This window comes from Pituophis catenifer, unplaced genomic scaffold, assembly GCF_029215685.1.
Source record: "Pituophis catenifer annectens isolate HBS135680 unplaced genomic scaffold, rPitCat1.0.hap2 SCAF_1, whole genome shotgun sequence".
Lineage (NCBI taxonomy): Eukaryota > Metazoa > Chordata > Lepidosauria > Squamata > Colubridae > Pituophis > Pituophis catenifer.
In genome coordinates, this window is record NW_027256881.1 from 241,631,911 (window position 1) to 241,696,664 (window position 64,754).

Here is a 64,754-nt window from a genome sequence, read left to right on the forward strand (position 1 = left end):
GTCAAGCTTGATCGCATCAGGGGCTGGATCGTGACATATCACAATTTTTTTGTCTTTGTGGAGCCGGGGTGGGTGTGGCCTGCACATGACATATCCGGCCCCCAGGCTGCCATTTTGTCAGGCCTGCCAAGATTTCCCCAAGATACACACAGAGATTCTGGGGAAAACAAAGAAAAACAAGTGTTTTCCAGAAGGAAGGAAAATTATCAGATATGTTGAAGATAGAGAGGTAATTTAAAAAAAAAAAACCTACTGGCAGCGTTCTGTAATTATTTTTAGATCTGGAGACATTTTTTTTTTTGACACACAATGGTTCTTAGATTGCCACATGAAATTATAAATATGTTTCATTAATAAAGTTAATGCATGATCATCACAAATACATATGACTGGCAAGAGAGTAATGCCATCTATATCTAGCAGTTCATTACTATTGATAGCCTGCTAGCACTGACTTGAAGTTCAATTGATGTCCTGCAGTTAATGTGCCAATAACTTACTATAAGAGTGTCAAAGGACGTGCTCAACCTTTTGACAAGCAAAGTTAATGGGGAAACCAGATTCGCTTAACAACTGTGTTATTAATTTAATAACCGCAATGATTCACTTAACAAATGTGGCAAAAAAGTTGTAAAATGGGGCAAAACTCACTTAACAAATTTATCACTTAGCAACATAAATTTGGGGCTCAATGTGATCGTAAGTTGAGGACTCTAGTAAGAAAATTACTCTCATAAATGGAGTCTAAGAGCTAGAATTACCTGGTTTGGAAGAAAAATCACTGTTCATAGATTATATACATTTCCTTTTTTTCACTCCTGGCTTACATGTCAACTGAGAAACTTCCAAAGCACGTTTGACTAGATTTTTAGAGTAGCAGTTCAGTTCATTATAGATCTTATTTTATTGGCCCAATTATTGCTGTTGACAGCACTTTTTAAGCCCAGGCACTCTTTGGGTGATGAATTCAGTCTGGTCCTAGAAGACAATCTAGAAAAGGCCTCATGGGATACAAAAATGTTGATTTCATGATGAGAAAATTACCTCATGGAGTGTGAGGCTATTACTGAGAAGCTCCTATTTTAAGTATTTACTAGCTTCCTTTTGACCAATGGCTAGCAGAAGAGTGGGAGTTCACAACAAATCTTAATATCTAGCTCACATCAGAGGTGGTATTCAGCAGGCTCTGACCAGTTCTGGAGAACTGGTAGCAGAACTTTTGAGTAGTTCGGAGAATCGGTAAATACCACCTCTGACTGGCCCCATCCCCATCTATTCTCTGCCTCCCGAGTCCCAGCTGATCAGGAGGAAATGGGGATTTTGCAATAGCCTTCCCCTGGAGTTGGGAAGGAATGGAGATTTTACAGTATCCTTCCCCTGGAGTGGGGTGGGAATGGAGATTTTACAGTATCCTTCCCCTGCCACACCCACAAAGCCCACAAAGCCACACCCACAGAACCGATAGTAAAAAAAATTGAATCCCACCCCTGGTTCACATGGATGTAGATCGTACTTCAGCTAACCTGGTCTAAAGACATTTTTATGGTTAGAGTTAGATTTCAAATCGGGCCCAGAAAATGGACAGCTAATATAAATAGCACAAAACTTCTTGAAATTTGCCAGGTCAATATTTTAGTAGCTGCATTTTAAACTAGCTACACTTTCTAAATCTTCTTTAATGACATTTTTCACTGTCATACAAGTTCTGCCAATGTCGAGCCTAGCAACCTGCTCGACATCGCTAACGCGTGCTGAAAGCATCGAGGGACATATACATACTTGGTGATGGTGGCACTGGGTGAAGGCGGCCGAATGTGGGGTGTGGGGTGGTGGTATCGGGTGCGACGGGATTAGGGCCATTCCGGAGGACACAGCGGCAGCACCTTCCAGAACACGCTGAAGACCAATTACGCCCCTAGAAGAGGGGCGTGGTAATAAACAAGGGCGCGATCTATTCCCCTAAAAGAGGGGCGTGGTAACAAACAAGGGCGCGGTCCTAATGAGTTAATGGAAAGATGGGCTATATAAACGCCCCATTCTTGGTGTAATGTAGCGCCGATTTCAATCGTGTTTACGAATCACAGCGTGTAGCCGGATGCGGATGCGAATAAACCAGCATGCCAAAAGAGCTGAATAAGGCTGTAGCTGTGTTTTGATTGCGTCTCGCACGGCATTCCTGAGAGGAAATCGGCGCTTCCCTTTGCAAGCCTACGGAATGGCAGAGGGAGTGGATACGACTGTTGCAACGCCGCCCTCGGAGGAGGAGGGGCTGCCTGCAGCTAAGGAAAGCCCGGCTGAAGCTCAGCCCTCGGTACGTCCGAAAGAACGCTGTCAAAGCCAGGAAGTGGATGGTAAGGACGCTGTTGCAGCAAGGGGGGGGGCGCCCCGGCATTACTAGGAGAATGGTGGCAGAACCCCGCTTTGGCTGCTCCGGCAAGGGCCCCGAAGGACCAGGTGTCGCCCCCTTACAGCGAACGTTTCCACCGCTGGAGAGAAAGGCGCTGGGCGGAAGATGATGATGGGGAGTGGAGCTATTCAACAGGTTTGGGCCACTCCACCATAGAAGTCCTTCGGGAGTGTTTTGGTGAAGCCAGCTTCAGGGATGCACAATCATGGCAACCGTGGATGACGGGGACGGAACCTAACCCTGGCTGGCCAACATCCTCCGCAGGGACAGAGACCCGGTTCCGCCTGGCTAGCCCCAAATTACGGGTGGGTCCCTCCCAAAGCAATCCCCGACCACCGGCCACACAACATGCTGCAACCCAATCGCTTGGATCTTTGGCGGGCGTGGCTACAGGGACAGCATCTGGGTCGCTTCGCCCCCCTCCGGGGCAGGGGCCAAGTCAGGTCTCAGGACAGATAGCTTATCCTCCAGTACCGGCTGGACAGCCTGGGGTATGGGGATCCCAACCAGTCCGGGGACCACCCCCCTTGCAGACCACGTTTGATGGCAACCCAGACCGTGTAGCCCTGTTCTTGAGCCAGGTACTCAGTTATATTGATTTATATGGGCGCTTATATCCAACTCAGTGGTCCATGGTAGTGGCCATTACAACGACTTTAACAGGTGAAGCTGCGGATTGGGTAGCGGACTTGCATAACGACCACGCTCGAGAGCTCACTGATGTTGGCTTATTCCTGGAAGGCCTCAGGGTACGATTTGAAGATGACACACGAACACAAGTAGCTGAGGGGGAGCTTGTGGCCTTGAAACAACAGGGCCGTTCGGCAAAGGAATACGTAAAAGAGTTTCGTCGGCTAGCGGGGAGAGTTAGGGGTTGGCCCGAACGCATGCTTGTTCATCAATTCCATCTTGGACTGGATCGTGACCTAAGACAAGCCTGTGTATATCGGGGCATGCCACCCCGTTTGTCTGAGTGGTGTAAAGCCGCTATCGACCTGGACGTGGGACTAAGAGAGTTCCGGGTTAGGGGAGGTGTGAGTACGATCCCCATCCGACGCTAACCAGATCGGCTGGGTCCTGTCAGAGCAGCGGGGCGAGGGGAGCCTGATCCTCGAGTAGCTGATTCCACACGGCGGCTGTTACGCTGTTTCCGGTGTAATCAACCTGGCCATAGGGCTCTGGAATGCCCGCTACCACCGGCTCAACCACCTGGACTGAACGCCCTGACAGCTAGTGGAAAGTCTCGTGGGCGACCAACCCCGGAAAAGACCAGAGGTCTATCGCAACCAGGACAGAGCCCCAATGGAACCACAACAAAGGAACCGGGTCCTGCTGTACATCCTGGGATAGTTCCTGTGGTGCTAGCTGATAGTGATGAGGAAGAGGACACCAATGACCCAATGGTGAACCCATCCGTCCCTTCCTCATACCCATAACCCTGACACCATTACAGGGGCCAACACGAGTACAGCATGAAGCCCTTATTGATTCTGGGTGTACAAGGTGTTTGATAAGGCGAACTGTAGCCACCCGTTTGGGTATACGGTTACGGTCGTTAAAAACCCCAATAACATTCGAACAGATGGATGGATCTACCTTAGGGGGAGCCCCAGCAACCCAAGTGACAGAATTAGTAAAAATGGAGATAGGAGCTCACTGGGAAAACATACGGTTTGTGGTGGTGGACACAATGATCGAACCCGTGATTTTGGGATTGGCTTGGTTGGATAAATGGAAGCCCACGATCTGGTGGGAGGGGGGTTTCAGGAAACTCCGTCTGTCGATAGGACCAGATCCAGGTAGCTCACAGAAGGTTCCGAAAGAGCAAGGAGTTTCATTGGGGCTGGATAGCGATATATGTCCCGTTGGAGTACCAGCAGTATATGCAGATCTAGCGGCAGTGTTTGATGAAGGGGAATGTGATACGTTGCTGCCACACCATCCCACTGACTGCGCTATTGAACTAATACCTGGGGTAAAGCTGCCAAAACCACGCATGTATGCCATGACCCCACGTGAGGTGGAAGAATTACGTAGATACATTGACAAAAACCTAGCCCGTGGGTTTATACAACCTAGTCGGTCACGTATGGCCGCTCCGGTGTTGTTCCGTGAGAAAAAGGATGGAGGGCTTCGTTTATGTGTGGACTATCGAGGTTTGAACGCAGTAAGCATAGAACCATTATACCCATTACCCTTAATGAAGGACCTGTTAGCTGCATTAGCGACCGGAAAGTATTTTACAAAATTGGACTTACGGGAGGCCTACTATAGGGTACGTGTAAAACAAGGAGACGAGTAGAAAACCACCTTTAACTGCCCGTTGGGCAGTTATAAGTTTTGTGTTATGCCGTTTGGATTGCAGGGCGCTCCCGCAGTCTTTATGCAATTGATTAATGAGGTATTACACAATTATCTATACCAAGGGGTTCTAGTGTATCTAGACGATATCTTAATATACACTGAGTCTATGGAGGAACATATTAGTTTAGTCCGTCAGGTACTGGAACGGTTGTTAAAAGCCCGCCTGTATGTTAAGGTGTCCAAGTGCGAATTCCATCGCACAGAACTAGACTATCTCGGATATAGGATATCCAAGGACAGTATAGCGATGGATCCAACAAAAGTAAATACTGTGTTGGAATGGCTGGCCCCTACAACAAGGAAACAGTTACAAAGCTTCCTTGGGTTCGCTAACTTCTATCGTCAGTTCATCCCAACATTCGCACATATTGCTCTGCCGTTAACAAACCTGCTACGCACAAAAGGGGAGGGGCCTCCGCGACCTGGACGGCGCTTGGATTGGACAATGGAGTGCCAGACAGCTTTTGAAACCCTGAAACGTTGTTTTGCTGAGGCACCCGTACTACAACATCCTGATCAATCGAAACCATTTATAGTACAAGTGGATGCTAGTGACGTTGCGGTAGGGGCCGTGTTGTTACAAACCGATGTCCAAGGTCAGTTACACCCGTGTGCGTACACCTCCAAAAAATTCAGTCCCACAGAAAGGGGTTGGGCTATCTGGGAAAAGGAGGCGTTTGCTGTTCGTTGGGCTCTTCTCACCTGGAGGCATCTTTTGGAAGGAGCACAGGAACCATTTGAGGTGTGGACGGATCACCGCAACCTTATAGCATTACAAACTCCCAGACGACTGTCTCCTAAACAAGTCCGGTGGGCACATTATTTTCAGCGTTTCCGGTTCACGCTAAAACACATGCCCGGTGGCAAGAACTTCTTGGCCGACGCTCTCTCTCGGATGCCTCAATTCCAGAGCAAACGGGATGAGATAGTACAAGCTATGGTGCCCAATGGTGGTAGGACTGCAGCAGCCGTAACCACAGAGACTACAATAGACTGGAAAGAGCAGGTGCAAAGGGAGTTAAACACTGATAGCTGGTTTAAGGAAAACAAACACCTGCTCACGCATAGGGACGGGTTTTCTTGGAAAGGGGACAAAATGTATGTACCGGAAGGGGTCCGGGGCCTGGTGTTACACCGATGCCATGATAATAAATCGGCTGGGCATTACGGTTTCCTTAAAACCCTGCATTTAACACGGCGTCAGTTTTGGTGGCCACATATGAGGAAAGATATAGAAACATACACACAAGACTGTTCCATATGCGCCAAGGCCAAATCCCGCCCTGGAAAACCTTTGGGAGTACTACAGACTGTAGCCACATCTACCCAACCGTGGGAGGAGATAGGGATGGACTTTATAGTCGATTTGCCAGACAGCAATGGGAACACAGTTATTTGGACTGTTATCGATTTATTTTCTAAACAAGCTCATTTCATTCCGTGCCGAGGATTACCCTCAGCTCGTAAGCTATCTAAGCTATTTATACAACACATTTATAGGTTACACGGGGTACCCCGTCGTATTATTTCTGATAGAGGGGTGCAATTTACAGCCCGATTTTGGAGAAACTTCCTCTCGGCTATTGGATCAACGCAAGGCCTCAGTTCAGCATTTCACCCTAGTACCAACGGGGCTGCAGAGAGAGCAAATGCAATGATAGAGCGATACCTTCGTTGCTATGTTTCATATCAACAGACCGATTGGTCTTCACTGCTACCGTTTGCGGAGGTCGCCTATAACAATGCGGTTCATAGCAGTACGGGTCTCACTCCTTTTCGGGTGGCAATGGGACGAGACTTCGTAGCGATACCCGAGTTAGATCAACCACCGACAACGTCGCCAATGCCCCATGAGTGGGCCGATAAGATGAATACGGTATGGCCCCAGGTCAGAGAGGCATTAGATAAAGCAGCCCTCGCATATAAAAGCCAGGCGAATAAGAAACGAGCACCGTTTCAACCATTCAAGGTAGGGGACATGGTATTTCTCTCTACCAAATACATCAAATTAAGGCTTCCTAGTAGGAAACTGGGACCAAAATATCTGGGCCCGTTTCCGGTGATACGAGTAGTAAATCCTGTGACTGTAGTACTAAAGTTACCTCCATTATTGGGGAAGATCCACCCCGTATTTCATAGTAGTCTTCTCAAACCCGCCAAACATATCCAAGTATTCGACCGTCCTGGTCCGGTCACGGAGGGCCATTACGAGATTGATGAAGTCCTAGATTCTAGATGGACAAGGGGGGTCCTCTCTTACCTTGTTAAATGGAAGGGTTATCCAGTAGAAGAAGCTTCTTGGATACCGCATAGTAATGTAAAAGCAAACCGATTGATTCGACGGTTTCATAGAATGTATCCTCACAAACCACGGTTATCTACTAATACGTGTAACTTATCTCTTACAGAAGGACACGTGGTGAAAGGGGAGCCGCCTGTCGAGCCTAGCAACCTGCTCGACATCGCTAACGCGTGCTGAAAGCATCGAGGGACATATACATACTTGGTGGTGGTGGCACTGGGTGAAGGCGGCCGTATGCGGGGTGTGGGGTGGTGGTATCGGGTGCGACGGGATTAGGGCCATTCCGGAGGACACAGCGGCAGCACCTTCCAGAACACGCTGAAGACCAATTACGCCCCTAGAAGAGGGGCGTGGTAATAAACAAGGGCGCGATCTACGCCCCTAAAAGAGGGACGTGGTAACAAACAAGGGCGCGGTCCTAATGAGTTAATGGAAAGATGGGCTATATAAACGCCCCATTCTTGGTGTAATGTAGCACCGATTTCAATCGTGTTTACGAATCACAGCGTGTAGCCGGATGCGGATGCGAATAAACCAGCATGCCAAAAGAGCTGAATAAGGCTGTAGCTGTGTTTTGATTGCGTCTCGCACGGCATTCCTGAGAGGCAATTTCTGAAACATTCCTCCAAGTAACTGAACTATAAGGTCAGAGCCCAAAGCAATTAATGACAAAGCTTAAGTAGCTTAAGTAGAAAGGGAAGGGAGAGAGGGAGAGAAATAAAGAGACATGTGTAATTGGAAAGAACCTTCAGTTCCCTAGATAGCTCAAAGAATAGAGAAATGGTCTTGTGGACAATGTGGCTACAGCCTCCATACAAAAGCAAATGAAAGCAATATTACTTTATCTCACAAGTCCAGCCCTACAGTTAGGTAGGCTGAACTGGCTGCTTTAAGTGACAGAAGTTGGGAGCAGGAAGTGATATCCCTCTTGACCCTTTCAACACTTCTCCCTTGAAATTCCTTTCCATTCTTATTCTCCCCAAGATGTTTTTGTGTCTTTTGTGTTCTTTTGTCACTTCGTATCTTCTCCAATATGTCAGAAGGCCCAAACATCCATTACGCTGGCTAAGCAGCAACACAATTTTTCCATCAATGAACAAGACCGCATTTGTTGACTGCCCTGGCAAGTAGAATTTATCCATAACTAAGAAGCCCTGCACATCAGCAAATATACAGGTAGTCCTCGACTTACAACAGTTCATTTAGTGACCATTCAAAGTTACAACAGCAGTGAAAAAAGTGACTTATGACAGTTTTTCACAATTATGAATGTTGCAGGATCCCCATGGTCACATGATCAAAATTCAGATGCTTGGCAACTAACTCATATTTATGACCGTTGCAGTGTCCCGGGGTCATGTGATCCCCTTTGGCACCTTTATACAAGCAAAATCAATGGGTAAGCCAGATTCACTTAACAACCGTGTTACTAACTTAACATCTGCAATGACTCACTTAACAAATGTGGCAAGAAAGGTCATAAAATGGGGCAAAACTCACTTAACAAATGTCTTGCTTAGCAACAGAAATGTTGGGCTCAGTTGTAAGTCGAGGACTTCCTGTACTGCAAATTTAAGTTTATAGATAGAATATTCTGTGAAGAGAGTTTACATTGTGCATTCTCACATCATAAAAAATAAACCTGGAAAGAAAAATCAATTATTTAGCACTTTAGCACTTAAGACTTATTTACCGCTTCAAAGTGCTTTTACAGTCCTCTCTAAGTGGTTTACAGAGTCAGCATATTGCCCCCAACAATCTGGGTCCTCATTTCCTTTATTCTTTTTTAATTGGCTACAATAAATTTAGATGAATGACTGCCATGCACAATATCTTCTTATAAAAAAGTAACAGAAGGTACTTCAAGTACAGAATTCTGATTTTATGTTGATCCTGAACCACAGCACAAGCGGTCTTCCAGAATGTTCTTTTGTGATCTCACATGTAGAGATGATTCACACAAATTGACACTTCGTGATTCGGCACTACAAGACTTAAATGCAGCTAGCTGCCTCTGGGCAGATCAATTCCATTCCACGTTTCTTTGTTTAAGGCAAGCCAGAATTTATCCCTTCATATTCTTCTTATTCATAGGTGTACATTCACTGTGTCAGGTTTCTATGTCGTCTTAATTAAAACACTGTATATCAGAATTGCAACACAATATCTCATAATAATGCTGGTTCAAATGAAGATGGAAGCTATGTTTTGATTTCAAATTAGGAAAAAGGAGATAATTACTCTGCATCACCCTTCCCCCATGTAGGCATTTTCCAGATGAGTAGACTTCCACAGTCTATAGTCAACATGTCTGAAAGACACCTCAATTGAGAAAGGTTGCTCTGAAAATGGAGAATAGAAAACAATTGTGCTCTTCCACTGTCCATACATTTCCCAGCTGATGAACATATTAGAAGCAACCAAACCGAGTCAGTATTTTTGTATTAAATATAATTCATGTGTACTGCAAAATCCTAGCAATTCTGCAATGCATTGTGTGAGTTTGCATGATAAAGCAGGTTTTTCTAGATGACTACCCAACAGAAGAATTCATTGTAAAAATTACCTGGTTCTAATAATGCAGTTAAGTTCATTGTTAGGCCTTGTATGTATTGACTTTATTTTACAGAGTCACCTACATTACTTTCATTTTGCAAAGAACACAAATAACTTTTTGCTTAAGAATAGGGTTGGGCTGAGAGAGAACGACTGGCCCAAAGTCACACCCCAACAGCTTTCATGGCTAAGGCGGGACTTGAACTCATGGTCTCTTTGCTTTCTAGCTTAGTGCTTAGACAAATTGGCACTTTTACTGGCAGACTAGATTCTAATCCCAACGTGGCCAATTTATATATTTTCAAATCCGCTTGTTAAACAATAATTATTAAGTGAAAATTTGCAAAACCTGCTTTACGTTGTGTCTTAAAGATATAAAACCAGTGGTGGGATTCAGCTAGTTTGCACCACTTCGGGAGAACTGGTTGTTAACTTTCTGAGCAGTTTGGCAAACTGGTTGTTGGAAGAAATCATTAGGGCAGAGAACCGGTTGTTAAATTACTTGAATCCTACCACTGTATAAACCCTACATCATATTACATCAGGGTCAAAGGTACATAGTTACCCACCTCTACAGCACTGCATTTATACCTGCTCCTGAACTCATGGCAAGAATACCTGTTGTGACCCCGACTCCCGAGCCTGTCCGAACAGAGGAGGAGGACTCAGAAGGTGATGGGGAGGAACTGACAAGGCCTCCCTCTCCAGGACCCTCCTTTCTGGCAATGCCTCAGGTTCCATCCGAAGGCCAGGAGGAACAGCCTGGGATGTGCCAGGAGGAAGGCATATCGAAGCACCAATTGATAGGGAGCGAGGATGATGAATCCTGGCTTGATCCCAGGCAGCGTCGGAGGGAGAAGCGTGCGCAGCAATGGAAGACGCGTAGGAGGGCCAGAGATTGAGCTGAGTCACGGAGCCACGCCCCACCAGGAATAAAAGTGGGTTTTATTCAGGCTTTGGAATAAAAGTGGAATTGTTCTTCAGGCTTTGTGATGGACAAAGTTAAACTCTGAAAGTCACATCGTGATCTCTGAAATTTGGCTTGGATATATTTTGGACTGAACATTAACTAAACTCTTGTCTCATGGATAATTTGTTGCTCCTGGAATGGACTGAAGATAAGTCCTCTTCTGCTTTATGGGAGTGAAAACGGTCTTGGCAGGCATTTGGCAGTTTGTTGCCAAAACCTTGGTCTGCCAGGAATTCTAATCTGTTTACCTAATAAAATATTGGCAGGCATGCTTGGTATTACGTTTGCCTGTGTGAGGAAGAGGGACAGAACAATACCTGAAGTCTGACACATGAATGCAATCAAAACATATACAATAGTCTATACTACAGTGGAACTACCACTAAAGTCATATGGCCACCTTTAATTAATTGCAAATATATGTACAGGTAGTTCTCGACTTATGACCACAATTATGACAACAATTGAGCCCCAAATTTCTGTTGCTAAGCGAGACCATTACGTTTTGCCTCATTTTACAACTTTTCTTGCCACAATGGTTAAATGAACCACTGCAGGTGTTAATTTAGTAACATGGTTCTTAAATGAATCTGGCTTCCCCGTTAACTTTGTTTGTCAGAAGGTCGCAAAAGTGGATTACATGAACCCGAGACACTGCAACCCTCATAAAGGTGAGTCAGTTGCCAAGTGTCTGGATTTTGATCATGTGACCATGGGATGTTACAACAGTCGTAAGTGTGAAAAATGGTCATAAATCACTTTTCTCAGTGCCATTGTATCTTCGAATTGACACTAAATCAACTGTTGTAACTCAAGAACTACCTGTATTCTTCCCTTTCCAAACTTATAACAATCTTTCTAGAAAGCTAGTAGCAATACAAGAAATGGAAAACAAAATAAAAATAAAAATAAACGAATGGCCTAACAAATAAAAGCACAGTGTGTTAGGAAACAAACACTGGATCTATTCAATCAGCTCTGTCTGTAATGAGCACTGTACTGAGAGGAAAATAGACTCTCCGGCCTATCCCAAGAAGATAGCTCTAGGCATTCTCCACAAAGGCCTTGTTCACTCTGTGCTTGAGTATAGTAATTGGCTTGTGGAGGTCAGACAGGATTTGGATTTCTGAAGCTCTCTGCACCCAATAAAAGAAACTTCATAGAGGAAGAAAGGAAAGAGGAAAGCAAAAGCAGAGAGAAGTCAGCCACAAGTTCACTCCCAGGAACTCTCCATTAAAGTGGTGATATCTGACAATGACAGAATTCCAGAAAACTTCAGCAGCAAATGAGTAACAATGTTCTTTATAAATTAGGCAGCTTATAATAAAAAATAACTTAGATTAACCCTTCTCATAGGTAAGGAACAATACCAGGAAAAAAAAATCCCTATTAGGAAGCCATGACACTAATGTTCTTAGCTGTGAGAAAGATGATTGAAATAGGTCTGTCAAAACAAAGTTCAAAATACGGCCTTAAGTAATAACAGTATTTCTGAATGCAGAGCATAACTTCCAAAAAGAGATATCCACTATGCCTTCATAAAGGAGAGACAGCTGGGTTAAATAAGAACTGCAAGGAAAGGTATCCTGGCTAGAGCAAATAAAAAAGAAGGGGATGGAAATTAGTCCAATGACATGTCTTTATTGTAAAATCCAGGCCATTCATCTTTAAAACTCAAATATAACAATTTCCCACCCCACCCCTCCACTACCACCTGTGGAGTTGCAGCAGCAACTGTTCATAATAAACTACTGTTCTTTCCTGTCCACCCCCTCTGGCAAGGTAAAAAGTCAAGAGGACAAATCAAACAGACCAAACAAGAGAGAAATCTCACAATCATTTTAACTTATTCATGAATAACACCCTGCAAATTGGAGAAGAGAGTCAGAAGCATTACCTTTCTAGGGCTTCCTCTCCACTTGTAGAAGCAGATAGGCAGATAGGTATCTTCAAAGGGCTGTGAATTCTTGTGTGCCCTTGCTGTACACTCCTTTATTGCCACAATTTTAATCACATGATTATCCAACAGACCGGCTTTGCCAGTTAAGTTTTCTCCCCTTTTTATGACCCCGTGCCCTTCTTTAATGACTTGTTCTTTTTTTCTGTCCCCAATCACAATCCTCCAAACCTGCACTTTAGGGAATCAGGACCTCCTCCTTGTTATCATTGCTCCTCCCATTTTTCCACCTGCATAGATTGGAAAATGGAACTTAAATATTTCAAAAAAACAGGAAAAGCTACCCAACCTGTTGGTAGTGGCCAAGCATTCAAGTAGAAGTTTACTCAATAGCTATGAAACAAGTTTCTCAACAGCTCTGCAGCTGTTGAGAATGCAGCTTTGTAACACTAGGTCAGCCAATGTTCCTGAAACTTGGCAAGGGTTATTCTGAAGCAGTTAATATAAAAAAAGACAAAAAGAAAGAAAATATCCCAAGGAATAAAGTAGAAAACCTCAATTAACAACCACAAACACTGAGATTTGCTTCTATGTAAAAGAAAACTTTGCAAAATAAGCAACATTATTACACAAGAATTACTAAATAATGTGTCCAACAGTGATAATACAAGTTGAATTATTTAGACTACCCAAAATTCTCCCCTCTATTTTGCATGCACCATAATAAACATATCTGTCAGTTAAGAGCCCTGAGAAAGTATTCTATGAGCAACAGTTCAATTTTGGAATAAATCCACTAAGAAAGTGAAATTATCTCATAGAAGCTTTTGTGTTTCCAAATATAAATTTGGAAAAACTGACAGATCCCACTGTCTTGTATTCAGGTTGTTACCTGATTAAAATTGCCATTCGTATCTAAGCATACACAAAAGATACCTATCACTTCTTAGTCACTTAATGTAAATAGCAAGAATCTGTTTACTCTATTAACGGATACCTTATCTATGCTAAATGTTTCCAACCAAAAATCCCAAAATAACAATTGAATGCTGTACATGAAAGTATGCCCATCTGCTCAGAAAAAAAGCAAATGTGAGCAGATTGCATCTTAAGAAAAAAGCAGAGGAAACATTTTGATAAAATTGCGTCTTGCAACAAGTTTCATTCTTGGGGGAGCCATTTTGTAACAGGACAAGTTTTCTCAATAGTCATATTTCTGTTAGGGCAGAGGTGTCAAACTCAAGGCCGGATCCGGTCTGCAGGGTGCTTAGATCTGCCTGCCGGGCTGCCCTGATAACAGCAGACCGGCCCACAGTGCCTCTGTCAGTGAAAATGGAGCTTGGGAGTGCTGTGTTCGGCCCTCCCAGGCTCTGTTTTCGGCTGTGACGATCTCCTGCAGCCCTCTGCCAGCGAAAACGGAGCTCGGGGAGGTAGAATGGCAGAGGGCTGCATGAGGCTGTCGCAGCCGAAAACAGAGCCTCGATGAGTGACATTGAGCTGACCATGCCCAAACTGGCCCCCCAAGGTCAAACACAACCCTGATGTGGCCCTCAATGAAATCGAGTTTGACACCCATGTGTTAGGGTATCTGTAATATGCTGTCAAAATTGCAACTGTGGAAAACCAGCCCTAAAAGGTTGAAGGTCCTGAACCTCAAGTGAAGGTAGATCTTGTAATTTTCAGATGTATCAAAATTACTTTTCAACAAATCCACTTGATAACAGGTCAAATGTAATATATGTAGTCTTTAATGTTGCCAAACAATAATTGGCAAAAACAAACAAACTACAATAGCTTTTGGAACACTTTGTACTCTAATTGTGAAAAGCAATTAAAAATTGTTAATTGTTCTTTATGTAAAATGTCAGGTATCTGCTAGGATCACTGAGCAATTCTTTTTTATTTTAGAAAGCTTTAGAAATCAGATGCCACAATACACATTTAATACTGTTTGATTGTATAAACCTAAGATAAACCCAGAGTCACTGTTACAAGATGGGCAGCCATATAATTTGATTAAATATTTTTTTAAAAACTTAAAAGCAGTAGTACAAGTTATTTAACAAAAACTAAGAACACTCTAAGCAAGTTAACACTACCTACTGTAAGTGCTGTTCATTTCAATAAAAAAATATGAGTTTTGTTGTAATCTTAAACATATATACTTAGAGTATCCTTATGAATTGCAGAATGCTGGCAAAAATATAAACACACTCTATAAAGACTTTAAAAACTATTTGAAGTATCACCGTAATCAGTTTAACTTGCTTTCATAGAAATCTGATACCAATGTAAATGTACTTTCCTTCTCTTCCTCTCACTCTTCCCTGCCAGTAATTTGAATTCTTTATTGATAAATATGAACACAATCCTATTCACATTAAAAATAAATTACATTTTGTCAGTAAAACATACTTTGGAAATAAGCATTTTTAAGACTGTAGCCAGCAGTTATAAATCTATCTATCCTAATTTAGAAGTAAGCCTCAATGAAATGAGTGGGAACAACTTCCAAGCATTTTAGGAAACCATGCCTTGTCTAGGAATTCCAAGATTCTTCAGATTAAAGCAGATTTTTGATTCAAATCCAGATTAAATAAAAGACAAACCTCCTCCCCCTTAACTGCACTGGTTAACAAGAGACTGAAGTGTGACACTTATATACAAGGAGATAGATTCCAAAATACAGCACAAACTCAATACAAATTATTTTCCATTTAAATTGTTTTGTTGGATTTTTTTTCTACTACAATAACAGATCAATGTGTATTGAAGACAATGATCCCAATATCACCTAGTTTGCCAGATATATTTTCTTCTCATGAGGCTGAAGTTTTGCACATAGAAATAAAAAAGCAGGGCTCTCTTTCCTTCTCCTAATGGAAGAATCCTTATCCCCATTCCTTGCAAAGCAGAGAAATGGGCCAGAGAAGTAGACATGATGCTTTAATTCATTCAACCAACCTCTTTCAGGCAGTTTAACCGACCTTATACCAAAGGCAACCTCCTGCTAACCGAAGCCAATACTTTGAGTTGCTGATGCAGGGAGGAGTCTTCATTATCTTCTTTGTTGCTAGGGGAAACTGTGCCCGGCGCTCAGGTAGGTCATGGGTTGGTTTCTCATACCTTTTATGACAAAGCATTCTGGGTAATGTAGTTCAGCAGTTCCCACAGGTTAACATTCTTTGTGAGAAAGAACTACAGCTCCTAGCATGCACTGGTCATGCATACCTGAGTAAGGTAAGTGTTTTATATTTACTCAGGGTGTGTCACACAGGTGACACAACTGATAGGGAGAGTCTGATATTGATCTAAGGTGTTTCTTGCTGGAATTTTAATCCTGTGTTTTGTTCCCGGAGATTAAGCATTTAATTTACTGAGGCTTTTTTTTCTCTCAAAGTAAATGTATATGGGGTTGAACTAAAGCAATGTTAGTGGGCTTGGGAAGGTTCAATTTTATTGAAGGGTGAGTTTAGCACTGCTCCCTCTCAGCACATATGAAGGGAAAGATTTTACTATCATTTGGCTTTGTTTTTGGACTCCAGATTTAGGAATGCAGGCAGGTGCTCACTTACGTAAATGGTGAACCATGTGCTTTGAAATGTCCTTGCATTAAAACTTCCAATCAATGATACTTAAATAGAAAAGGGAATATTCCTGCTGAAATATTTAACAGTCTGAAGACTCAGGAAAATGGACTAAGATCATAAGAACATTGTATCATCACTTGGGTTTCTGATACTTTTGTCTTTCTGAAAGAAATATAGGACTCAGGTGAATAGGACCTGGCTTTCCCCCTTTTTGCTGTAGAGTTTGATGTAAACTGTGCTTTGAAATAATGGAAGATGCTGTTAGCATGGGACAGAAATATTTTTTCTCATTCCCAAAGATATTGTAGTGAATGTGTTTTCCTGCTGGAAAGTACATTGCAGAATTAACCAATTATAATTTCTCTCTCTCACTTTTTGGACTTCAGCTTGACCCATCTTTTAGACCAGATGGTGATTTCCTCTTCCATTACCCATTTTTTCCAGAACGTTTACCATATTTTATGGGTTTTGTTTGTGTCAAAAGCGTTAAACTAAAATGCAGGATTTTCCGGTCAATGGTTACTTTTGGCTTGTGGCATGTTGGACATACTTTAAAGCATAGACTTCATCAAATAAGTAGGTAAGGCAAGACAAATGTGACATAATTACTCTTGAATATATGAGTATGATTACTTCCCAGATATATAATTTTCCAATCTGTTACATTAAAAAAAATATTTAGTAACTTTTCAAGAAGGTTTAATGATCCAGGGTGCTTTGGAGCTTCAAGAAGTATACTTCCATTATCCAGTCATTGTGTAACCTTGGCACTAGCCTTTCTGAAAATATGTTTTATTAAAACCAGATTGCTAAATGGCCTATCCATGGCAAGGGTAGAATTCAGTATAGAAACAGTCTTAGCCTTCCTCAATATATTACTTCCAGATGAGAATGCTAATTGTTTCTTGTGGGGAACACAGACCTCTTAAACAAATTGTGAGAACAATTGACCAAAGTAAGGGGGGATATTTGGATGGTCTTGTTTTGGGGAACAAACTGAATCTATGACAATCTCTAAAGAGGAAGGTCTTGCTTGGGAGGGAAGAAAAGTTAGAAGTGGGCTCAGGATTGGCATCTTTTTTACCTCAATTTGTTTAAAAATATATTCAGCAACTTACCTAATCTTATATTCCAATATATTAAAACTGGAAGACTGTATATCGCATTATGGGCATCTTTGGGTGTTAATTTGTTAAAAAGTATAAAATGCTGAAGTGTTTTGCTATTTAACACTGGCAATCAGATACACATTAAATGTACTGGAAATCATACCTTAAATAACTAATGAGACATAAACGAATTGTTACTTCTGGATTTTTGAGATTCACCACAGTAATAGCTGCTTTGAGACAGAACGTGCTGAAAGTATTAAAATAAGAAGAATGGTATAAGTTAGTCAAGCTTCAGAATCAGTATTAATGATGTCTGTAATTTCATTTTTCTGCTTCTGCACTCCCAAACATAAATTAATGTAATTTACACTAATGAGTCATCAAACTAATCCTACATACAGAGAAGATTTACTGCAATACTAAAAAAAACTGTGTCCTTCAAAATAAACCGCTTCTTATTGGGTACATTGCCAGTACACATAAAACATGAGGAAGTACAAAGTAGTGACTGTTCTTGCATGGCAATTCAGTTGCAGGTGCCGGGATGTTTCTTCTGCTAAATGTGCTCTAATAAAAATTCTATCTGTATTAGAGCGACCCTTTAATAGAAGTTACCATACTAAAGTAGACGTGATTAGGATGAACCTCCGCTCCATTCATTCAATACAGACTGCATTTCAAACTCTGAATATTAAGTACTATACTGCTAATGCCGGCTGTCACCCTGTCAATATAAAAGCTTACATTCAGAAGGAAGGTAGGGGTGTGAAAGCTGAAGCACTGAGGTCTACTACAGTAGCTTAGAAGAGAACAAATTTGGACATATTGTTTTATAATTATTAACCCATTTTCAAGGTGGAGCATCTTGCCTCTTGGAAGATTTGACTTTTTATAACTTACATTTCTTTGGTCACAACAGTAGATTGATGAATTACTCTATTTATAACTTTTATTTTATAGACTTAATAACCTACCTCTTTTATTGTTTGAGGTACTGTACCTTAACAGTAAGTTCTAAACACTTAAAAAACAAAGTAATATATATATATATATATATATATATATATATATATATATATGTGTGTGTGTGTGTGTGTGTGTGTGTGTGTGTGTGTGTGTGTGTGTGTAAAAGATGGCAATGAAATCCAGAAGTTATTAGCCAGTTCAAATTATTTGATTTTAAGAATAAATAAGCCTTTTTTCCCCAGAATTTCAGAGAGAAATAGTGCCGCATTTGATCGAAAAGCAAAGTCCACAGCTTGCTATGGATTATGGAATTCTGAATGGGATCATTCTTGAGTTACTTGCTAAAATTTTTCCAACTAAAATAAAACTCCAAAAGTTTCATTTTTATTTCTTAAAAATTTATTATATAAAATATTTTAATCCAAATTTCATATACATATTTTAATAATGTATTCTTTTTTTTAAAAAAATCTTATTTTAAACAAGTTGTAAACAGGTATTTCAAATCGCATTAAAAGTTCTTGGTCAAACAACTAACAGTCAAGTTTTCATTTTATCTTTAAAACTTTTAACTTAAAAAAAAAAACATCCTTGAACAAAATTCCTTAAACTTTGGAATAAAATGCTTGGCATCCATTGTAAACTCATACAAGTTAAGTAGCTGTTATTTGGTCTTTGTATGCGCTTTTGAATCTAAACTCCCAATTATAAATGTGACTTCAGGAGCCAGAGAATATAATTGTCACTGATCACTGAAATCAATAGTTAAATTTGACTCTAAATAAAAGAAAAGCTATACCCAAACAATTTAGAGTTTGATAGTAATACAAGTAACTTAATGCAAACAAATTAAATTCACAGATAGGGAAGCATGAGGAAATCTGAATTAAAGGATTATAATACCCTGTTTCCCCCAAAATAAGACATCCCCTGATAATAAGCCCAATCGGGCTTTTGAGTGCATGGCAATAAGGCCAGGTGCTTATTTCAGAGTTCAAAAAAATATAAGACAGGATCTTATTTTTGGGAAACATGGTAGCAGAATATTACTTACATATTGACTTCAAGTTTTATTTATTTGTTTTGTTCATCTATAGGCTACAGATTAAATGTATACTAAATTAATTCAAATTTAAGTGCATAAATAAACAATACAAAATTTCAGGTACCCTTTGGTTTTTAGCATTATTAGACACCTGATTGGAAGGAAAACATAAAGGCATAAAAATCAAAATCAATTCAGCAACTGGAGCTCATCTTCAGTTCAATACATCACCCAGATGCCAACAAGCTACATTCCTAATAAATCCTCTTTTTTATATGTATTAATTTTACCAAGGTTCTTATCTTTGCTGGACCCAGCATTTTTGTAAACTTATCTTTCTGGGATAAACAGGATTCTCTAAATTGATTGAATTAATTCATTTTTGTATCAATATACATTACTTCTGGATTAGGCAGAATGCTCTTTATATATTAGATTCCAGAATCACTTGAATGCAGAATCTCTAATAACCCAACACAAAAGAACTTGAATACAAGCATCTCCTCAACAGCTTATTGGAATATGGGAACAACGTATGCATTAGATCTCAATAAAGCTGGGCATTTTTAGTGGCAAATTGGATTACTCTTAAAAACTGATATAGAAGAAACCTGTTCTTATATATATCAAAATGGCATGCAAAGGTTGGGAAAATAACCTAGAAATGACAAGCACAGTAAAGACAAGAGAGATTTTGAAGGGTTTCTCTATTAGCTCTCCTAAATATAGAGAGCTGTTTCAGATTATTTGTAAAGAGGGGATATTGACTGTACTACACATTGGGGTATTTGGCTAAGGAGTCTGTTAGGCAAGCAACATATGTTTACCCTAATCAAGGTTTATCAGCAAATGAAGAAGAACAATACATATATATGATGATGTATATATACAGTATGATGGCAAGTATGTATGTATAAAGGAATGACTTTATATTTATGGACAATGTACTCACATTACACCATGGTGGCAGGACTGTACATTTTATTTGTGTATTGGTGCATAGAATATATTAATAAAAATTATTTAAAAAAAAAGAAGAAGAAGAAGAAGAATACAAGGTCCTGATATTCTACATGAAGTGAGAGACTGTTTAGGGATTTCCTATAGTACCGGATTATCAGTCTGAGTTAACGAGGTAAACAGCATGTCTGAGTAGATGTTAGCTTGACAACAAAGGTCACAAATGATTTACTGACTGTAACTTCTTACAGAAGAATATGGGAACATTTGAAAATGCTTCTGGCCTTCGGCAATGCTGTATTACACTGACCATGATATGTCATCTGGTAATTGTTTCCTTCAGTTGGTCTAATTTTTCCTAAAAACACTGACATTTCAAAGCAGTTGTACCATCCAAAGCTATTTTGGTGACAAAGTATAAAGTCCAAGAACAGTGCAAATGATAGACCAGGGATGGCTGCAGATTTCTGCTGGCATCTTCAAAGCTTGTAGCACCATTTCACTCAGCACTTCCTGTGATAGGTCCATCATGTTTTACTATATTTCTGTGGAATCATCCATTGCTCTGAAATACAGAAAAATAGTTTTTATAATTTCAGTTGCATTCAGCAGCCTTTGAATTATACTGTATATAATTCAATGAAACAATTAGACTTTAAGACGTGTGGTCTTGCTTACACTGATATAGGAAATCGTAGGACACACCTGTGTATATATGAGTTGTGTTAATTCATATGCTCATGTATGAGTTTATTATATACTAGAAAACCTATGATCCCATGGATCATTGTTTCAGAGATATTTTCTTACCAGATTCTTCAACATCTTCAATAATGGCAGAGCTGCTAATGTATTGAAAAAGTTCTTTAAAATGTAGCAATAACAATAGCAATAGGACTTAATACTGCTCCATATTGCTTTACAGCACCCTGTGAATGGTTTACAGAGTCGGCATGCTGCCCCCAAAAATCTGGGTCCTCATTTTATCAATCTCAGAAGGATGGACGGCTGAGTAACCTTGAGCCCCATCAGGATGGAATTCCTGGCAGTGGGCAGAGTTTGCCTGAAATTCTGCATTCTAACCACTGTGCCACCAGATAGGGAGATATTTAGAGATATGTCTGCTTTGAAAATAGCTCATGTTGAACTGGATAGCACAGTCAAACACTACAGGAGTTGTCTATGGAGATTCTTAATCATTCAGGGGATGGTTGTCCCAAGGGTGCTGTTTTTTTTTAAGAGGCAACTGGACTTTCTAGTTTTTCTTTAAAGACGTTTTGCTTCTCATCCAAGAAGTTTTTTGAGAGCTGAAGAACCTTCTTGGATGAGAAGCAAAATGTCTTCAAAGAAAAACCAGAAAATCCAGTTGCCTCTTGAGGAAAAAAAAGCACCTTTGGGACCATAGGAGTTGGTTCACCATAGTTCAATACAGGACATATTTTATACTATATTGCATTATGTCATAAGATGTTTTATTTAATTTGGCAAATTTTAATTCCATGGGATTCATAGATCCTGGATTTTGGACACATACCTCAAGTTAGCCCATTTTGGGATTCCTTATTCAAAAATGGTCACCCTACAATGTACCACTTCAACCTGTTAAAGGTTACACATAGACAAACAGGAGTTTTTGTAGTATAGGTTATCCTCAACTTACAACAGTTCGTTTAGTGACCATTCAAAGTTACAATGGCACTGAAAAAAGTGACTTATGACTGTTTTCACACTTACAACCATTGCAACATCCCCATGCTTACGTGATCAAAATTCAGACACTTGGCAACTGACCCATAATTATGAAAGTTGCAGTATCCTGGGATCATGTGATCAGTTTTGGAGATCATCTGACAAGCAAAGTCATTGGGGAAGCCACATTCATTTAATAAATATGTTACTAACTTAACAACTACGGTGATTCACTTAACAACTGTGGCAAAAAAGGTCATAAAATGGGACAAAATTTTCATTTAGCTACAGAAATTTTAGGCTCAATTATTGTCATAAGTCGAGGACTCTCTATATAGAGAGAGAGGGAGAGGGAGAGAAAGAAAGAGAGAGATCTGTTAAAACCTGCAGCCCATCCTACCACCATGCGAGACAACTATTTATTTCTGAACTAAATACAGAGCTAGTAATTAAAATTAATTGCAATGTTAAATAAAGTATTCCAGTTATATCATTCATTTATTCCCATCTGTATATACCAATCACTTTTTACATAAACAAATTCATGTGTGTACATATACAATCTCCACCTCTATCACAATCAGCAAAAGAGAAAAAACACAGGATGGGAATGAGGAAACAGGGAAGGGGTGGGAGGTGAACCCTGGATGGAAATGAGATAAGAGGAAGAGGTAACAAGGCAGGAAAAGGGTTAACCAGGCAAACAGACCTCCCAAGCAATAGCTAATCATTTAGCTGATCTTCAAAGACATCCGGGTTTTGATGCTATGTAGTCTACACTCAACTTTACCTCTAGTGACTATCTCTTATTCATTTTTTGTATTCGAATTTTGCTATTCTTTCCAGAGTATACAACACAACAAGAGCCTGGTAGTACAGTGAACTAAAGCACTGTTATTAACATCTGCTGCTTGCAATTACTGCAAGTTCAAATCTCACCAGGCTCAAGGTTGACTCAGCCTTCCATCCTTTCAAAGGTAGGTGAAATGAGGACCCAGATTGTGGGGGCAATAAGCTGACTTTGTATAAATATACAAAAGTATGAAGGCTATTGCTTAACGCATTGTAAGCCGCCCTGAGTCTCCGGAGAAGGGCGGCATATAAATTAAAGCAAACACACACACACACACACACACACACACACACACACAATGTTCAATCTCCTCCTCCTCCTCCTCCTCCTCCTCCTCCTCCTCCTCCTCCTCCTCCTCCTCATGGCTTTCTGCTTTTAAGCAGGCCCTCCCTTTCTATTTGATAAATAAAAGTGGTGAAGACATGAAGGAACTACTGTCACTTGGACTCTCCTGCCAACAATCTGCTGGTCAAATTAATAATTACCTTTGATAAAGAGACAGAGCTGCAGTTACTGATGGCATTTCTGAGATGGGAGGCTTGCTGAGAGTGTACTGATGTTATTGAAAACATTATGATACTTGACGAATGTATCTTGTCTTTTTATGTACACTGAGAGCATATGCACCAAAGACAAATTCCTTATGTGTTCAATCACACTTGGCCAATAAAGAATTCTATTCTGTTCTGTTCTGTTCTGTTCTGTTCTGTTCTGTTCTATTCTATTCTATTCTATTCTATTCTATTCTATTCTATTCTATTCTATTCTATTCTATTCTATTCTCGTTGGTTAGTAAGATAAAACACTTTCAATCTGGTTTCCATAATAACAATGAATAGACACCAGATTCTATTCTATTTAAAAAAACAACTAAGTCTGCTTCCTCATCTCTATTACTCAAACTGGTACTTCTTTGGTTCCACTCAATGCTCTGTTCAATTTTGCAAAACAGAACAGACAATAATCAAAAACTGAAGTGCATACAGCCCTTGAAAACCTTTTGGAAATCTCTCGGAAGCTTTCCAAATTCATCCCAAACAGATTTAAAATGTAAGAATCGTGGATTTTTTTTTTAATAATAACCAGGGTGTAAACATCTTCACTGATTTGCATTCTAATTAAGTCTAAACAAAATCATGATTTATTTTTACGCAGCCCATATGTTTTTGGATTGTAGCTTCCAAGATTCTATTCAATGGTCAGGTAGAGCTCTCAGCTCGGGAAAAAAAATGTAAACTCCTGATCTAAAAAGCAAGTGGTGATTTTAATCCTACAAGTGGTTGCTCATTCTTCATGTTATGTAAACTCAAAAGTATCCATGAACAGCACGACTAGTTAGTGCCCTAGTCCCAGTCAGTCTTTACAAATGAAACAAACACATCCATAAATGTACGTGGATGCAACTGATTTGATTCACAGAAGAGCGAGGAAGTTATTTAAAGTGGGTTTTCAGGGTTCAATCTATTGAATCTTATATTGTATTTCCAGGATTGTACCCAGGAGGCTTCCAACCATACGAAAAAGCTCTAAAACAAATTGAGCAGAGGTAATGATCTCAAAGGTGTGAGAGTTCATCCCAGAATAAGAATGAAAATAGACTCCAGCCTGGGTTTGACTGTATTTGAAAATCGAGACAGGACTGGCTAAGTGAGAAGTTTGTTAAGTGAATTTTGCCCCATTTTATGGCTTCTCTTGCCATCGTTGCTAAGTGAATCTGGCTTAACCCATTGACTTTGTTTGTCAGAAGGTCACAAAAGGGGATCATGTGACCCTGGGGCACTGCAACAGTCATAAGTATGAACCAATTACCATGCATCTGGATGTAAATCACATGACCATGGGGATCTGCGATGGTCATAAGTGTGAAAAATTGTCATGTCACTTTTTCAGAGCCATTGTAACTTTGAACGGTCATTAAGCAAACGGTTGTAAGTCGAGGACTATACACTGTATACATTTGGAAAAGATGAATGTCCCCAATTGTCAAGTGGCAACCTTGGTGTTCAATGCTATGTTTCTGAGAGTTTTGTTCTTGATAAACACTTACCTGAGTTTTAGTTTTAGTTTCTTGCGTTTTTCGTTCAGTTGCTCATTTTTAACACTTCTGGGTTCATCAGGTAACAACCATGCCGCAATTAGTTTAACGCATAGAGCCACATGCTGGAAAATTATCAGAGAATTATCATATTATTCCTTCAGGCACACAACTGCTTTATCTTCTCAGCAATATTTAATCGTCAAGAAAACTGCTCTTCTAAACTACTTGGAACATGGATTAATTTAATTATTACAGCATATCAGTTCAGAATTATAATAGCATTATAAATCAACCATCATATAGAAATCATCATTGATCATCCAGATGCAATGGTCAAAAAACCCTCTTTGTGCCAACTCTGATTTAACGGTGAGTTTAGAGTTTATCAAACAAGTCATAGTGGTTTAATTTGCACATAAAGCCTAAACCCAAACTTTAGAAATCATACATCAAGCCAAATTAATAATCCATACATTATGGATTAGCATAAAATGTAAATCCAACTAAGATAAGGTGATGTCTTCTGAATCTTGGAAATGGCATTCAAGGTATGAAATAAAGTATTTTCTATTGATAACTGGAAAGGGAGTTCTAACAATGCTCATATCCTAGGACAAAACATAATTTTATCTCTAATCCTAAATAGATCTGGCCTCTCAAATACCTGGCAGATAACAAGGGATTTCTATTTGCAAACAGATTTGGAGCTTTGTGGGAGGCACCGCAAAAATTCTGACATCATCAGCTTCTTTAAAACAGAATATTTTCACTGGTCAGTTTCTCTGGTCAAGCGGCTAGATTCCATCCTGATTTATTTGCTGAGGTATAAAGTCCTAGTTTCTGAGGATAATTTTCTCTCGCTATGGAACTGTTAAAAGGCAGGTGTTCAACTGCTATGGAATTGTGAAAAGGCAAGGTTTCAACTAATATTTCAACTTGCATTGGTTGCCGGTTGCCCTCCGGGTGAGATTCAAGGTGCTGGTGTTAACCTATAAAGCCCTTCATGGCTTAGGTCCAGGCTATTTGTCAGACCACCTACAACCAGCGTCAACTTCCCATCACCCGGTACGCTCTCACAGAGAGGGCCTACTCAGGGTGCCATTGGGTAGACAATGTTGGCTGGCGACCCCCAGGGGTAGAGCCTTCTCTGTGAGCGCCCCCACCCTTTGGAATCAACTTCCCTTGGGGCTCCGGTTGGCCCCTGACCTTCGTACCTTCCGCCGTGAACTGAAAACCTAGCTATTTATGTCCCCCAGTCTGGACTGATGGGGTAGTATATTTTAATTTTTTAAAACACTTTTTTGATATTTTTTATGTATATTGTTGTTTTTAACAGTCGCTTGGTCGATTGTCATTGTGAGCCGCCCTGAGTTCTTGGAGATAGGGCGGCATACAAATTTTATAAAATAAAAAATAAAATAAAATAAAATAAATAAATAAATATGTTTATGATGGAGTAACTGATCTGGATTTCAATCACATTTTTGCTGAAGGAGACAAAAGGTCTTAATGTGATACGTCCTGCTGAACTAATGAAGCATCCAGTAAAACTATAGTCCAGGGGGGTCAAACTCTATTTCATTGAGGGCCACATCAGGGTTGTGTTTGACCTCAGGGGCCAGGTGGGTGTGGCCAAGCTGGGTGTGGCCAGCTAGACATCACTCGTGTCAGGGGCACCCCTCCCAGGCTCCATTTTTGGCTGTGACGGCCTCCTGCAGTGCTCTGCCTGTGAAAATGGACCTCGTGGCCCTCCTGACCTCCATTTTTGCTGGCAGAGTGCTGCAGGAGGCCGTCACAGCCAAAAATGGAGCTCAGGAGGGCCTCATATGGCAGAGTTCATTCATTTTCATTGACAGAGGTACCGTGGGCCAGTCCTTCATTGTTTCCAGGGCAGCACCCCAGGCCAGATCTATGCACCCCGCGGGTCGGATCCGGCCCACGGGCCTTGAATTTGACACCCCTGCTATAGACCATTAAGGCAAGCTGCATTGGCTCTGGACGTTCACCCTGGAAGCCATATGCCAAAAACAGTTAAGAAGACCACAGTCCCTAGTCCACAGCTTGGATGCAGATGCTGATGCCCTTTTCCCACCCCACTCTTGTTTGCTCTCTATCATGCTCCACTCTCACTCTTACACACAATCCATTCTACTTTTCTTTCACATGCACAAAGGAAGACAGCACAATGCCTGTGAAGGAAGGGATGCTTTTTCAGATAAAGAAATGTGGTGGAGCTTGAGGAGAGGCTATCAGGGCGGGGGGCAGCCTTACAGACAAAAGTCGCTTTTTGGCAGAAGGTTTTGTACATCTGTCTTCAACAGGGTTCTTCAGGGGTTATGCATGCTCATAAATAGTTTCCCCGAAACTACCTCTGTAGGTTTTGCTGTCTGCACACGACTATCTCCATGCTTTTGCAATCCAAACACTTACTTCAAATACAAATAGAAAGGCAACACGTGCAGCAAAAATGTGCCAAAACTTAACAGAATGACTGTAATCATCACTGTTCCGGTAGTCTGGGTACCTGTAGAAAGTGGATAGAAACAGGTAAACTTCTCCATTTATTTATTTTTCCCACTTTCCCAAGTTTCCCTCACATACTTTTTCTCTGCTTTAAAATGACTATTCTTGCTTCAATACACAAAGGCTCTTAGAATGCCAATGCAAAGTTTGTTCTAATATTGTTTATTTTAATGTAATTTATTGTTTAACTTCTAAACAGCATAGTCAGGCAAAACAGAAGCAGCATAAAATAAATCCTAGTATGTGTATATAGGTAAAACCAGTTTTGGTACAAATCAGTCTTGTCATTAGAGTGCTGAACACAAATGATAGAAAAGGAGGAGGCCTACATCCAAAAACATTGTCTGGCCTGCTGTGTACTTTCTGTTTTGAATTGGAGGGCACAGGAACATTGATAGTCATTAGCCAATACCTGCAGTGGGTTATCTTATTCCCCATTGGGTCCGTCAGATTCACAGTATTCTCGAAGTGCTGGACGTTGAAAACTGAAAGGCTGTGGTTGATATAACCTGTCAAACAGCTAGGGAAGCACAACAAAGCACAAACGATCAGTATGCAATACTTCAGTTCTGCAGGTTGTAAAACACTTAATTTTGGACCAGAAGAGATTTTTATTTAGTCATCCTCTCACCCCCTTTGGTTCATTCTAACATTCAAGGTAACCTAACAACAATAAAAAAATAGAAAGTCACAAGATAAATTTAATACAATTAAAATCAAACTGTCGTTTAAATAACAAATAACATGGTGAATCATGCAGCTATTAAAAGGGAAGGAGCAAGAGAGCTTGGTGTTATGGGATAACATCTCACTCTCAAAATCTAATGGCCTCCTTCAGCAGTTTATGTTGATATTACAATAAACAGAAGACAACATAGAATATTGGGGGAGACCATAAATCAGTGACCTAGCTGTTGAACAATTCTTGTAGTGCCACCTTCTGGGCATGTCTCAAGAGGAAGGATTGGATCCAATGCAAAACAATGGCCCCATGACCCAACTCTGCCAGAAGGCCCTGAAGCATACCATGGTTGACAGTATCAAAGTTGCTGAGAGTTCCAGGAGATGGAGATATTAGTACTCCTTCACATCTACCTAAGTGATATACCAAGGTGACCAAAGCATATCCCAGATGTAACTCTGATTGAAATTAACCCAGAATCACTTTCTCAATCATTTATCAGATTCCAAAATGGAATATTTGATACTGGGCTATAATTAGAAGGGACTTCTGGGTCAAGAAACAACTTTGTCAGTAAAGGTCTTATAGTTGTTTCCTTTAAAAGCGGCAGGAACTAATCCCAAGGAGATGATAGCTAGATAGCTAGTTAGCTAGATAGATGATAGATAGATAGATAGATAGATAGATAGATAGATAGATAGATAGATAGATTTGACAACCAGGAAACGAAAAGCTTGACCAAATAAGTGCTGGTTCTCATCTCTCCTCATACACTAGTCCATATCCAGCGGTGAAATGCTACTGGTTTGCACCAAACCAGTATTTCCGACGATCAGCTGTGCCATGCGGTTTAAAATCGCTAGAAAATAGGAAATCCTGCTTTCCAGTGAATCTAAATTGCGCAGCTGTTCCCCCCCTCGCTGTTCTACTTACCTTCCCAAGTGTCCTTTTTCCACGCGAAGCGTGCGTTTGATGCATACTGCGCATGCGTGGGCACAGTGTGCATTTGGTGTGCATTGTGCATACACGTGCAGCATACATTTGGTGTGCACTGTGCCTGCACACATACAGAGTGTGCATTTGGCACGCACCACGCATGCATGGGCAGCAAACTGGTGGCAAACCAGGGAAGATTTCACCACTGTCCATACCCTCAGGTCCAAGCTGTAAATAATCTATATGAACCTGACAAGTAGCAGCCAAGACAACCTACTACTAACTGTCCCAATACTGGAGTCCAAATTGAGTCAAACCTAATAAACTCTGACTGCTAAGAATGAAGAAAAAGTGATCCATTGAACCTCTCTTATAGTTCCACCTCACTCTGCATCATTAAAGGGGAGATTCTGCACATTATCAAACAGCTTCATCACTCTGTTCTGTGCAGAACAGAGGCTGAAAAATAAGTCCTCTTTGCTGCACCCACTGCCATGGAATGAGATTTCAAATGATCCTGAAAGAAGGTCCCATTCCATATCCAGTCCCATTCATCACAATATATACTTACTCATTATCTTAATTCTTTTGAAGTTCCTATTAGCAACATTGATAGACATGCCATGCTTCAGATTTCCAACTGCAAATTACAGTTACTTGCTTAATACAATAATCTGCCCTAATATTGTAATTTCATTATTACATGAAATATGAAAGAAAATATTTCATGTATATGCATTTGGATTAAGTTAGAAAGTGCTTAAAAGTCACTGGTTCTTTGATGGTCGAACATGGGAGATATTTTTCCTCAGTGCAATACATGTACATGTACTATGATAAACGAGGGCCACCAATAAAGGGCCAATATTGGATTTATTTTTTGTGAGGAAGAGTCAGAGATATTCTGTCACACATATTTTACAAAATGTGGCCAGTCTAAAAAGCTATTTAATTTCCTTTTCTGTGGTTTTCAAGCATTGCTCTATTTGGCTAATTCTATTTTTTCCCCCTTCATTTTAATCTATCTACTTTTTTACTCCTCTCCATAACCATACACCAAGGCCACAGGCACATGACACTCTCAGCTATTCAACTACATTTTAGATTGCTTAGTAGTGGGAACCTAACCTTTGTAGTTCAACATATCATGTGAATCAAGCCACTGAACTGAGTTATTTACAATTATTTACCATAGATAAATATGTCATCCAAACAGGGAAGAGAAGCCACATGGTCCACTACAAATACAAGCTCACTAATTCTTACCACCCATGTTTTTGGAACCCAGTTATAGTCCTATGATGATAACAGTGAGGATTAACTGTATCTTTTATCCTACTAGCCTTAAGCTTAGAGGAAAACTATGAACAATATATCTATTTAAATAAAGAACCAATTAACAATATGTTATATTTAACAGCCATGTTAGAATTTCAGAGAATACTAACTCAATGCCATTATTGTTCGTCTGCTTGCATGGACTGAATGTATATTGGTACACCAGCATGGGGATGAAATCTGAGGTGATGGCAATAACTAGGCCATTGCCAATAACAGAGAGTATACCAATTGTTTCTAGGATGTAGTACCAGATACCTGTAAAGGGAATGAAAAACAAAAGAGATACTGTCTTAGTCAATATGTGGAAGAAAGAGAATTTACCCTAACTGTAATGAATCATTACCCCTGCCCCTCATAGGGAAGAATAGTCTTTTTCCTGCAAACTACTTTGAATAGAGCATTATTTGTCAAAAATGTAGAATATAAATGAACTATAGGCTTAATCAATTGGAGTAACAAGGATTTTCTTCTGTCTTAGCCACTTTCTGCAGAGAGTGTTTTAACAATTGAGAGTGTTTTAACAAATTGCATCACTGTTTGGTTTGGTGGCAGCAGTGCCTCAGGTAGAAAGTCCATACAGAGAGTGGTAAAGACAGCCAAGAAGATTATAGGATGCTCACTTCCTGTAATTCAGGATACTGCTTATAAGCGCTGTGTGCTTTGAGCTCAAAGCATTGTTAGAGACCCTACACACCCATCAATGATGGTCTGTTTCTGTTGCTCTCTTCTGGAAGGAGGTTTCGAAGTATTTTTAGGAGGACTACCAGATTCTGTAACAGCTTTGTTCCCTATGCCATTTGTCTGGTAAACTCGCAAGATTCGTTTTTCTCGCCATGTACATGTATACATCCAAACTAGACTGTGTTGTTTCTCTGGGTCATATAATATATGTGGGTATATGCATAATTTTGTATTTATTTATTTATTTTGTCATGTTTATGTAGTATATATTGGAGGTGGTGACCCTTTGAGAGCTGTATGCAATGAAATTTCATTTTAATGTATAACAATTAATGTACATTCAAAGTGACAATAAAGTTATTCTATCTATGTATCTATGTATCTATCCATGTACCTATGTATGTGTGTATGTATGTATGTATGTGTGTGTGTGTATGTATGTATGTATGTATGTATGTATGTATCTATCTATCTATCTATCTATCTATCTATCTATCTATCTATTTATCTATCTCTGAGAGAAAAGCAATATGGAACAATGTGGTGACGTGTGTTATTTAGAGCATTGTTATTTCTCAACCTTGGCAATTTTAACATGCTAGCTGGGAAATTCTGGGTGTTGAAGTTGAAAAGTTTGGGAAACACTGATTTAGAGAGAAAACTGGGAATGTTGCCTTCCTCATTTTCATTCTCCAAATAGCATCTATTTGGATCTTCTTGCTGTGGCCAAAGCTAGCTAGATCTTGACTTGGGAGGCTGTCCTTCAATGGTTTTAGTCATAAGGCTTGAGTTGATGTATTGCTTTGGACCTCAAAGACCATCAAAGCATTTGACTCATTCCAAAATTTTATCCCCTTGTTTAAAAGCAGCTGCATCAAAAGAATATCTTATCACAGTAAAATTGATGTTTTGAAGGCATGAAACAGGCCTACCGAATGTACTGGGGGAGAAATCTCTTTGATCTGCATCTTACCAATGGTGTTAGCTTTCTTGGGCACCATTCGCTTCTGCAGTTTCACCATTTTGATAGCATCCAACCGAATCTCAAAAAGGTTACTGATAAAGGCCAGTAATGGTGCAAGGGGGAAAGCAGCCACAAAAACAGTGGTGAAGCTGTACTGGATCACTAAGGATATAAAAAAGAGGTTGAAAAGAGGCAGAAAATTAAACAACACGAACTTTTGATTACTAAATTTGTTGGGCCAAAAAGGATATATGCATATTCTACTCCAAGAGCTTGCATGCAATAAGGGTACATTGATGTCTATTCCTTTTCCAAGGAAAACATCTGTCATTAAAAGAACCTTACAGGAGCTCTAGTTCAGAATGCTTGAGTTTTATGAGTAACAATGCAATACCTTAACTGTACTGGGCATATACAAGTTGGATTCAAGATGTTAACATTATCACTGTGATCAAGAATATTTCTTTCAAAGCATTGGTGATAAGAACTGAAAGCAATCAATACAACAATACAGCTATAGTATTTCATTCTCATGTTCCTCAAAACTATCGTGTAGCTTTGACTGACAAAACAGCCAGCATTCTAACCTTTGTTTGCCCCCCATAGCATGTTGCTGAGTCTTATAATGTTCTGTGAGCTTTTCCACTGAGCTTCACTTACTCATCTCCATGTATTCATCAAACAAGGTGAAGACATTGACTTCATTGAGCTGATAGTTCCACAACCATTCCTCCTTGCATGGGTCCTGGGATGTCTGCTCCACATTAATCCTTTGGGGCTTTCTGCACAGCAGGCGGCACTTATAGGTTAGAGAACTGAAGGGGCAAACATATAATATTAAGGAAAGTAGTATTCAAAAGAAGACATCTGTCAATTGTTAACTGAATATCCACTCTTGAGGTCAACAACAGACATAATCCACCCACCCTGCAACTTGATGACTTCCCCAAATGGGAAACCCACAATTCCCATTTTCCCAAATTCTCAGCTAATCAGGTTGCCTTTCTTTTTCAATTTTTTTTGATAATTATATATTTTTTTTCATAAAGGCTAGAATATCTGTACTCTGAATACTTCATAAATCACTCTCCAAATAGCCATTTGAATGTTCCTGCAAAGAAAACAGTTATTCATAGGCTTGATTCACACTGGAGGCAACACTTCTGTTCCCTTGGTATTTCTTTAAATTTACATAGCCACCCATCTCACCTGACTCTGAATGGCTCACACATTAAACAGCAAAATCAAACGCATATGAATAAAATTTAAAACAATTAACTGTAGGCATTAAAAATATCAATAGAATAGGGTCTTTTAGGTCAGGGATGGAGTCCTTGGTGCTCTCTGAGCTTGCTTTTTCAGTGTGATGTTACTTAGTTGGGTAACGAAATGTCTGCAAGAAAACAACCACACCAGGGTGGGTTGTACTTACCTTTACTACTGGTTCACAATGGGGCCATGTGCTCTTCTGCGCATGCGCAGAAGCTCCCTGATGACATCAGGGTCAGTGGGCGGAGCCTCCCGCCGGTTTTACTACCGGTTCTTGTGAACCGGTCTGAACCAGGGGCCCACCACTGAATCACACTCAGAGAGCACAAAGGACTTCATTGGAGAAAAAAAGTTCATGAAAAGGTCAGCCAACAGCTCACAGACAATACAGCTATCTTGAAGGGTCTCCATGCTTACAGGATACTGATGGTGCTCTTAGATTGACCCAATCTAATCTCAGGAAGGATGATGTTCCAGGGGGTGGATGCCACCTCACAAAAGTTCTCTTCCTGAGTCCCATCAGTTGAAACTCTTGTAGACGGGACCCATAACATGCTCATCTGTATAATGTAGGAACTCTTGGAAAACAACTAGCTATGTTCCATTTAAGAAGTGAGGCAATTTCTAAAAACTTGCTTCTCTATATATGATGAGGTGGGCAATTGCCAGATCCCAAACCACTTGCGGACATCAAAGTCCCAGAGAAATTTCAGTGGTCAACTAAATTTGACAACATATTTCCAATCAAACTTCACTGGAAGAATAAAGAAATCAAATTAAGTTAAGGGTTAAGTTTCAGAGAGGCTTAATGCACCTTTGCACTGCAAAGCAAATAAAAAACGGTGCCTGCTCTCCATAGTAATTATAATCTTGCAGAAAGCCGCCACTCTGTACATCATCATTATGTCACTGTGCTGCCCTCTGGCTGCTGACAAAAGCTTTTTTTTTTTTTAAAGTGCTGAAGCTGCCTGAAATATTTGTGATAGGATATCTGTAGTTTACCAGCTCAAGATGCTCTTAAATAGGATTCCCACAACGGGGCAAACTGTTATAACCATGTGTTTATGCCCTTAAGCACAGGCACGTGAATGAAGTCCTTGCCCTCACTCCCTACTTCAAAGTGCTTATATAGAGCTACTGTATGTGTGCACGGGAGAAGAATCACAATAGTAAAAAGAAAAAGCACAGAATGTTGTTATTCCAAAATCGCCAACTCCAAGAGAGCCTCCTTCATGTCATAGTTCTCCAACTACTTGATATAAAAATGCAGGCTGCATATCTCACAGGCAAGGACCCAGGTTGAAGAAAGTAATCCCATCACAGGATGTTGTATCCTAGATTTAGATGATTTAAGCATATGGGCTGCGTCACATCTTCCAAAAGAAGAGAGGTCCCACCCACATTCCTAGATATTGGCTCACCTGGAAGAACAAAACTCCTTCCTTGCCCTGAAGCCAAAGAAGAAGTATAATTTATCATTTCTTTTCCAAGAATTGAAATTGCCATTGCATGCGTGTGCAAATACACACACCCACACTAGTTTCACTTGAGCTGTAAGTGTACAATGATCTAGAAAAATAAAGAGGGAGCTGGATTTGATCTACTTACGGAAGCAAGTACTCCACAAGACTGCTGAGAGTTTGCTTTAATGTCATAATTACAAACATCTGAATGAAAAGGTCTGTAATGCAACCACTCGGATGACACTAGACAAAGAAAAAGGAATGTGTTGTAACTGAAGAGTGCTTCCAATGTCATTTTTTTTTTGTACTTTCACTCTGCAAAAGGCCTACGAGGAAAGAGCTAGAAAATGATACACGTCGGTACATTTCTTACATTTTTGTCCAGCTTTCCCTTTCAAGAGCTCAAGGTAGATACAAGGTCTTTCTTTTATCCATTTTATCTTCTCCCAAATCATCTGACCAAATATGACATTGAGAGAGTGATCAACTCAATTAGTTCTAAATGCATGATCGGAATTTGTCTTATGCATCTTGCATCCACGCCTACCCATTACCGTCATGAACACAACTTTTACGGAATGTTCAGAGTGCAAGTCAAAAGTTATAGTGAGATTTAAGCAACAGAATAATCTCCATCTAGAGCCAAGATTTAAACCATCCCAATATGCTAAGAGATTAATGAAAAGAGATGAATGAGAAATTAATTTAATAGGAGATCAAGACAGGAATGGAAAAGGGGATTGTAGTAAGGTAGCTTACTTCTTCCAATCTCCATTTGCCAGCCACACGTACATAAGATCCTGGATGGCCATTAATCCTAATAAGGAAGTGAGATTAAAATATAAATTGTTCCCAATCCTAATGATAGGTTTGATAATCATCATATACAGAATGATATATTAAAAAATTCCAACAGTGTTTAAAAAACAGTATTTCAAACATCAAAAACAAGAGTCAGATCTTCAAAGGACATGGATAAATGAAGAATTGAGGGTAGGAATCCTATAGTTTCAGAATGTGGCTAAGTTTTCAATAATATGGCAAAGTTGTTAATAAAACTTAGATCTTGAATGTCAGCTCTAATGCCTGCAGTTGTCCAATATCTAGCTCTCCCAAGTTCACTACTTACTGTTTACCTCCCTAAGAAGAAAGCAACGTAGATCAGAGAAGAGAAATAGGTGAAGAACTGGAAGGTGAAGACTTTAATGGTATAGCTTTTCTCTCGCTCACTGAATGATCTTGGCCTCTCTGGAAAAAAAAGCACAAAACTATAGTCAGTTGTAGCCCTTGGAACATTTGATCTTATCTCATGCATGCCTTACTCAGTTTCAAGAAAGTATTTTTCATGCAGCATTGAACATCTCTGTAGTGAGTTTTCACTCATCCCCTACAGAAATCTTCAACTATCAAGTTGTTTTCCAGTTGTATTGAGATATAATTTGCCTCATGCTTCATGATTGCCCATGCTATCTTGAGCTGCCAGAAGTTACAGCCCAAGACAGCTGGACAGCATAAATGAAAACAGGCTGCTCTACAGTCACTCAGTACATATATATTTCAAATAGAAGGATGAATGTACAATTGGATGCTTCTTACCTAATTCACAGAGAAAGTGTGCAATATATTTGTTCACCTGCAATAGAAATATAAATTATACAAGTGCAGAGTGCCTGAAAAACAGACAGCTACAAAACAAGTAGCAAATGTGTACCTTGGTCATAATGATGATGCTCAAGTAGTGCATCACTGCACCTGTCAGGACTGCCACCGTAGTGGCTTTCTCTTGAAGGAATTTTGAATTGGACTGAGTAAAGATTACTGTCACCACAATCCGGTAGATGACCAAGGCATGGGCAATCCCAATCAGCACACATATCTAAAAAGAGATAAGAAAGTACTGATAGCACCAAAAAGGAAAAATGAAAACATCAGAAGAACAGAAATCAGGTGATCCATCAGTTTCAGGTAATCATGATGATCTAAAGACATGGGTTGTGACCTATGTTGATTAAATAATAAAGTTATTAGTTTTGAAAGTACCATAAACTCTAAATGTTTAGCTGCTGACTAATTCATACTACCTCTCTGAAAAATCTGCTTGTTGTTTTTGTTTTATAGGAAGATGGAACAGAAGATGGCTGGCTAATCTTTTTTCTCTACTACTTCTTATCTGTAGAAAGTTCTGCTAAGCTTAGATTTTGGAAATAATCTTATAAAAATAAAATTTTCAAATTTCTCTTTTTGGAAAAGTTGTCCTGCTGCATTGTGAAACAGTGTAAATAATCTGCTGATTTGTGACAAATTTCAGCTCCATCTGGAAGGGAAGATCTAGGTTTTATTTTCATAAAAACCTCCAATATTTGAAATTTCTTGGGGAGTATCACAATGGCCAGAATTATTTTATCCCTACTTTACTAGCTCCTAAATGGGATCTGAATGTGTATCCAAGTTTTGTAAGAGCAGCACAAAGTCCCTTTAGGAATCCTTCAGAATACAAATTTTGCCTAAAGTGGACCATCTTTAAAAGAACATCTCAGTTTTGGCAACTGTAGACTGATGATGACGCTATGTGATCTGTGGCAATGCTCAATCCCTCATGCATCTACGGATTCAAAGTTTAAGATGATTGCTGTGCCAGGACAGCTGAATGATAGGTTTAATTAATGGGGGCAAGAACTGGAATGTAGAAAAAACTTCCATTTCCTGTATCCATTTCTGTTTGAATATACAGTAAGCCTATGGGTTAGACAAAGTAGTACTGGCCAGAAAAATGAACTGAGGGTTTAAACTGCTGAAAGTGATACTGTCAGCTGTCCTTCCAGGAGATTATTGTGTCACCTACCTGGGTGTTTAGGTTTCTTTATTAGCATTTTAATAAAGGTATTATTAGCATTGTAGCATGGCATCCATATTTCCTTTTAAAGTATAGCAAACTTGCTTTCTATCACATATATTGAATGTGTGTATTATTTGTTTCCATAGTCTATTAAAAATCTTGACACTTCCCATTCCCTTAATAAATGCTTTATGCTTTGCCTGAATTACTTAAGTGATTCATATTTTCAGGTTTGCAAAAAAGTCCCATTGCAAAGGTAAAATTGTTTTCTCTCCCAAATTCAGGGAGTAGATCTTCACTCCACACAAATTCGGTGCCTAAACTTCTAGGCAACAATTGTATCTTATTCACATATCCCGGTGGTGTCCAGCTGGCATACTCTTTCACAATAAGAAGTGAAGACCAGGAAAAAAGATGTAATGCATGTGTTGCCTATTATCTAGGCAAATATAACATTGCTTATTTTTATTATTTAGAAATAAAGAAATCTTTTGAAATGTTTTTTCATTTATAGGAATCTCTTCTAATTATACTTCAAAGGTGTAGTATTTTTCTTATATATGTACCATTAATAAACATCCAAAGTAAATATGAAAAGTACATTAGGAAAACAGTATGCACGTACCATAATAAGAGCTAAAATAAGCACAATTATACTGCGGATATATGAATGCTGATACTCCTCAGAGGTATTTTCAGGGTTATTGATGAGCTCCAAAGCCACTTCCTCCTACAGAAAGAAGTATAGTGGTAATAGTAATCACACTTTTCTTAAACGCCTGAAGGCTTAAAATTCTGAGGTTATTAAAGTGAGAAGAGAATCTTTTCCTTTATTCCAATTTTATTTCATGATGGTCTCTTTTAGTCAGTGAGACTTGACTTTAAGAAAACCAGTGTTTGAATTGGGGCAATACTGTATTTCAGGGACAATTTCTGGATTAAAAAAAATGTATATAATCAGCAGCAACATACTAAATCATTAGTTTGCTATTTACTTTTGCCCTTCCCTAATTCTGCAATAAAAAAAAAAATCCATGGTGAAGTTAGGGGGGAGAGTTGTGGTGGCGCAGTGGTTAGAATGGAATATTGCAGGCTAATTCTGCTCACTGCCAGAAGTTCAATCCTGACAGGCTCAAGGTTGATTCAGCCTTCCATACTTCTGAGGACCCAAATTGGTGGAGGCAATATCCTGGCTCTGTAAACCTCTTAAAGAGTGCTGTAAAGCACTATGAAGAGGTATATAAGTCTAAATGCTATTGCTATTTCAGTTCACCTGCACTAATAAAAGCCACCAGTAGAATATTATGATTATATAGGACTAGCCTATGTAGCCTAAATTCTGACCTCTACTATATGTGAAAGCATATTAGCTATCTCTGTGAATTATCCTTAGAACCTAACAGAAGCAATCAAATAATTCAGCAATTGTAAAACTATTATAATCTCTATTTCATAGGAGATGGAGACCCACGTTAAATTTCCTCAAGTATATGCTGCCCTCATCCCAACCAACAAGATTAGAAATCTCTTTACCTAAGAGATTTTTTGGGTCATTTGCTCAGTTCTGTGATAAGCAAAAGTCTATTCTTTAGGGGTAACTGTGTGCAAAATACAGACATGAGACAACTGGGTTAAAATATGGAAAACATTTGCATTCAAAGACAGAAAGGGACAAAAAGCTGTTGGGCTGCAAAAAAAGTTCCCAGACTGATGAAACAAAAAAAGGCAAACACTTCCTATTTTTACACCTTTTCCTGGAAATGCCAGAGACAGATCTTTCGATATGCAAATAAGTGCTCTGCTTCTACTACTATCCTAATAGCCTCATAAATCAAGGATTGGACATGCAAAGTTATTTTATACAGTGTTACACAATTGTCCCAAATAAAAAATACTCTCTTTCAGAGGTCTGAGACTGTTTTATTTAGATGATAGGATACAGCCTAAAAGCAAGTGTGAGAAGTGTATGTGCCAACCTGTCTCTTTCACTTCAATTGCCAACATTCAAAATGGATCAATTCAGAGTTTAACTCACCACCACTTACTCTATCCTGACCAACTCTGCTGGAAGTTTGATTTAAGAATCATGATGTCTATATAAAAATCTTAACTGTGACAGAAAAATCACAAAATAAGGTTCTTGAAAGAACCTTTATAAGATGCTGGAGATGTATATGAGAAAATATAATGCCTAGTCAACAATTTATGAAATGAAAGGCACAGGCCTTCCTAAACTGAGCTGACTGTCAATTCAACAATTACCATTGTTACTCCTTGTTTCAATTCCTGGAATGGCAATCTGAGGACAAGAGAAAATTTCTAGGACTCTCAACTGGAACTACTGTTCAAGTGTAACAGAGCTCTTGTACTGATCTCTGCCTCACTACAAAATTGCTGAAGTTTCTGCCAACATTTTCAAGTGATATTAGTTTTAATATCAGGTGGCAGTCATCAATATAGCATACCAGATGGCACCCAGTGCAACCTGTTTACCAATTAGGGGGAAATGGTAAAATTTTATTTATTAGGCAAATACAATAAGATCTTTGTGATTTTGAATTGAATCTCTTTGAGCATTTGGAACATGTAAACATGGATCGTTTTAATTTAATTTCAGTTATTGGTGTTCAAAACATTGTATAAAGGGATTGGGGCCCTTTGCCTGAAAAATTGCTGACTCTTGGTCTAAGACACAAATAGAAATGTTAACTATTTATTTATTTATTTATTTATTTATTTATTTATTTATTTATTTATTTATTTATTTGCAATAAATGTCAGGTTAGACATCAACACCTGTCTAGTAGCTGTACTTGTACTAAAGCTATTACAGAAGAGGTTTTTCTTGCCACCAGAGATATTAAGAATGTTCTTACCAGTGGTGGGTTTCAAAAATTTTTACTACCGGTTCTGTGGGTGTGGCTTGGTGGGCGTGGCATGGCTTGGTGGACATGGCTTGGTGGGCATGGCAGGGGAAGGATACTGTAAAATCTCCATTCCCACCCCACTCCAAGGGATGGATACTGCAAAATCCCCATTTCCTCCCAATCAGCTGGGACTTGGGAGGCAGAGAATAGATGGAGGCAGGGCCAGTCAGAATTACTACCGGTTCTCTGAACTACTCAAAATTTCCACTACCGGTTCTCCAGAACTCATCAGAACCTGCTGAAACCCATCTCTGGTTCTTACATGCGAGAAAAGAACTAACCTTACCTCTTCTTCATCCCACTGATACATATTCCAGCGACTGACAATTTTAGCTCTGTGTCGCTTCCATAGCTCCAAAAATACAGTGGCTGTACATTAAGGACAAATAAGATAAAGAGGGAGGGAGGGAGAGACAGAGAGACAGCAAAAACACAATTTTCAATCTCTTCCATGAATCCTCCAGTATTCTGCATAGTACAGGGCAATTCATTTTATAAAATTCATAGAAGGCATTTAAGAGATACCACAACACTGTTTATAAAAGCTGTACCAAGATCTGTGCTTAATGCACAGTGGATTGCAAGCAAAATAGCCTAGTATGCTTCTTCAAGTTCCATGGAGTGCATTTAAAACAAAACAGTAGCTATTACTTTCAAAAAATATATTAGGATATATAAAAATAATGTTTCCTTTGAGTCAAGCCTGATGCCTAGTAATATCTTTGGTCGTATGGCCATACGGAAATGGCTTGCTATTCATATCCTCTGTCTTTAAAAGAAAAAAAAAACACATTAATCAATGTGACAGCCTTGGTATTTCCCAGTGGTCTCCTATCCAACTACTGGGCCATTGAGATCAGCCAAAGTATGCAGAAGATATATATTTCTAAGGGAATGTTAAGAATATAATGGAACATATACAAAGATTTGTTTCCCATAAGATATTCCATATTCTGTTAGCAGAATAAGAGATTAAAAATATTTTGGCAATGAAGAGGAGAAAGGATTGTCCTGTGGACAGAAAAGAGCTTATATTTAAACAGCATTCCTCATTAAACTAATCTTCCGCAAGCTTACCCCAGACGGTCATGAACATTGCAAACAGAACTGTCCCTTCATTGTCAACGACATGGGTGATCTAAATGGTTAAAAAAAAAAAAAGAGTCACTAGAGTTCTTTGGAAAACTGTGTGTGGCTTTTTTTCACAATGTTGCTTTTTGTCATTCTGCTTTCTTTTATCACATATGCTCCCTTTCCCCTGTGAACATGGATGGATGGGCCATTCAGCTGTGATACAGATCATAAAGACATCATAAATTCTTTTCTTATATTTAAGTGAAATGTAACTGGACATTGTGTTCATTATTTCTGCTTCTAGTTCCTGTAGCAGCGGAAAATTGATTCCTATTCATCTTCCCCATGGCACCTTTTTACATACATAGAATAGAAATGAGCTGGAAGGAACCTTGGAGGTCTTCTAGTCCAGCCCCTGCTCAGGTAGGAGAACCTATACCATTTCATGAATACATGAATACAAATATAATGTCACCTCCTTAGTCTTAATTTTTTCAGACTCACCACCCATGTTCCTTCAGCTTCTCTCTTTAGGGTATCTCAAATCCCTTCTAGCAGCTGCCTCATGTTCAGCTTGTGGTCAATGTCCACACCTAAGTCTCTCTCCAATATAGCATTTCAAAGCCACACATTCTCTGTCTTAAGATGTGTGCCCCACATTTTTCCTCTTTAAATACAAAATCTTACAATTCTCCCTTTTATACCTTGGATATTTTGATTTCTCAGACCAGTTTTTCAAACCGTCCAGTTTAGATTGAAATCTCATTCTCTTATTCTGAGTGTTAGCTTGACCTTCCAATTTTTTGTCATTCCCAACTATGATAATCAATGCCTTTAGCTAGGTCGTTAAATTGAAATGTTGAGTAATATTGGTAGTCCCAACATAACTGGCTATGTCTCCCCAATTCAAAGTAAAGTCCCTAATTTTGATTGTGTGAGTGTGTTAGCTAGCCAGTTGTGGATCCCCTGTGCTGACATGGCATCTAAATTACTCCTTGACAGTGGAATGTTAAGGTGGAACTGGTAGTGAGAATGCCATGTGGAAACTTGACAAAACTTTCCCTGAAACTGAGGTTGATTACATCCCTAGCAGTCAATTTATCCACTAAAGTGAAGTCTCTTATGATCTATTTTGGACAAAATAATGCTGATTTCTAGCAGTCATGTCATTATCTTCAAGATACTTTTGAAGGAGCATTTGAGGGTCAAGCTAAAGATTATACATTAAACTAAATCAAAACAGTTGTGGAACTATATGGTGTCAAATTAAGCAACTACCTCCTTTATACAGTGGTGAAATCCTCCACAGGCTGCCACCGGTTTGCTGCCCACGCATGTGCCATGTGTGCCAAAAGCATGGTGCGTGCGTGCATGCAGTGCATGCCAAAAGCATGCTGCACATGCATGTGCAGTACACACCAAATGCACGCTGTACACACTCGCATGCACAGTGCGTGCCAAATGCACACTGCATGCGGAAAAAGAAGGCTTAACAACATAAGTAGAACAGTGAGGGGGGGAACAGCTGTGCCGTGCAATTTAGATTCGCTAGAAAGCAGCATTTCCTGCTTTCTAGCAAATATAAATCATGCAGCACAGCTGATCGTTGGAAATACCGGTTCAGACAAACCAGTAGCTTTTTTTTTTACTACCGGTTCGCCCGAACTGGTGTGAACCGGTAGCATTTCATCCCTGCCTTTATAAATGTCTGTTTATTTATTCATTCTTTTATTCATTTTTCAAATTTATATAGTGCCCATCTGACAAATCAAATGACTCTTGATTTGACAAGAGAAACTGAACTCTCAGTTTAGCCATAAAATACTTAGAAGGCCAAAGTATGCTGATCAGGTGGGGAAAGATGCTGGGAGGCAAGCCGAGCTTTTGGAAAACAAAGGAAGTAACTCCAAGGGTTACTTCAACCCCCTATATTCATGGGAATCTGATTCTTTGTTCTTTCAAAATTCCATTGCCTTTTTAGTACTGCACCATTATCTGGTAGTTCTGCTCTGAGGGCCCCACTCACCTCAGTATTGAAGTTAAACTCAAAGGCTGATACCACTGGGACCATATTTCTCTCTCTCTCTCTCTCTCTCTCTTTGTAAGATGACCATATTTGCTTTTCTCTGGTCCCCCAGCTCTTCCCTAGTTCTCCTTGCTAGCAGATCAAAAGATACTCTTCTGCAGCCTCCACTGAGAAAGCATAACTACCTGTGGATATTCTGTTTCTTGGGCAGTAGAAGTACTAGAATCATAAGAGCACTACAAGAGATAAATGAGATATTTTATGTTCTTACCTTGGCATATGTGCAAGTGTCTGATAAAATCCAAAATGGGCACTTCTGGTCACAGAGTGGACACATGATGGTAGTGTTGGCCTCACAGATTTCTTTACTAAATCAGAGAGATAACAAAATTGGACATTAATTGTTTTATTATTCTTACAATTCAATAACAGAGCACAGCCAGAACAGTGCCTAAACAAGTTGACATTGGTTACCCTTGACTACAATGCTCATCTATTCCATCCCTGCAAAATTTCATAGATGGTGAGCAATTGCTCTACATGTAACATTTTTTGGAGACATAGTATGTCAATATTATGGCAGGAGTAATAAGTTATCATGGGGAGAAACAGACTCAGGCTCAACCCATCCAAGACCGAGTGGCTGTGGTTTCCGACGTCCCGATATAGTCAGTTGGTGCCATCACTGACTATTGGGGGTGAGTCGTTGGCCCCCATGGAGAGGGCTCGCAACTTGGGTGTCCTCCTGGACTCACAGCTGTCTTTAGAAGAGCACTTGACGGCTGTGGCCGGGAGGACTTTTTATCAGGTTCGCCTGATTCGCCAGTTGTATCCCTTTCTGGATTGGGACTCATTAAGTACAGTCACTCATGCCCTCGTCACTTCCCGCCTGGACTACTGCAATGCTCTCTACATGGGGCTCTCCTTGAGGAGCATCCAGAGGCTCCAGCTGGTCCAGAATGCGGCTGCGCGGGTGGTTATGGGAACGATGTGTCGCTCCCATGTGACCCCCCTCCTGCGTGAGCTGCACTGGCTCCCAGTGGTCTTTTGGGTGCGCTTCAAGGTTTTGGTCACCACCTTTAGAGCACTCCATGGCTTAGGACCAGGGTATCTACGAGACCACCTTCTGCCACCAGTAGCCTCTCACCAACCAGTACGCTCCCATAGAGAGGGGCTTCTCAGGGTGCCATCGGTCAAACAGTGTCGACTGGCGGCCCCCAGGGGGAGAGCCTTCTCTGTGGGGGCACCTGCCATCTGGAACGAGCTCCCCCCGGAGATATGGAGGATCCCGGATCTATGCGCTTTCTGACGTGCCCTCAAAACATTCCTTTTCCAGCAGACTGGCCTGGCCTAACTTCTCTTTTAAATTGCTTTTAAATTTTAAATTTGTCTTATAAATTGGGGTGTTTTAAATTTGTTTTCTGGGCCAAAGTATTTAATATGTTTTAAATGGTTTTTTAACGTTTGTACTATGTGTATTTTATTTTTTGGTTGTTCACCGCCCTGAGTCCTTCGGGAGTAGGGCGGTATATAAATTTAATAAATCATCATCATCATCATCATCATCATCATTCCTGGTCAGTTTGGATAAGTACCATTTAAGCATATTTATTGGCTTCCCTTAAGGAATTCCCTCTCCCAAAATAGTTCAGGGCTCACAATATGTTAAAAATCTAAAAGTCACTCATGCTATTATTAGAAACCATCTAAAACACAAAAACATCAGAAAATATAATAATGGTTGTAATTGTTCTCTTCTCCAGCCTCGTATGCCTATTAACTGCAGCAAGCAATGCAAAAATACCAAGAGAATTAAACATTCAAAGGTGGCCGCATTCTTCATCCTCATCATCAACCTGCCATGTTTTCACAAGCAAAAAGAGTAACTCACCTGATCTGACTGGAACTGAAGCTGATGGAGCCATAGATGAAAAGAATACAACCGGGCACAGCAGCTATTAATAGGATGCATGTATACCAGCCCAGCCAAGCATAATAAAGAGCAATTTTCTCCCCAAAATATATTCTGAAAAGGAAAGAGTATACCTTGAAAGAATTGTCCAAACAACATTGCTTATCTTGACATAAATCCTCTAGTTCTGGATCTGAAAGAACTGCCACTAAATGAAGATGTTTCCAAGCCAATACCTTATTTTACAAAAGCAGTCAATGGAAGCTAGACCCAGAGGCACAAAAAAGTAGCAGATTGCACTGAACATTAGTGAAATCCAGTGATTCAGTTTGCAAGTGCTGGATTATTAAAGTATGTTCAAAAATTGAGCAGCACCGGCAAGAGCTGTAGCAGGGTTTAATCTTCAGATCAGATCAGTGAAATATCAAAGAACCATCTCTTCTTCAAGAGAAGCAGATTATTAACCGAAGTACATGACATCATTTCAGTTTGTGACAGTATGATCTCAATTCAGAAACAAAAAAAAAGGAATACAATTTAAATCTTATTTAAATGTTCCCTTCCTTTAGATAAGAATATAGAACACAAAAGGCTACTTAAATTAACATGATGATGTTTTTATTACAGTAATTTCACATTTCAAAGCATCCTCATCAATGTCCAATTTCTCTGTCCCTTACCTGATTTCTTCAATTGGTTGCCTACAGAAGAGTGCTCTCCATTGAGCCCAATTCATTTTCAGAAATCTACCCAGATTTTCTCTCTAGATAAAATAATGCAATTAAACATGTTAAAACTGAAAGATTATATATTCTATAAACAATTTTACAACCCTGAGCAATCAACACCCACAAGATGCTGAATAGATATATACAGACACAGTTGTCAAACGAAGCTTTTCTTCTACTGTTTAATGCATCGCAAATATAGTTTCTGACATTTATTTTAGCTTTTTCTTCTAATTAAACACCAGTAAAGCTTCCCTTACCATCACCACCATTATCCCTAATACTAGAGCAACTTGTAATGGTCTATCTCTCTGGATCCAGGAATCAAGACAAAAGACTGGACTCCATTCTTCAACCTAAGCTCACAACTGCTATTTAATTTAACAACTGTATTCAACAGCTTTACGTTGGCCTTCAGGCTTCCTCACCTCATGTAACGGAAATGCAGTTTCAAACACTTTCTTCTTTATCAGGTCACGAAGCTTCTCTAGTAGAGGAAGAGAAACAAGATCAAGACCTTTCCCCCCAAAAAAGTGAAGTTCTGCCAGGGTATTTCTTTCAAATAGACACTCAAGTGAGTAGCTTAACAAAGACTTGCAGTTAAATGTCTCCTTGAAGCATGTATAAAGCAGTTTTATGCATATTAGAATGTGTATGACAATTAAGGATAATTCTTCTGTGCTAGTCTCTGTTACTCATTCATTTGATAAACATTCTTCCTTCTAGGGCTAATGTAGCATTTTAGCTAAATAAACGATTCACAAAAATAGATTAAACTAAAATACAGTACACCAGCCTTATCTAGGGCAAACTACAAGACATCATGGCTATTTGTAGATCATTTTAACTTATTTTTAATTTTGGACATAAACGGCTTGAAATAAAATATTTCCTCCTGGTCATTTGACAGCTAATTCCATGGTAATGATTTGGTTTGCTTGTTGGGATAGTGTAAATATCCCACTCAAAAACCAGGTTTGCATTATTTGTCAATCTCAGGTGATGACAAAAGAAATTACTTTTGCCCAAATGGGGCTGTTGAGTCAGCGGCGCATATAACCATGTCGGGGAAAAAGCAGACTGGATTACCTGACTTGTGCCTTAGGGAGAGAAACTGGATTACTGCAAGCTAAATCATTTATATCTGCCTTTGAAAAGAGTTTGGAAACTTCCCATGATTTAAAAGACCATTGGCACCAGCTTTAAAAACAGGTTAATGTGATCTGTATTCTAGCTCCACTCGTTGCCTGAATATTCTCAGGTGTAATTTACCAGTCTTCAGTATTAAAACCCTAAATCAGAAGATGGAGAACCTGCCGTCCACAGATGACAAATCATCACTCCTGTTGCCCTCAATCAATAGTTCTGCTGATTGGGAGGGAGTGATAAGAGTTTTGGTCCCCAAAAACAGGAAATGTCAGGTAGGAGAAGGTGGCTTCAACAATGAAGGCAGGGATTTATTTATTTGATTTATATTCCATCTTTTGTACAGGAGCTCAAGGTGGCATAAGTAGTGTACCCTCCTCCTGTTTGCCTCCACAGAGGGAAGGAGGGAAGGCTGAAAGAGACTGAACTTGCCCCAAATCACCCAGTGAGCTTCCATGGCAGAGGGGGAATTACAATACGGCTCTCCCTGTTCCTGGTATAACACCTCAACTACTACATCACACTAGCTCTTCAGGTAGGTAACCGGTTTAGAGTCTCTCCTTGCCCCACAACTTCAGTTAAAAAGAACCAAACAGCAAGCAAATCTGTGTATGTGTCCGTCCCCCCACCCCCCAAGAAGCAAAGCTGATCCTGCCCCCCTCCACAGGAGCTGCAGCAAAGAAATAACACAAGAGAAAGGACATAGGGAGTTTTCTTTCTGCATCACAAAGATTTGAACGGTCATTAGGTGACAATCCAGGAGTTTTGTATACTGTACAAAATGTTTTCTGTAACAAAGCATGAGCTATTTCTGAGTGGAATTTGAACCCTGTCATCCTACAAACATCATCACACTGCCTCCAATCCACCCACACTGCAATTACAAATGAAACACTGGACCCTAAACGTGTCAGATTGCTTTGTCTGAAGTGACACGGCTAAAAAGCAAAGTACTTTTTTCAGTTCATCACATCATTACTACTCATCAGAAAGCTGGGTCAGCTTGCAGGCATGGTTACATGTACTAGGATGAAGCCTCCCCACAGCGGGGTGTGTCTCTATATGAATAATAAAACTGACTGGTGATCATAGCTGCATTTGTGAAAAGGATACTGCAAAGTGAAAATAAAATACAAATGGATTATATTTACACTAACAAAGGGAAAGATTTTTTCATACCTTTGGTATTTGGAATTTCTGTATTTTGCAGGATAAAACTCACAATACGTATCCTAAAACATACAAGAACCGAAAAAACAGCAATGCTGTTCAGAGGCAGGAATAAATACAACTTTCATTATTCAAAAGTATTTTTTTTTTATTTGATTTATATGCCGCCCTTCTCCGGAGACTCAGGGCGGCTTACAATGCGTTAAGCAATAGCCTTCATACTTTTGTATATTTATACAAAGTCAGCTTATTGCCCCCACAAACTGGGTCCTCAATTTACCCACCTTAGAAAGGATGGAAGGCTGAGTCAACCTTGAGCCTGGTGAGATTCGAACTTACAGTAATTGCAGACAGCTGGTTTTAATCACAATGCTGTCAGTCTGCTGAGCCACCAGGCCCTTTTTAGAAAAGTATTTCTACCTAGTATAGAAATTCTTAAGGCATATAACTTTTATCATGAAAATCTTTTAACTTTTTATCCCTAATGGTGATAAAGCATCCTGCTGGTGCCATTTAGAGAAACAAGAGCAAATAGAATAGATCCATTTCTGAGAATTAGGGAAAGGAGGCAGCAGCTCACTAGGGACATTGCCAGTGAAAAAGCTGTAAGGATTAACCTCCCTACTTCAGCCCTTCCTTGAAGTTTTTAGTTTGGTTTGTTTGCTTTGTTTTAAAAAGCTTCCAATTCTTTCTCTGTATTCTACACCAGGGGTCCCCAACCATTCTGAACTGGGCCACACAAGGGGCGGGTGAGCGCATGCGTGCTTGCAGTTCCATTTGCATGAGTGGCAGGTGGGTGGGTGCACTTGCAAAGCTCCACTTGTGGGAGCGGCAGGCGCGTGCCCTCGCTTGTGCAAATGGAGCTGCACGCACGCATGCCTGCCACTTACACAGAACCATCCATCTCCCCCCCCCCAATTACTGCTCCACCAAGCCGGACAGATTGGGGACCTCTGTTCTACACAGTAATCTGCATAGCTATTCAGTAGTTTCTAGTTTGTACTATCTAGTAAGTGCAAAGGCCTTAGCAAAAATCTCTCTATTAGTTAATATTATCTTTAAATGAATAGCATTGATATCTCTGCAGTTTTGAAAAGGCTTAGAAAGTCACTCCCAATTGATCCTCACCCCTCAACTACAATTAAAAGTTCTCAGTTAAACTAAGCAATAGTCTCTGTGCCAATCCAAACATTGTCTTCAAGAAATGTTCCCATTAATTTATGACCTCATGACTTATTAATCACGTGGACAGCAGCTTCACTTGAGCACCAACTGTATGCACCAAATGGGTGGATGGATGGATGGATGGATACCTTACCTTGTTGAAGTGATTGCTGACTGTTGGTAATCTGATTGCTCTGGAAACAGATGCTCCAATTCATTATCAGGATTATTCAGAAGCCACTGGTATTTTCGAAAGATTCCACTTGGTGCATGAACTCCATAAAAGAGCTTTTGGTCCCTAATTGCCTAAGAATTTGATAGAAAAATAAATGATACCAAGACTTATAAGACATCAGTCTAGGAGAATCCTCAATTCTCATACTCATGAATTGGTGCAAAAATATTATGATCATGCTTGAGAAAAGGCCAGTTAGACAGATCACATCCACTCTATCAAAGCATAAGCTTGTTGTGTTGTCAGACTGAGCTACCTGACATCAGCTCCAATTCTGAGCAAGGAAAGCTGTGGGCCTCTTGTAAACAAGAGCTTCAAATCAGCATGCCAGCTCTATATCCAGCAATGTGGTGTCAGCTTTAGGGAGGGAAGAGATGTCAGTCTTACCTTGATAATGAACCCTTTCCTGTGCAGTTCTTCCAGAAACTTCTTTTTCTTGCGAGCCTTCTCAATGTTCATCCTGTGATCATCACAAACTAGGACAAAGTCCCATTTCCTAGGGAACTGGTCAGAGAAAAACAATCAACTAGTTGAAAATCAATAACAAGCTTCCCTTGTCTCATGGAAGGAAACAATAATAATAATATATTAAACTAATATGCAGACCAACCCCCCCCCACACACACACACCACTTTTAAATAACAATGGAAAGCATCTTCCCTCTAGAATTCAGTCTCCAATATAGTTTCCTAATACTTTTGTTTTGTATTTCTGACCACATGATTCGACTCATCAATTCTGGCATGCCGTAGCCCTATGCCATTCCACAGACTGAGGGTTGGGAACCCCTGTCCTAGACAGAGATGTAAAAACTTTGAAAACAACTGGGATACTTGAATTCCCCCCCCCATTTTTGCCAGTAAACCCCCCCCCTTTTGCCTTTTTTTTGTTTACTAAAAAGATGGAAAGGATGAAGAAAATGAAATATTTTCTTTCAGCATAATGAATGCAGTAAGATAAAATAATTCTATATTCCTATTCTTTATTCCTCCCCCCCAAAATATCCTGTATTAGGATAAGCAAGATTATAAAAAGCACATAAAGGGAAGAAGAAAGTTTATCATCTGCGTACTACTAAAACTCTTGTGTCTCTAACTTTTAACTGAGTAAAACAATGCATCATAGGGCAACAATTTTTCAACCGTGGTATCTCAAATGTCTTAACTTACACAATGCATCCAAAATGATGCCCTTGGGACTGAAATTTGGCAAATTTGTGATTCCTTCAGTGCCTGGAGGTTCAGTAGACTGGTCCCACTCTAGTCCTCTGAAGGTCAGATAGACCAGCCTCTCTTTTGGCTCCTGCTGATCAGGTAGACAGAATAATCAAGGGCAAAAAAGCAATGAAAATGGAAATTGTCAACTTTCTGCTGGCTTGCTTATGGCTGATCGCCCTCCAGCAGCCAGTAATGGGACTAGCCTACTCACCCTCCAGAGGGTTAGGGTGGAACTACTGACTGACGGAGAAGATCAGTCATAATTAAGTCAGCAGAAAGTTGGAAATTGCTCCGCTTCTACTACTTTTTTGCCCTTGGTTATTCTGTTTCTTTATTTAGGTAAGGAAATATCTCTGAAATGATAACCTAATATTTCACAGGTTGTCTAGTTTATTATAGCCCATTCTGTCCTTGCAAATCATCTTTACTTCTATAAGTTTCATACACTGATTTGACAGAAACAAATTCTTCTGCGGTTATTTTATCCCCCCACTTTTTATTTGGAGAAACATTCATTCCTTTGAGCAGGCCACATACTATTCACAACTTTTCTATCAGCATTTCTACTTTAAAAAAAAACCTAACCATCTTTAGTAAACATTTTACTAAATTCTTGCCCAAATATCTATTTTATTTATTTGCAATTTATTTGTAACTTTGAAATCATTCATTCCCTTTTCTTGCCAAACACAACTACTTTGCTCTTTAATTCATTAATTCTCAAATTCATAGCCCTCATCATATTATACATTTGAGATAATATTTGCTGAAAAGCATTTGAATTCTCAGCCAACATCTCTACACAAAAGTATCCCTAATCTATTTACTTCTGATGTCACAAGTATTTCCTACACATTGATCCATAAATATAGTATGCAACCAAGGGAGTAGCACATATCCTTGTCTTATTTGCTACTCACTGACGAATAATTCACTAAGCATTCTGCTTATTCACATAAAAGTTTTTCTTCCTTGCACTATTTTTATTACATTCAGGAACCAATCTTTGGTTCCATATTTGGCTGAAACATTCTGTGACTTATACACTGTGCACCATAGATTTTCTCAAAATCAAGGAATGTGTGAAAGAACATTTTTTGCACATTTCTCAATGCTAAGGAGCAAAATTCCAGTCTGTTCACCTACTACCTGGCATAAGACTCCTTGAGTACGGGTTCCCCACAGGGCTGTGTCTTGAGTCTGCTACTGTTCACCTTGATGACCCACAACTGCTGTGCCAAATCTGCTATGAATCTTATTGTGAAAATGCGAATGACACGCCAGTGGTGGGTCTCATCTGGGAAGACAATGAAGATGCTTATAGGGAAGAGATGAAGGCTCTGGTGGACTGATGCAATAAAACTAACCTGGTTCTAAGTGTTAAATAAAACAAAGGAGATCATTGTAGATTTTAGAAAGAGCCAGCATAGTCATACGCCACTCAGTATCAAGGATGCAGCTATAGAAGTGGTCAACAGTATTAAGTATCTGGGGGTGCAGATAACTAAAAATCTGAACTGGTCTCTCCAAAGGTCATCCTTAGGGAAGCGTGCAAATCAGTGTCTGTATTTCCTATGTCAGTTGAGGAGAGCACATCTTTCTCCTTCTGTCCTAGCCACTTTTTACAGAGGCACGATTGACAGTGTTTTAAAAACTGCATCACTGTTTGGTTTGGTGGTGGCAGTGCCTCAGATTCCTGTTATTCAGGATACTGCTTATAAGCACTTTGCGTTTAGAGCTCAAAGCATTGCCAGAGACCCCGCACACCCACTTTATGGTCTGTTTCTGTTGCTCCCCTCTGGGAGAAGGTTTCGAAGTATTTCTAGCAGGACTACCAGATTCTGTAACAGCTTTGTTTCCTAGGCCATCCATCTGGTAAACTCACAAAAATTCATTTTTCATCTCCACATCTGGACTAGACTGTGTTGTTTGTGACATATAATATATGTGGGTATATTCATAATTTTGTATTTATTTATTTTGTCATGTTTATGTAGTGTATATTGGAGGTGATGACCTTTTGAGAGCTGTATGCAACAAAATTTCATTTTAATGTATGCTGATTGGTGTACATTCAAAGTGACAATAAAGTTATTCTATTCTATAATTTTTGCTCATTCTCACCTCTCATGGCCTTTGGATTAAAATTCCTCCAACTTCTTCCCAAATGCAGTTAACATATTATTTATCTGTAAACATTTGTACTTGCAAACTTTCCTTTTGTGTCGTGGAACAATAGCAGCATTTTTCCAATCTTCCGCCACAGAATGCAGCATTTGCCAATATTAAACAAGTCACACAGCTGCTCCACAAGCAAACCACATTCATATTTATAACATTTCTTCCATTATCCTATCTACTCCTTACAGTCTTACCATTTTCAGCATTCTCAGAGCATTTATGGTTTCTTTTTTCAACTTTTTTTTCTTCATGCTAATCCTACTTTATTATCATATAAGTTGACAACCTCTGGGTGTGTTTTTTTTTATTATGCTAATGATAAACTTTGCTTATCTTCAGACCTTGTCCAAATGCCTCAGAGGTGGTATTTACTCAAAAATTCCGCTATCGGTTCTCCAGAACTGGTCAGAACCTGCTGAATACCACTTCTGGAGCTAGAGGAGTCGACCACAAACATTCCATAGGTTGACTCCAGATGTCTCCTATATAAACTAGCTGGCAGGTTGTGGCTTTGACACTCAGCTAAGACACCTTGTAAGCGAACCTGTTACTGGGAGGTGATGTGATATTTATCTTAAACTGTGGTTAGAGGCATTTTCCCAAAGCAGGACAAAATCCAACCAAAATAATTTTTGGGGGGGAGGAGATGGCAAAACAAAGAAAGAATTTGAAATTATATCTGATCAGGCCTGTGTCTTCAGAGAAAAAAAATGTCCTTGTGCATCTGTATAGGAGAGGCAGTTGCACTGGTCAAGAATGTTGGCTATTGCTTCATTTTAGGGCCCCATTCCTTCTATTCACATGTCCCAAAGTGGAGCATAGGCAATCTGTTCTGGGCTTTCCAGTGTACACACACAAATATATGGCCTGAGGTAGTAAATTCACTATAAATGGTTGGAATTGGATGCAATTTGATTGTGCCATGTTTCAAGATATTCTTGACAACAATCTGGGTAACATGAGCCTTGGTGGTGCAATGGTTAGAGTGCAGTACTGCAGGTTACTTCTGGTGACTGCTGGCTGCCTGCAATTTAGCAGTTCGAATCTCACCAGGCTCAAGGTTGACTCAGCCTTCCATCCCTTTGAGGTGGGTAAAATGAGGACCCAAATTGTTGGGGGCAATATGCTGACTCTGTAAAGAGCTTAGAGAGGGCTGTAAAAGCACTGTGAAGCGGTATATAAGTCTAAGTGCTATTGCTATTGCTATTGCTATATTCAGACTTTTTGTAGTTGTGTAAGTTTTATATATCTTTTGTAAGTTAAATGCTAAAACTTTGGTGGTTTATTGTCTGCCATGTAACTTTCATTGTATGATATGTGTGGGAGTAGTGTGTACATTCTACCTTGAATGTCTTCTCTTGTCTGCTGCCCTTGAAAGAGGAAGTGGGAGGAAGATTGATTCCTTCTGCAAGGCTTCATTTGTATATGGGAGAAGCTCTTTTTATTTCTGTGTGTTTATATTACCCTTGGTTTAATCTCATGATGGTCTGTTTGCCCCAACTGGGCTGCACTTGTGCATTTGCATGTCTAAGTATATATAAAAGTCCCCTGTGCCAATTAGAGAGGTTTCTATCCTGTCCCTGAACCTGCACAGCCACTTCAGGCAATCCAGAATCCACACTGTTCTACTTCTGACAGAAGGCTGACACCTAGGACCTGGGTATATACGAGATAGCCTTCTGCCACCGATAGCTTCCCACCGGCCAATACGCTCCCACAGAGAGGGACTCCTCAGGGTGCCGTCGGCCAAACAATGTCGACTGGCAACACCCAGGGGGAGAGCCTTCTCTGTGGGGGCACCTGCCCTCTGGAATGAACTGCCCCTGGAGGTTCGCATGATCCCCGACCTACGCACCTTTCGCCGTGCCCTTAAGACTCTTTTGTTCCAATAGGCCGGGCTGGCTTAGAAAATGATTTTTAAATTGGGTGTTTGTAGCTTTTAATATAAGGGCCAAATTTATATATTTATTTTAAATTGGTTTTAAATTTTGTGAGTATATGTTTGTTTTTAATATGGCTGTACACCGCCCTGAGTCCTTCGGGAGAAGGGTGGTATAGAAGTTTAATAAACTGAACTGAACTAAACTAATGAGGACAGCATAGTTTTGCTTTCTAGAAGGAGTATCCTGGCGAACCAGTTGTTAAACTGGTAGAATCCCACACCCGCCTTGCAGGGAATTGAATTAAATGACACAGGAATTCTAATTGGGTAATTTCTATTCAGTTTAAGAACAGGAGCAGCTATGAAACAAATGAAGCCAAAATAATTGCATTGGAAAATTTTGGACTAATCCCTATCATAACTACAACTTTTTTAAGTGCAATTTGAGATATGAGCTATCCCCAGTCCAGTCACTCTCTCAGGTTTCTTGTTGGGGAGGCAACAGGAGGAGGAAGGTGTGTTGAATATATTTGCCACCTTGAATTATTTGTAATAATAATAAAGGCAGGGTATGAATAAATAAATATACAGATAAATAATTAAATCTCTGTTTAAGATTAGAATAAAACTGTTCCTTAGATCCACTTTTAAAACTACTTTTAAAGGCTTCTAAACCAAAGTAATTGATCAATAACTTACTGGTATCAGTCCTTCATAGTCTTCCAAAGGGAATGGCATCAGTGGAATTTCATCCTAGAGAAAAAGATGGCAATGGTCAAAGATGGTTTTCTTTTATACTATCCATGTTTTGATATACAAAATTGCCAACCAAAATTGTCCACTTTTTCCCCCACAAAGTTTTACTCCTAGGTATTTTACTTTGTCTTGGCTGAGTCTTATTAAGCAGATATCATTGGTTGCATCTCAATGGCCTGATCTACATATTGCACTCAATCATTTAGTTTCATATAATGCACGATACCATAAATCTTGACTTACAACCATAGCACTAACCTACAAGACCCAGACCAAATAAACCATATTGTGTGTGATATAAAAACTCAGTCTACTGTATTTAATTGCATCAGAAAGATCTGCTTGCTAAAGGGAGAAAGAACACTTCTAATAAAAAAACAAAGAAGCAGACACAACAAAAGTGTTGCAACTAACAACAATAATGTGAAATGTTGGGCTGGGTAAAGTACTACAAGTGTCTTCCAGAGGAAATTTGCTTTCAAAACATTGAATGTTATTTGAAAATGACATCATCCTGCACTATTACCCTACTTTTGCAGTGTTTCAAAAACAAATTATTTTATCACATGGGATGTGAAAGAAATATATATGCCCACAATCTGAACATAACGTCTTTAAAATCACTCTTAATTGTATGCAGCAACAATAAGGCTTACAAGCAAATGTTAAAATATATTTTAAGAAAGAAAAGATATCAACAAAAAATTAAATCATTTTATATTTATATTTTATGTTGGCAATTATAACTTGATGTATTGCTTGGCCCCCAAAAAAGGATCATCAGGTATTATTAGTATCTGAACTACACTGGTTTTAAATTCATAAGATGATAAATGTTATTTAAATGAATGATGTTATATTCATTATCACATATAAATAAGTTTATTATCACTAATAATAAAAAACTTTTTGTAATGAAATGGAAAAATGTATCCAGTTTAATAGAACTGATTCTTGGAAACATTTCTACAAGGACTTTGGCAGCCTTGATCTCAATTTATAGAAGTATTTCTACAGCCGGAGCACATCCTCATGAAAGCTTTCAAAATCTTAAGAAAAATATAGCAAATCTAGTTTAGGAAGATTTGAAAGCACTTTACAAATCTTTATGGTTTATCTAGATCCATTCCAGTTGGGTTTCAGACCTGGGTACAGCACAGAAACGGCATTGGTCGCGTTGGTTGATGATCTCTGGAGGGCTCGGGCCAGGAGTTGCTCCTCTGTCCTGGTCCTATTAGATCTCTCAGCGGCTTTTGATACCATCGACCATGGTATCATGCTGCATCGGTTGGAAGAGTTGGGGGTGGGGGGCACTGTGCTGTGGTGGTTCTCCTCCTTTCTCTCTGACCGGTAGCAGTCTGTGTTGGCAGGGGGCCAGAAGTCGACACTGAGGCACCTTGTGTGTGGGGTGCCACAAGGGTCAGTCCTCTCACCCCTTCTGTTCAACATTTATGTGAAGCCGCTGGGTGAGATCATCCGTGGCTTCGGGGTGAGGTACCACCAGGACACTAATGACACTCAGCTGTACATCTCCACCCCTGGCCACCCCAATGATGCCCTTGAAGTGATGTCCTGGTGCCTGGAGGCCGTGCGGATCTGGATGGGGAGAAACAGACTCAGGCTCAACCCATCCAAGACCAAGTGACTGTGGTTTCCGGCATCCCGATATAGTCAGTTGGTGTCATCACTGACTATTGGGGGCGAGTCATTGGCCCCCACGGAGAGGGTGCGCAACTTGGGTGTCCTCCTGGATACACAGCTGTCTCTGGAAGAACATCTGATGGCTGTGGCCAGGGGGACTTTTTATCAGGTCTGCCTGATTCGCCAGTTGCGTCCCTTTCTGGATCGGGACTCCTTATGCACGGTCACTCATGCCCTCGTCACTTCTCGCCTGGACTACTGTAATGCTCTCTACATGGGGCTCCCCTTGAAGAGCACCCGGAGGCTTCAACTGGTCCAGAATGCAGCCGCGCGGGTGGTTATGGGAGCGTCATGGCACTTTCATGTAACACCTCTCCTGCGCGAGCTGCACTGGCTTTCAGTGGTCTTCCGGGTGCGCTTCAAGGTATTGGTTACCACTTTTAGAGCGCTCCATGGCTTAGGACCTGGGTATTTACGAGACCGCCTTCTGCCACCGATAGCCTCTCACTGGCCAGTACGCTCCCACAGAGAGAGGCTCCTCAGGGTGCCGTCAGTCAAGCAGTGTTGGCTGGCGGCCCCCAGGGGGAGAGTCTTCTCTGTGGGGGCACCTGCCCTTTGGAATGAACTCCCCCCCTCCGGAGATACGGAGGATTCTGGATGTATGCACTTTCCGCTGCGCCCTCAAGACTTTTTTATTCTAACAAGCTGGGCTGGCCTAACACTTTTAATTGCTAATTTTAATTCGTTTTTTAAAAAGGGGGTGCTTTAATGCGTAAGGGCCAAATTCATTTAATATGTTTTAAATTGTTTTTAAATTTTATATATTGTTATATGTTTTATCTGGCTGTTCACCTCCCTGAGTCCTTTGGGAGAAGGGCGGTATATAAATCTAATAAATACAAATACAAATACAAATACAAATACAAATACAAATACAAATACAAATACAAATACAAATACAAATACAAATACAAATACAAATACAAATACAAATACAAATACAAATACAAAACAAGCTTATACTGTACTTGTCTTGGCTATTACTAAGGCTAGAAGTACCAGATCTGAACATCAAAAATTTAGAAGGCTACTGGATCTTAGCAAACAAGTATGGTTTATTGTTGTCTAGTTTTGTTGGAATTTGTGCAGCCCCATCACCATTTCAGTTTAATTTCAAACAGATTTTATTGAACCTTCTCTCGCCCAGCATTCTTTAATTGTATTGAGATTAGAACTCTCAGAATTGCTGGACAATGTGGCCAATGGCTAAGCTTTTGTAGTTGTTGTTTTGCTACATACTGGATTCACATATCCTGCTGACCGTAGTGCAGTTTGAGCTTATTACATGAACCTCAGTTGTGAGTCAAGTTGAGTTCTGTAAACCTTGATGTAGGGCAATGTGGGAACACAGCATCAGTCTTAAAATAATGTTTTATTTATTTTTCTTACTTAGATAATGTTTTATGATCATCGCTTTGTTATAAAACATCTTTGAAATATCACTTTTCCTTTGAGAGGACCAGGTCCTCTGGTTTGCAATTTATTATTTTGGGGGCAGATATACAACTGAGCAGAAAGTACTAAGCAAAAAGCAGGCCATTCTGTTTCCAAAATAACAATGGCATTTTGGAACAACAAAATAACATTCATAAAATTCTCTGAGAAGCAACGTGAAATGTATTGGATTAAAATATGTTACATTATAAATCCTATTACGTAAATTGGAAGCTATGAATATAATCTCCAGGATATGTCAAATTACACATCACTCTGTTTTAGCATTTATTTTGGCCAGGGTGCCACAAGTGCAACTAATTCCACTTTTACCCGAAGCACACTCAAAGTTTTCTATGCATGCTAGGATCTCTTATGTAGAGACTTCCTTCTAAGCCAACATCCCATGACATGCAATCCACCACCTAGGAAAAATACGTTCATCCAGCCAGTCCAGTCATTCTACAGCTTTACTTTCAAGAAGCCCAAAAGATCTTTGATACTCTATCAAATGACCACAAACAGATTTGTCCTTCAGCTTTGCTCATCTCTAGCACTAACTCATTTACTGTGTTCTGGGAGGGCTGATCTTGAGCCTCATTCAGGACATTTGCAATCCCGATAGAATGCATAAAGTGGCTCCATTACCGGAGCCTGTGTCATCGTCAGGAGAGGACTCCGAGAGTGAAGGGGAGGAGTTGGCAAGGCCTCCCTCTCCAGGACCCTCCTCTCTGGCAATGCCTTCGGTGTCCGCCGAAGGGCAAGAGATAGGGCCAGGGCCAAGCACGTCCACGCAGCCACAGATGGAAAGTGATGAGGGTAATGAGTCTTGGCTGGACCCACACCAGCGTCGCAGAGATAAGTGCGTGCAACAGAAGGGCGTGCCCGAGATTAGGCTGAGTCACTGGACCACACCCCACAGGATATAAAAGGGAGCGTGGTGGCCAGTCAAACCTTGTGACGAACAAAGCTGAAAGCTTCCATGCCATTCTGCATTGCCGGACTTTTGCTTTAAGACTGGATTATCTCTGGACTTGATTGTAATTATTGAGCTGCTTTCCTTTGATGTATCAGAAGTGGGGAGAAGTTATCTCTCCTCTTTGTAAATAATAAACTCTTGGCAGGCAGCCACTAGGTTGTTGCCAAGTTCCGTTATCATAAGGAAAAGGATTTTGCCGGCTGGTTTGGTCTTTAACTCCTGAACATCTGTTGGTGTGTGTGCATGGGATTGGGGACAGAACAAAGGCTAGGAATGCCCCTCCCAGGGGCTGCATGTGGAATGTATTGTGAACTCGGAATGTGTCCAGATTACTATAATGCCTGTGACGGCCTCTTGATAGGCTCATCTCTGGTTGCTTATAGAGCAGTTTCAGATTATTGTCAGCAAGTGGTTGCCTGCACACTGTATTACTTGGTGTTTGGACATTTGCCTTTTTCCTTCTAAGATGAATAGAAATAGGATGGAACAGAAATTATTCCTGAGAAACAGTGACTCATTTCTTCTGTAGTGTACATTTTTAAAAAGGGAATATACTAATCTGCATTGACATTGCTTTGTTCCAGTATATAATAAGTACTTATATACTCTATTCATACCAAAAAAAAAAAAAAAGATAGTGGAAATGGCAGGTTTTTATTAGGGGGAGTGGGAACCAATCTACTGAGTACCGAGCAAAATTAGCAAGCATGACATTCTGCCCACCTATTAGTGTGGGAAACAGGAAAAGAATGGGGGAATAGAGTAGAGTGGAATGGAATAAAATAGAAAATTTGGGGAGGGGGGGAACCATATGACATGAACTATGAATAAGAGTACTTCAGATAAGAACATTTTGAAAAGATAACTTTTGTATGATTAACAGCAAACTGCTTCTCTGAATAACTCCTTCTATAAGCAAAATTGCATCATTCAACACCCAAGAGGAGATGTTATAAAGCTTGAACTTCTCTTGAGGATCACAGAATAATGATATTTAGAGGGAAAATAATACTCAATTGCTGAAAAATACTCTTTCTGTCAGGAAAAATCCCCAAACAGGCCAGTTGACGAATGAAGATGCTCCTACAGGAGAAACACAGAAAACTGTTCATGGCTGAGTGTACATCTTGGACTAAATGATGATTTACTTAACCATCATGAAATACAATATAATCACAATTAACTAATTTCTCACAAGAACCAAGATGCCCAAAAAAACCACCAAAAAACACCAATTTCACAGCTTAACATTTTGGGAAAGAGGGGGATACCATGACAGAAAATGAGATTAGAAGAACTTTCTTCAGCCACTCATTGCAATAGGATTCTCTTCCATATTTCAGAAGAATGACATACTGGCTTAGAGAACAATAATTGCTATTATTACTGTATTAGTTTTTATGAAACTACTGGTATATATGTCTTTTGTATGCTAAGAAGTTCAGTTCACTATTGACTTATTTAGTTGGATAATATTTCTGCACCAGCTTTAATAAACTTTTGATTTATGAAACTTGGGTGAACTATACTCCACTACACTGTGTAAGGGGAACACTGCAGCAAACAATAGATTAATACAGCCACTGCATAATTAAAATCTCAAGATAGATATCCTCTAGCAAGCTGGCTATGAGTAGGTGTCTCTAAATAAATAACTCCATTTAATTATCATCAGCATTGTGACCTATGGTTAGAGAAACAAGTCTGGTCAATTGCATTTAAACTAATTACTACAATCAAGATAAAAGTTACTATTGTATTATCGAATTTTTTTAGTACTATGAATTCAGAGGAAATGTTGCTTTGGGAATGGCTGTCTCTTATGCAATTACCAAGTTTGAAGCGCTGCCAGAAAAGAATGGCTGAACAATGTTTAGAGATGATGTCTCTGATGCTTTTGGTGAGAGGTGCTGTGGCGTTGGGGATCTTCAAAAGATAGAGTTGAGTTGCCATCAACCTTACTTTGGACCAGGGTTGAAATGCTCCTGGTTCGGACCAGTTCAGCTGAACCGGTAGTGATGGCGGCCGATGGTTCGGAGAACCGGTAGCGATGGCAGTTCGAGGCTCCACCCATCCGCCTGGTCGTCGTTACTTCCTGGTTTTAACCAGAAAGTAATCTGTTTTTTACCCTATGCGCATGCACAGAAGGGTTTGCACATGAGCAGAGAGTCCAAGCGTGCACTTTCAAACCAGTTGGGAAGGTAAGTAGATTTTACCCCTGCTTTGGACATCTAATCCATTTCAATATTTACATGATCATCTAGTCCATTTTTATACATAGATGTACAGAATCTTGAGACTGCAATTTACACAAGACTGAGAAGATTAAAAATTGGAGAGAAAAACTTGATACTTGAAAAATGAAGCATCAAGCAGAGTAAAAATTGTAAGCATGATATTACAGATTAACAGAGTTGGAAGGGACCTTGTAGGTCATCTAGTCCAACCCCCCACCCAAGCAGGAGACCCTACATTATTTCTGACACATGACAGTCCAGTCTCTTCTTGAAAGCTTCCAGTAATGAAACTCCCATAACTTCTGAAGGCAAGCTGTTCCATTGGTTGATTGCTCTCACTGTCAGAAAATTTCTCCTTATAACTGGTGTATAACTAGTGTGAGACAAGTTTATGATTTCCTATAGCTAAAGTCTATTTTTTGTTTGTTTCTCTGCATTGTCATCAATCTCTTTTGCAAACCACCATGCTGTCTTCATTGTCTGATTGGTGATTAGATGCATCAAGTCAATATTAACACCTAATGGCCACTTACATAAAACTTGCCCAGATGATCTGTCCCAAACCTGACTCTTCTACTGATATAAAGCCATCATCAATGGGTGTAGAATGCTGGTTGTCTTTTTTCCTTCCACATTTCCTCACATTCTAAACTTCTCAAGAAAGCTAGATCTTTGCAAAATAGCACCTAAAACGCAGTAATTTTAGCTTGGTCATTTGTGTCTTAAGTAAGAATTCTGAGTAAATTAGTGTGATATACAGTATCACGTTTGTTTTCTTAGCTATCCTTGGTATTTTTAGGAGTCTTCCCCAACACAGAATTCAAAGGCTTTAATATTCTTTCTATCTTACTTCTTCAAAGTCCAACTTTCACTTCTATAGAATGTCACAGGGAAAACTATTGCTTAAATGACTCTGATCTTTGTAGGTATAGAGACATCACAACAACTGAGTATTTTTTCCAAGCCCTTCATGGCCACTCCACCAAACTATACTAGTGCCTAGTATATTTTTTCCTTTACTGCTGATAGATCATCCTAAAAGTCAAAAAGTCCACCAGAAGGTCTTCATTATCAGTCCTTAGATTGGTTGCTATGTTTGCTCTCAATAGTTTGCTCTTATTTGTACAGGTAGTCGTCAACTTACCTAAACTTCATTTAGTGACCGTTCAAACTTACAACAGCACTGAAAAAAAGTGACTTATGACCATTTTTCACACTTACAAACCTTTGTAGACTCCTCATGATCATGTGATCAAAATTCAGATGCCTAGCAACTGGTTCATGCTTATGACCATTGCTTTGTCCCAAGGTCATTTGATCCCTTTTGCGACCTTCTGACAAGCAAAATCAATGGGAAAACCAGATTCACTTAACAGCCGTCTTACTAACTTAACACCTGCAGTGATTCACTTAACAACTGTGGCAAGAAAGGTTGTAAAATGGGGCAAAACTCACTTAACAAATGTCACACTTAACAACATAAAATGTGGGCTCAATTGCGTTCGTAAATCGAGGACTACCTGTATTTAATTTTAATCCCATTTCCTACTATGCTCCTTGACTTTCAGTGTTAGAACTTGCAGATCATTTGCATTTTCAGCTATCAGAGTAATTTTATTAGCATCGGACAGGTTATTCCTGTTTCTTCCTCCAATATTAAAATCACGTTCTTTATATTCATCCAGCTTCCCCCTGTTTACATTCAGAATATGAATATAATAAAAAGGGAGAGAGTACACAGCCTCATCTCACTCCTTTACTGACCAAGAGCCAGTCGGTTTCCTGTCCTGGCTGTGAGATTCGCATGAGGCAATTTGATGTTCTATGATTCCCATTTTCCTACGAACATTCCACAGCGGGACATGATTAACACAATCAAAAGACCTTCTATAATCAATGAATATAGACTTCTTAAAGATATTATTTGGCTTTCTCAATTATTCAGCAAGCGTACGATTTTTGATAATTCAATATTTTGCCTACTTTTTCTCTAAAGCACAAAATATAGTAGGTGTTTTAGTTGCCTGGAGTTTTTACTTCGACACTGTTCATCAGTTTCCATTAACAATTGTATTTTAAAAGGTTACTTTATGAATCATTATCACCTTGAAAAGTTTTCATCATTTCAGCTTATCATTTGAACCCAATTTCTATTCAAGACTAAATATATTTCTTCTGTCTGTGACTCAAAGGGCCAAGATCTGCTAAAATGTGTTAAATTAATTGAGATTCAAAACACAGTCCAAACCTTATATGCAGGATGGACCTATTTTTAACAATCAAAATGAAAAAGTTATGAAATGGTGGCTCAAAGATGATTAAAATAATATAAAGAGAAACTGAAAATGGAAAACGCACATTACTTTTTTATTATACTGTTCTATAAACCACTGTAATTTGATCAGGCATAATCTGATTTACAATCCATCCTGTAGATATACTGCAAAATAATTGAATCAATATTTACCCTTTGCATTTTAGAATATTTACCCTGTGTGTTAGCATATTAACAGGCAGCTAGCTGTCTGTGGAGGAAAGCA

The 64,754-nt window shown here is 39.7% G+C and overlaps 1 protein-coding gene across 1 annotated transcript; it reads right to left on the reverse strand.

The window, feature by feature from the left end:
• Nucleotides 1-20,651: 20,651 nt before the first annotated feature.
• On the reverse strand, nucleotides 20,652-59,661 carry ANO9 (anoctamin 9). Its single transcript, XM_070934970.1, has 24 exons — nucleotides 59,647-59,661; nucleotides 55,807-55,860; nucleotides 50,214-50,330; nucleotides 49,746-49,897; nucleotides 48,437-48,489; nucleotides 46,540-46,598; nucleotides 46,064-46,146; nucleotides 45,363-45,497; nucleotides 43,743-43,839; nucleotides 41,449-41,509; nucleotides 40,658-40,740; nucleotides 38,070-38,174; nucleotides 36,320-36,484; nucleotides 36,205-36,241; nucleotides 35,745-35,856; nucleotides 35,368-35,425; nucleotides 34,754-34,851; nucleotides 32,537-32,691; nucleotides 31,886-32,038; nucleotides 30,339-30,486; nucleotides 27,685-27,792; nucleotides 27,180-27,273; nucleotides 24,759-24,871; nucleotides 20,652-20,734 (listed from the first exon to the last, which is right to left on the reverse strand). The coding sequence occupies exons 1-24, from the start codon at nucleotides 59,659-59,661 to the stop codon at nucleotides 20,707-20,709; spliced, it is 2,283 nt and encodes a 760-aa protein (XP_070791071.1). The 3' UTR covers nucleotides 20,652-20,706.
• Between the last annotated feature and the right edge of the window lie 5,093 nt (nucleotides 59,662-64,754).

Coding starts and splice junctions, on each gene's coding strand:
- ANO9 (XM_070934970.1), bottom strand. Junction 43,840..45,362: donor TTCAGTTCCAGTCAGATCAG/GTGAGTTACTCT, acceptor TCTCTGATTTAG/TAAAGAAATCTGTGAGGCCA. Junction 36,242..36,319: donor GCATCATCATTATGACCAAG/GTACACATTTGC, acceptor TTTCTATTGCAG/GTGAACAAATATATTGCACA.